Source organism: Hordeum vulgare, chromosome 4H (genome assembly GCF_904849725.1).
Source record: "Hordeum vulgare subsp. vulgare chromosome 4H, MorexV3_pseudomolecules_assembly, whole genome shotgun sequence".
Lineage (NCBI taxonomy): Eukaryota > Viridiplantae > Streptophyta > Magnoliopsida > Poales > Poaceae > Hordeum > Hordeum vulgare.
The window spans coordinates 172,026,143-172,098,231 of NC_058521.1; the positions used below are offsets into that span (position 1 = coordinate 172,026,143).

At 47.9% G+C, this 72,089-nt stretch overlaps 1 long non-coding RNA gene across 6 annotated transcripts; it reads left to right on the top strand.

Annotated features, from left to right (window-relative positions):
* Nucleotides 1-43,670: 43,670 nt before the first annotated feature.
* Nucleotides 43,671-48,066, top strand: LOC123448311. 6 transcript variants are annotated; one of them, XR_006631658.1, is made up of 7 exons: nt 43,671-44,130; nt 44,623-44,901; nt 45,217-45,327; nt 45,552-45,635; nt 46,256-46,330; nt 46,442-47,176; nt 47,864-48,066. It is a non-coding gene; the product is annotated as an uncharacterized LOC123448311 (long non-coding RNA). The 6 variants fall into 6 exon arrangements; XR_006631656.1 differs by having other exon boundaries at nt 46,442-48,066; XR_006631657.1 differs by having other exon boundaries at nt 45,290-45,327; nt 46,442-48,066.
* Nucleotides 48,067-72,089: the final 24,023 nt, after the last annotated feature.

Here is a 72,089-nt window from a genome sequence, read left to right on the forward strand (position 1 = left end):
AGGAGCAGCAGCAGGAGGAGCAACAACACCAAAATTCTGAACTTGGCCGAGAGGCACACGCTGCGCTCGTGGTTGTTGTTGTTGTTGTTGTTGTTGAAGAGGGACATAATTTGCACCTGGTGATGGTGAACGGGCAAGCACGTCATTGAACTTGGCATTCATCTTGGTGTCGAATGTCTTCTCCATACCTTCTAGCTTGTCCATGGCCTCTCCAAAGGTGGTCACGAAATCCTGTACCTAGTGAGACATCATTTGCTGAAATTTGTCATGGAGCTCCCAGTTGGTCAGGCTCTCCCAGTCGCTATCGTCGTCGTGTGATCCTGACATGGTTAGCAGTAATAGGAACACGGAAGAATATGAACCTGCATACTACTAGGAAGTGGTGGCAGTGGTGGTGGTGGTGTGTCACAAATCCGTCAAGCAAATCTCAATTTCTTACCAATTCTTACCCAGCAGCAGGTGGTGATCGGCAACTCGTCTAGTCAACACTCTCAAAGCTTGGATAGAGCGATTGCCAGGTGGTGTCAAACACACGATGTAGATGTATGTGGAGCTGGGAAGGCTTATAATATCGTAGCAAGAAGGGTCAGCAATAATCACTTCAGAGATGCAAAGTTGAAAAGACGCTCAACGATGGTACCGTGCTGGTCCTAGGCTAGACCGTACTAGAGACGCGAGCCTAGAACACCAACAAAATCACGACGATGCACGTAATCAAGGGAAGAGTCACACTGATTTTCTTTCTCTTTTTTTATTTTTTTGCGCTCTTTTTTTCCAGAAAATCACTATAATGGCGAGTGTTTCAAAACTCTTCCGAAGGACCAAAACTAGGATAGGCACAAAAAAACAATTGACAGTATTTTTCCTGGAGCGATTCGGAGCTTTGACGACCAAAAATTGCGACAAAAATCACTATGATGGCGAATGTCTCAAAACTCACTAAAAAGCCTAACAAAATGATAAGGAATTTTTTTACCCTTTGAATTTTTGGCCCAAAAAGTGCTCCGAAAAGCATGCCAGACTCTTTTTTTCGAAACCTACTCAGGTAAGGAAACGCGATACACAAAGCAAAAGGATCTCGAAATTAACCTAAGGCGGAAAGGACACGAACTAGGATTGTGGTGGATATATGATGGTGGTATATGGCAGCAAGGATAATGGTGGCGTGGTGGTGGTATATGGCAACATCAATGATGGTAGCGTGGAGGTGGTATATGGCAGCGATGAAAGATGGTGCGGTGGCAGCGTGATAACCTGTGAATACAGCTCAAAAGTCTAAAGGACTAGACACTAAGACCAGCAACTCGACACGATGATGTAACCGCAAATTCAACAAAGCAAACTACTGAAAATACTATGTAAAGGCTCAGATTGGTTCGGATATGATGATCTAACCCTAAATTTTTTTGGCTTTTCCGTGGACTATAGGTATGAAGAACAGATGTGATCTAACTACGAAAAACTGGTAAAATCTCAAGGAGCAACCTGGAAATGCAATACCACTTGATAGAGGCAAAGTTGTCCCTGTCTTTCGATGAGATGGTGGTTATCGTTTTTGGTGTACACTTTGACGATCCGACTACGAACGTGTGAGGACGTCGCGCCTTAGCAATCGCTAAACCAACTCCGAGAGGTTATTGACCACGCCAAAGCACGATCAACCTGACCAGGAGGGCATGTTTCGTACACGCAAACGAAGAACAAGCAAGAAACTAAGATTGTAATCGGGATATTAAGAATATAAGAGGAAAGCTGTATTGATGAAGGTGGGGTTCTGTGACGCCTTTGTCTGGTTGTAGAACACAAACGAAGAACGTGAAGTTGCAGCTTTGGCAAACTTGTAATCTAAACAAAACCCAAGTCTAAACGGTGCCCTAAGGGCTGTATATATGAGGGAATAGAGAGGGAATTTCGTGACCCTTGGAGGAGGGTCCGAAAACAGCCCTAAACTCTGCTTCCCCACACATACGGACTCCTAAAACAGCCTATACTATGGTATTTCGAAATTCCATGGGCCTGGCCCAAAAATAAGGTGGCGCAACACCTATAATAGTCTATGGACGAAATTTATAAAGTGACGTCTTGAATATTTCGTCCAAGCCTTAATGCTCTCCTTATGGTGGCTTTAATGTGCAAAAATCACCAGTGGAAGCTCCATTGTTCTTTCCCGCGCGTGCACTTTCTTCTCCATGCTTGATCCCGCTCCAACGGATATCCTTCTAGTCCATGCTAGGTCCTTCATTCATAAGTACAACAAAAGTATCTAACTTAGGCAACATCATAACTTCATGAACGTTATAAGTATTTCCAAGAAACGAAAATACCTGATAATTCAATTGGCGGGCGCGAGCTCTAGTAACTGGTCCAGTATGTATAGCAGCTGGGGTTGTGGGTGTAACAATGTTGTTGATGTCCTCATTAGTTGTTGTAGTAATCTGTGAGCCATACGGACTTGGCAATCTCATTTCCAAAGGTATCAAGACTAGCAAAGCTTAATGGGTGAGGTATGATTAAGTGATGAGGCTGTAGCACGCGACTAAGCATTTATTTGAGCTGGCTAACTTACGAGTACAAGAATAAAAGGGGGAAGATCTACGCATAACGGACGTGAACTACTGATGATCAAATGAATAATCCTGAACACCTACTTACGGCAGACATAACCCCGCCGTGTCCTCGATGGAGAAGGAGCTCACGAAAGAGACAATCAGGGTTACACACTCAGTTGGCAAGTTTTAATTAAGTTTACTTCAAGTTATCTAGAACTGGATGTTAAACAAAGTTTCCAAGTTTGCCAAATAACTGCGGGCACGGCTTTCCGTAAAATTTAACCCTGTAGGGGTGCTCCAACTAGTCCATCACAAACTACCACACAATGCGCCGGAATGACCTCGATCAGGGAAAACCCGTGATCTCCTCGGGTTCCTATTGGAAAACCTCAACCTCGAGATAGCTCAAAGTATCCTCGGAATCCCACGCACGAGACGCTCGAGAAAGGTAAAACAAATCCAGCAAGGCCGCCCGTGCATGTCGACGATCCCGATAGGAGCCGCGTATCTCGTTCTTAGGACACGACGAATAAGCGAAGCGTACGGCGGCCTGATAGACATCTCCCGAGTTGCCCCGGGTTGGCCCCGCCGGTGCTCTAGTTTTGGACTAGAACCAGCAGTACTGCCCCATGTATTATGTTGAATTACTCATCGGATAGCGCTAACTCCCTATGCGGCAATTAATTATCAATATTATTATGTTGGGCAAATATAGTACCAATGTTGGGCTTTGCCGGACCAGTTTTATCCCAAAACGAAAGTCAAGGGGGTCCCCAAAACAACCCAAGCATGTTAGAAGCGCTCATTTATGAAACATAACACCGGTAGCCGATACTAACACCAGGCTAGAAGGCCAATCCTTCCACCTTTTTACCAAGTATATATGTGCATTGAATTAAATAGAAACAATATGGTGATATAACAAAGGAACCCATGTTTTCACATGAAAGCAACTACACATGTAACTAGCAATGCTATCAAAAGGCTAAGCAAGCGGTAACATAGCCAAACAGTGGTTTGCTAACAGCAAGACATAACGAAAGAAACGAGACAACTAGCATGTTATTGGTACTAATGGTATCTAGGGAAATGATCATCTTGCTTGTGACCCCGTTTGGAAGAAGAACGAATCCGTGAAGCAGATGAACCGACGTAGTCGAACGAATCCTCACATTCCGACATGCTTGCAGAACTCTAACGAGAAGAAGCAAACCGGAAACAAGAATCAAAACACGATATTCACCACGACACATGCACGATATGATGCACAACCAATTATGATGCATGTCAATTTCAATTATGCAAGGCATCGCAATTCACAACAATCAATCACTACACATTAAGTGAAGCTCAATATACAACGAGTTACATATTGATGAAACTCCACATATGAATTATTTAGTTCACTCCCATTTAGATACACGGCAATATTAAATGTTGTTAAACATGGCAAGAGGTGAAGCACAAATAACCTACCTAACTAGGCATTTTAAATGAGGCCGGAAACATCATATAACATCTCCGAACTGACCCCATGTGTTAACTTCGAAATTTGTCCAGATTTGAACTAAACATATTTTATTTTTGTTAAACGATAAAATAAAGTGGAGCACGTGAAAGTACACGTCATTCTAGTGCATTTACATATATAGCTCATCTCCAACGAAGCTACGGTTAACTAGTTACAAATTGAACCGTTTTAGCATGGCATCATGCAAAACAAAGCAAATAGCAAGGTTCACAGTTTTAAATATGCATGAAAGTTAGAAAATATTATTCTACATGAAATTCTACACGTTTTACATATATAACATATTTTGATCCGACGCACGGTTGAATTATATGAAATTTTGCGGAACTCTAAATTATTTGAAATTCTACGCAGTTTTAAATTGGAAGAAAAAACCCAAATAGACACTGGCTATGCTAGCCACTATCATTGACAAGTGGGGCTAGGGGTGGTCAACCGAGTCAATGTGGAAAGTTCAACAGGGGTCCTGGGTCCAACGTGTCATAGGCACTGCAGCTAATGCATGGAGGGAAAAATTACATGGAAAAAAAAGGGTACCTCATGCAATGAGGCTGGCTCTGCTAGCCAACACGGCTAGCTATGTGCTCATGGATAATAACATGGGCACCACTAAGTAACCTTATGCACCAGAATGGATCTAGGACTGAACGAAATTCAGTAATGCAGGAAGGTGCTCACATCGGGGATTCAGAGACTAGCGGACTAGGCACTACTCCGGCGACGGCCGCGGGCGTGGAGGCTGGGAATGGCACAGAGATATCGGCAGCATGATCTGGCACAGGAGGATGAGTCACGGGGCTGGATGGCACGGATCCGGGCAAGGGTGACTCTAGCTCCATGGCCTGCGTCGGCTGCACCTGTGAAGAAGAGAAGAGAGAGGTCTGAATATGTGAGGCTCATACCCCAAACATTGCCGACGGTTACGCAGGGCTCTCGCGATCTTGCCAGCGATGGCGGCGCTCCCCTAAATTTCCTCGGCTACGTCTGGGACGGTGATCCTCACGATCCCGTCTCTCCTTTTTCTCCGACGCTCCCGCTCTCTGGTCGTCAACAAGATGGCGGAGGAGGCGGCGAACTTTGGAGTCTCGGTTCCTGGTGGTGCTTCGGTGCCAGGGGGAGTTCTGTCAGTCCGCGATTTGGATCAGGCTGCTAAGGGTAAAGCATCAGTTGCGAAGGAATCTGCATCATCTTCTGCGGGGGACAACGCAGCGGCTATGCTTGATCGTCTCAATCTCACAACTCAGGAATCTACATCTTTTGTTCTCGAGGATGATGACGAAGATTACCATGGCTGTCCATCATGGGCGTTAGTTGGGAAGGTTCTGGCTCCTAACACTCTTCATGTTTCAACTATCAAGGCTGCTCTTAGGCCTGTGTGGGGAAACCCTAGGGGTCTGGAGTTTCATCCGTTGCGAGCAAATAGATTTCTGGCTGAATTTGGAAGCAAGGCAGATAAGGAATGGGTGAGCGAGGGATCGCCATGGACGATTAGCAAGCATTGTATTCTGTTGAAGGAATTTAACCCTGCGCTCAAGCCTAGTGAGATCTGCTTTGACACTCTTTCTTTGTGGGTTCGTATTCAGAATCTCCCCTTTGGACTTATGAATGATGATCGTGGCAAAGCTTTGGCATCCACGTTGGGCAAGGTGGAGAGGATGGATGTCGATGACAAAGGCCGTGCATGGGGTGACTACATGCGTGTAAGGATCTCTGTTGATGTCAATCAACCATTGATGCGATGTGTGTCAGTGTTTTCTCAGAAACGGAGAGTGACTGATGTTTACCACGTGAAGTATGAACGACTATCGTTGTTCTGCTTTCCTTGTGGCTGTGTGGGGCACTCGTCTGTTGTGTGTCCAATGCCACGGGAACGTGATGCTGAGGGTCTTCTTCCGTATCATAGTTCTAGGCTTTGTGCCTCTGATGACAATAAGAAGAAATATTCAGGAACTAATATGGGCCAGCATTCGAATTCTAAGAATTCCAAATCAGGGCCAAGTGATGGTGTTAAAGCACCAACTAAGGCGTCATCTAGGGCGCGTGGAAAGGAGGCTGTGGGTGAGGGTTCCAATCTAAAACAGAGGAAACCAAGGGCCAGTCGTGCAAAGATTATTGCATCTCCGGATGTACATACGCCTGTGGATGGATTGGCAGGTGCCGCGGTTTTGGGGAAGATCTTTCAAATTTCTGGGCAGAAAAGAAAGGTGTATCAGCCAAAAGTTCAGGTGCAGCACGAAGTGGAGGAGACGTCCCCGCTTCCCATGATTCTGGTAAGCAACAAGGTCACACCGGCTGCTTTTCAGACAGACGTTGTGGTTGACCATATTTCAACACAAGAGATGAATAAGAAACAGAGAATCTCATCAACATCACGATCAGCGGATCAGGCAGAGGCTGCGGTGCAGCCCTGCCAGACGCAATGAATCTACTATGCTGGAACTGTCGAGGGCTTGGGTCGGACTCGACAGTTGGTGAACTTCGCTGGTTAGTGAGGTTTTTCCGACCTTCCTTCCTCTTCCTCTCCGAAACGAAGATGAAGGATTCTAGGGTGCAAAATTTCATGTGGTCGCTTGGATATACTGGTAGCTTTGCTGTTAGCGGTGCTGGTATCAGTGGTGGTCTAGCTTTGTTTTGGCAACAACCATATACTGTATCTCTGAAGGGTTTTAATTCTCATTGCATTTATGTGATTATATCTACAGAAGAATGCATTCCCTGGCGTGCAACGTTTGTGTATGGTGAACCCCGCAGTGACCTATGCCATGTTTTCTGGAAGTTGCTATCTCGGCTGCACTCAGAGTGGAAGGGACCGTGGATTTGTTGTGGAGAATTTAACGAGGTTCTTTGCAGTGATGAACATCTTGGGGTCAATGAACGATCAAATGCTCAAATGTCTTTGTTTCGTGATTGCTTGGATGAATGCAGATTGGTGCATATGGGTTTTACTGGTCCAAAATTCACATGGAATAATAGACAAGTTGGAGATGACCTTGTGAGAGTCAGGCTTGATAGGGCTGTTGCAAATGGTGAATTTATGGATTTGTTTAACAACTACAAGGTGGAGAATGTAATCACTACCACGTCAGACCATTTTGCCATTGTAATCAAGCTTTCCACACTGGCTGAGGAGATGAGGGATACACTGGTGCAACAACAGTTTCGTTTCGAAGCGGCTTGGCTTAGAGCACCGGATTATCGAGAAGTAATGGAAAAGGCTTGGGTGGAAGGGCCAGATTGCTCTATGTCTCTGCAGTCCACATGTGATAAACTACAGCATCTCGCCGGTTCTCTTAAAAGGTGGAGTCATGATTCTTTTGGTTCTGTTCGTAAAGATATTCTCAAATTACAGCGTAAATTGATGATGCTGCGGGGATCAAATGAGGCTAATATTAACGACATACGAAGTACAGAACAATCTTTATGTGAGCTTTTTGAGAGGGAAGAAGTTATGGCACGACAACGTTCAAGGATTGACTGGCTTCGGGAGGGCGACAGGAATACAGCATTCTTTCATGCACGTGCTTCGGCAAGGAGGCGCACTAATAAAATTTCTAGCCTTTCACGTGATGATGGATCCATGTGTGATGATATGGTAGAAATCAAAGGTATGGTCCATAATTTCTATGCTCAATTATTCAGTTCGGAGCCATGTCCACTCGCAGCTTCTGTCCTCGATGCTATTCCATGCAAGATCACTGATGAGATGAATGCTGCTCTGTGTAAAGAGTATACGGATGATGAAATAAGAACTGCTTTGTTTCAAATGGGACCTACGAAGGCACCTGGTCCGGATGGTTTCCCTGCTCTTTTTTATCAAACGCATTGGGATTTTCTGCAGACCGAAATTTGTAGCGCTGTCCGGAGTTTCTTGACTGGAGGAACCATCCCCACTGGTTTTTGTGATTCAGTGATTGTGCTCATTCCGAAGGTTAATAACCCTCAACATCTCAAGAACTTTCGGCCAATTAGCCTCTGTAATGTCCTTTATAAACTCGCCTCGAAGGTACTCTCAAACCGACTTACAGTTTTTCTGCCCGAGGTGATTTCAGAGAATCAAAGTGCTTTCATCCCTGGTCGTCTCATCACGGATAATGCTCTTATTGCTTTTGAAAGTTTACATACAATAAGATCCCAAAGAGCGAAAAAACCTTACTTTGCTCTCAAGATTGATATGATGAAAGCATACGACCGTGTTGAGTGGAATTTTCTTCATGGTTGTCTATCACGGTTGGGTTTTGCTGATTCCTGGATATACTCGGTGATGAGGTGTGTTACTTCTACTCGTTATGCTGTCCGGGTCAACGGAGATCTAACAGAGCCTGTGGTGCCAACCCGGGGTATTCGTCAAGGTGATCCAATCAGCCCCTATCTCTTTCTTCTTTGTACTGAAGGTCTGTCGTATTTGCTCAAACAATAGGAGGACCAAGGTGTGCTACATGGTATTAAAAATGGTCGACTTGGTCCTGCTATCTCCCATTTACTATTTGCAGATGACAGTATTTTCTTTGCAAGAAGTGACAGGAGGAGTGTACAAGCTTTGAAAGATACCCTTCACCTATATTGTCAGGGCTCTGGACAAAAGATTAATTTGGATAAGTCTTCTATCTTCTTTGGTAATGGTTGTCCGGAGGTGATCAAGAATGAGGTTAAACATATCCTTGGTGTTTTCAATGAGTCTCTACAAGATTCTTATCTTGGCATGCCAACAGAAGTGGGGTGATCACCTACTATGACTTTCAAATTTTTGTATGATCGCATGTGGAAGCGTATCAATGGAATGTCTGATAGACCATTGTCTAGGAAAGGAGTGGAGATTCTTTTAAAATATGTGATTTAGGCGATTCCAACATACATTATGAGCTGTTTCCATCTTCCCATTGGTACTTGCGAGCAAATGAGGAGAATTATTGCGGATCAGTGGTGGGGTTTTGCTGATGGTAAACGAAAGATGCATTGGCGTTCATGGGACTGGTTGACATGTCCGAAAGCTATGGGTGGACTTGGTTTCAGAGATATGAGTATGTTCAATCAAGCTATGTTAGGCAAGCAATGCTGGCGGCTAATCACAGAACCAAATATATTATGTGCTCGTGTCCTTAAGGGACGTTATTTCCCAAATACAGATTTCTGGAGCGCAAAATGTCCACGGTCTGCTTCCTATACTTGGCGAAGTATTCTTCATCGCATGGAGCTTGTCAAGAAAGGTGTCTGATGGGGTGTGGGTAACGGTGCTTCCATTAGGATTCATGATGATCATTGGATTCCTGGTGTCAATCCACAGTTTTTACATCTGCTGACTCCTATATCGGCTGGACAGAAGGTTAATTCGCTCTTTGCTGGTGATGGCCTCACTTGGAATACTCAACTAGTCTGATCTGTCTTTGAGGAGTCGATTGCGGATCAAGTTCTACAACTTCCCATCAGTCGGTTTGGGGACACTAACTTTGTGTCATGGCCACATACACGTTCTAGTACATACTCGGTCCGATCTGCCTATCATTTGGCAAGGATGACAAATATGATCGTATCCTGCAGCATGTCAGGTCGTGGTTTGTCTTCTAATCTACAATGTGAAACTATTTCTTGGAACAAAATTTGGGCAATCAAGGCTCCGGGAAAGATGTTGATAACTATTTGGAGATTCGCTCATGATTGCTTGCCGTCAGGAATGCAACTTCACCGGCGACATATCCCTGCTTCTAAGGTTTGTGTCCATTGTTCTGCAGATGAGCACATAGAACATGCATTGCTATTTTGTCCTTATGCAAAAGCGGTTTGGTCTGATGTTAAAGCCTACTTCAACTTGCATCTTTGTCGGAAAGGATTCAAAAATTGCAAAACATGGATCTTTGAGTTTTTGGCAAGTTGCGATGATCTTTCTGCCACAGTTCTTGCAGTCACGTGTTGGCATATTTGGGATGCTAGAAATAAACTACGAGAAGAAAATATTACTCGGCATCCTACTAGTCTGGCTCTGAAAGTTAAAGCTTATGTTGACATGATAGTGCAGCATTTGTACATTACTTCTACCAACCATAGGCGTGAACCCTCTGCAATAGCATCCTGGGTTCCGCTGCCAGCAGGTAAGGTGATGATAAACGTTGATGCTGCCATTTTTACACATGATAAGAGCTGGGGGCAGGTGTGGTGATGCGAGAACATTCAGGTTCTTGCATCATTTGTTATGGTATTGGTGTTCCTGATGTGATCCTTCCTGAGTTAGCGGAGGCCATTGCAATTCAGAGAGGATTGCAATTTGCATTGAGTGAAGGAATTCAGGAAGTCTTACTTGGTTCTGATTGCTTGACTGTTGTCCAGCGTGTCAACTTACTGGACCAAGATCGATCTATTTGTGGTTCTGTGATTCAGGACATTAAGCAACTTAAGGCTTTGTTCACTACTTGTTCTATCTTTCATGTGCGTAGGGAGCAGAATGTTGTTGCACATCTGTTGGCTCGATCTTGTAATCAGCTAGAGTGTCGCGTTTGGCGTGGTGTGTCCCCAGAATGTATCCGGGATGCTATTTGTATGGACATTATGCCATAATCTATAAAATGGGTTTGATATCAAAAAAAAGAGAAGAGAGAGGTTGAGGAAGCAGGATGGAAAACATGAAGGGGAGAGGAGGAAGAGGGCACGGGCATGGGACGGTTGGCGGAGCGCTCGGGAATGGGCGTATCTTGTGAGGGTCGGCCGGATCCGTGGCAAAGGACTCCTGTAAAGCAAGAGAGGAGAAGATGATTTGCTGCACACCGATTCTCATTGACATATCATGGTATTTATACATGTACAAGGAGAGGATAAGCTGCACTAACTGCCCTAACAAACCCGAGCTAGAAGGAGGGGGAGTGGCGAGTGCTGCAGCTAATCCTACGCATGCGATAACAGACGGCGACTGGGCTCTGTCGTGGGCGAGTGCAGGATTCTTGCGTGCATGCTATGATGGCGAAGGAGTAGGCGGTCATTGGATGAGGTTGTTTCAACACCCCCCCCCCCCCCCCCCCGCAGACGAAGTGTCGGTGGAGACGCAGAGGCTGGAGCGGAATTCCTCGAAGACCGTCACCGGCAGCCCCTTAGTCATAACGTTGGCGAATTGCTGAGAGGTTGGGACATGAAGAATACGAACATCCCCGAGCGCGACCTTCTCCCGTACGAAGTGTATGTCGAGTTCGATATGTTTAGTCCGCCGATGGTGTACCGGGTTGGCGGACAGGTAAACGGCGGAGATGTTGTCGCAGTAGACGACGGTGGCACGACGAACGGCGCAGTGGAGCTCTCCAAGGAGCTGCCGGAGCTAAGATCATTCGGCCACAGTATTGGCCACGGCACGATACTCGGCTTCGGCGCTCGATTGGGACACCGTTGGTTGCCGTTTGGAGGACCAGGAGATGAGTGAGGAGCCGACGTAGACGCAGTAGCCGGAGGTAGAGCGTCGAGTGTCGGGGCAGCCGGTCCAGTCTGCATCGGAGTAGGCGACGATGTCGACCAAAGAGGAGGCGTGAAGGGTGAGCCCCATTGACGGAGTGCCATGGATATACCGTAAGATCCGCTTCACCAAGGCCCAGTGCATGTCCCGCGGCGCATGCATGTGCGAGCAGACCTGTTGAACGGCATAGGTCAGGTCGGGGTGGGTGAGCGTCACGTATTGGAGCGCGCCGACGATGCTGCGGTAGAAGGATCCATCAGGAAGAGGAGTGTCGTCAGTCGCCGAGGTATTGGCCTTGATGTCGACGGGAGTGGGAGCAATCCTGCAATTGTCCATCCCAGCGCGCTCGAGAAGCTCGTGCGCGTACTTCTCCTGGCACAGGAAGAAGCCGTCGGGACGCCGCGTGACCTCGATGTCGAGGAAGTAGTGGAGGGGTCCCAAGTCTTTGAGCGCGAACTCACTCCGAAGAAGATCGACGAGGTGGCGAAGCAGGCGGGCGCTGCAGGCTGTGAGGACAATGTCGTCGACGTAGAGTAGAAGATACGCCATGTCACCACCGTGCTTGTAGACGAACAAGGAAGCGTCGGACCGGGTGAAGATGAAGCCGAGACGGATGAGGTAGCCGGCGATCCTCTATTACCACGCGCGTTGGGCCTGTTTGAGCCCGTAGAGCGAGCGGGAGAGGAGGCAGATGACGTCAGGATGATCAGCGTCGATGAAGCCGGCAGGTTGCTCACAGAGAAGCGTTCGGCGAGGTGGCCATGGAGAAACGCATTGGAAACATCGAGCTAGTGCACCGCCCAGCCGCGCGAGAGGGCGAGATCCAGAACACAGCGAATGGTGTCAGGTTTGACAACGGGCGCGAAAGTGTCCGTGAAGTCGATGCCAGCACGCTGGCGGAAACCCCGCACCACCCATCAGGCCTTGTAGCGTTCGAGCGTGCCGTCGGAGCGGAGCTTGCGACGAAAGACCCAGCGGCCACTGATCATGTTGGCACCGCGGGGCCGCGGCACGAGATGCTAGGTGTTGTTCCAAAGGAGGGTGTTCAACTCCTCGCGCATGGCGGCATGCCAGCGGGGATCACGCAAGGCGGCATGAACGAAGGTCGGCACGTCGTCAGTGCTGGAGGGAGTGGTCGATGTAGCGAGGACATAGTCGTCCATGTAGTACCGCTGACTGGGGCGACGGACGCCCGCGCGAGCACGGGTGAGGACGCGAGACCCCCCGGAGCGTCAACAGGGACGCCCGAGCCGGCGGGCGACACGGGAGCAGCAGGCTCCCCCGAGCCGGCGGCCGGAGGAGCCTCCACATCGACGGCCGCAACCGTACAAGAGGCAAGCACCGACGAGGCGGCCACGGAGGAGGGCGATGACGATGCAGACTGCCAGCTGTCTGTGTGCGGCGCGTCGGGCACGGCGGACGCGGGAACAGGCGATGGTGGGGTAGCACGATGGAGTGGACGGCGCGGGTGCGCAGCGGGCACCGGCAGGAGCACCGGAACATGCGTCGGAGACGGCGGCGCCTGGGAGCTGTCGGCGATGGAAGACACCTGCTTAAGAGGGAAGACAGTTTCATCAAAGTAAACGTGCCTGGAGATGATCACGCGATTGGAAACAGGATCGTAGCATCGATAGCCCTTAGTGTTAGAAGGATAGCCGAAGAAGAAACAGGGAATGGATCGCGGGGACAATTTGTGCGGGGTGGTGGCGGTGATGTTGGGGTAGCAACGGCAGCGAAACACACGCAGGGCATCGTAGGAAGGAGGGTGACCGAAAAGAAGATGGTGGGGAGAGAAGTTGTCGCGGGGGCGACAGGGCCGAACATTGAGGAGGTGCGTGGAGGTGGCGAGAGCTTCGGGCCAGAAGCGGGAAGGGACACCGGCGTGGAACAGGAGAGTACGAACGACCTCATTGATGATGCTGATGACTCGATCGGCGCGGCCGTTCTGTTGAGATGTGTACGGGCAGGTGAGGCGCAAGATGGAGCCTTGAGAAGCAAGAAGACGGTGGACGCCAGCGTTATCAAACTCACGGCCAGTGTCGGTCTGGAGATCGAGCACAACATGCCCGAACTGGGTATGAACGAACGCAAAGAAGGAAGTAAGAACGGCGAGCACATCGGACTTGCGCCGGAGGGGAAACGTCCAAACGTAATGAGAAAAATCGTCAAGCAGCACCAAGTAATACTCAAAACCAGAATTACTCTTTATTGGGGACGTCCATACATCACAATGCAAGAGTTCAAAGGGAAATGTAGAAACACTAGAGGAAGAAGAAAAGGGGAGGCGTGTGTGCTTGCCGAGACGACAGGACGAGCAAGAGTGCTAGGTTGTCTTATTACAACAGAAAGAAAATGGACGAGCAGCTGGTGCAGGGCAGAGGCGCCAGGATGGCCGAGAAGGGCATCCCAAAGGTCGAGGCCGACGGTGAGCGCGATCGGAGCAGGAACTATGGGCGTTGGTGGGCACAGCGGGTACAGATCATTGGGACTGTTACATCGGAGGAGCACCGTCTTGGTGTGCACATCCTTGACAAAGAAACCAAAAGCGTCAAACTCGACACTCACGGGGTGTTGCCGCGTGAGAGCACGGACAGAGATGAGATTAGTGATCAAATTAGGAGAAACTAAAACATCATATAGGTGAATAGGGGAAGAAGAAGAAGGGGGAATGGAGAGGTCAGCACAGTGAGTGATGGGGAGAGAGGACCCATCACCGACCATGATGGGAGTGGCCGTGGGATAGGGACGGGAGGAAGTGAGAATACCGGGGTGAGATGCCATGTGGGAGGAGGCATCGGTGTCCATGAACCAGTCCCCGTTGCCGGAATAGGCACCGGGGGAAGGAGCCTGGTGAAGAGCGGCGAGGAGGGCGGGGTCGTGGTTGCTCGAGGACGCACTATTCCAGGTGGGAGGGGGCGAGGCGGCCAGGGCGACGGAGCGAGCCCGCCGGAATGGGGCGCGGCCAGGAGCGCTTGATGACCCGTAGGGTGGGCACCAAGGATGCCGTGGCGTGGCGCATGAGTGGGAGGCATGGCCCAGGCGTGCACAACCCCAGACCAGGGATTGACGCCGCCGAACCATGGTGCTGGTGAGGTGGGCGCGACGGGGGGTGCCGGAGCGTGGGGCCCGCCTGAGGACGGGCTGGCGTTCCGAGGACGCCCGTCATTGTTGTGCTTCTTCTTGCGGGTGTTTCCTGGAGGAGAGGACGCCGGGACGGGAGCCGGTGGTGCAGCCGGCACCGGAGGGCGGACAGTTCCGACGGCGAGAGCCATTTGAGAACGTTGCAGCGAGGCCTGCCGCATACGACGTTCCTCAAGGCGCAGGTAGTTGACGGCCCGCGCGAAGGTAGGCTCGGTGAGAAGGTTGAGATTGGAGGCGGCGTTGGCATAGTTGGGCCCGAGACCACGGATGAGATTGGTCAGTATCGTAGCATCGGAGACGGGCGCGCCAACGTCGCGCAGCTCATCGGCGAGAACCTTGAGATGCACGCACTAGTCGAACAGCCCCATGCCCTCCTGCATGAGGCTGTAGAACTCCGTCGTCAGCAACACCTGGTGCTGTAGCTGGTTGTCCGGGAAGAGCTGACAGATGGAGGTCCAGGCGCCGAGCGCCGTGTCGTTCTCGCGGATGACCTGCGGGAGGATCTCGCGGCTCACCGTGCGGTAGAGCCACTTGATGATGGTGGCATCCATCGACAGCCACTAATCGTCGCCGAGCATGGCGAGGGCGTCCACCGTGCCATCCACATGATCAAGAATGCCAAACTCGCAGAAGGTGAGGGAGAAGTAGATGCGCCAGGTGGAGAACGACGGGGTGTGGAGATCGAGGGTGATCGGGACGTGATCCTGGATGTGGAGTAGACGGAGAGAGGCGGGGTTGACAGGATCAAGGCCAAAGCGGTTGAGTTCACCGGAGACGGCAGAGCTGGGCGAGGCCATGGCCGGTGATAGGGAAAGCAGAAGCGAAGACGATCAAGGATGAGCGTCTGATACCATGTAAAGCAAGAGATGAGAAGATGATTTGCTGCACACCGATTCTCATTGACATACCATGGTATTTATACATGTACAAGGAGAGGATAAGCTGCACTAACTGCCCTAACAAACCCGAGCTAGAAGGAGGGGGAGTGGCGAGTGCTGCAGCTAATCCTACGCATGCGATAACAGAAGGCGACTGGGCTCGGTCGTGGGCGAGTGCAGGAGCGATTCCTGCGTACATGCGATGATGGCGAAGTAGTAGGCGGTCGTTGGATGAGGCTGTTTCAACAACTCCATCCCCGACAACGAGGGACCTCCCGGTGGCGCGAACGGGAGACTCCACAGCGGCGACACCATGACTGGTTTTCTGCAAGGAGAAGAATAGAGAAATGAGAGAGAGGGAGAGGGAAGGAGAAGGAAGGGACACGGGGTCGGGCGTAGCGGCTCGGGAGGCTTAACCTCTGGCACTTGACTGAGGTGTGGCTCGCCTGAGGCGACGGAGGAGGTCGCAGGGACGAGGGTCCACATGCAGGCGCGATGGAGGTCGTGCCGCGGGCACAGGGAACGGACGCGCGGAGCGACAGCGGCCGATGGCCCTCCGGTGACCGGCCGATGCGAAGTTGCGGGGGCTCTTGCTGCTGCTGCTAGGGAGACTGGGGCTGCTTGGTTGTCTAGCCAGGGGGAACTCGGGCATGGGGATCGAGGAGAGGTGCCTCTGGTGGAGGTTGCAGGTTGGCTGGATTGGATCCGAGACGATCCCGATGAGGGAGATGGGACAAGGGGGCATGTAGCTAGTGGACTAGGTTTAGGCTCATCTCGATCCTCTGATTTTAATCGGATGATCGAGAAAATAGGTTAGGAGAGTTCAATGGACAAATCGATGACGGTTTGTGGTAATACGGGGTTGATCCGTACCCAACGGTCACGACCGTCGGGTTCGGGTCCGGGGGGAGTTTTCGGACTAGGTTGTGGGCAGGTCGATGCACTGTGCACAGGGACTAGACGGAGATGAGAGGGAAAACGGACACCCGGTGACAGAGTTTTTATAAACCGAAAACGTCCAACGAAATGACCGGCTATAGTGCCACTATAGGTTTAATGGATCGGGTCTCAAACGAACTCCAATTGCGATGAAATTTGGCAGGCAGCCTACCTACACTATATTAAGACCGCACACCAAGTTTCAACCCAATCCGAAAAAGGTTTATAGACAATTTTAAAACAAGATTAAACGATGTCGCGGGTGAGTGCGTGTGTGATTGGTCTCAAAACGGTCAACGACAAAAACGGAGAGAACCGATAACTAATAACAGATGCAATTTTTGAAAAAATGACGGCAACGGAGTGCCGATGCAATGCAGATGATGCGAATGATAGGATGATGAATGGGTCAAACAAATAACCACATGGAGACAATGGAATAAAAGGGAAATTTTCTGGAGCATCGGTCTCATATTGTTACATATTATTAGAGTACTTAGTTTATGCAGAAAACAAGGCCCTCTGGTGGTTTAGCATGACGTTTCGTCTTGGTGACTCGGAGAAGGAAGAAGTTTTACTTGACTGGAATGAGGTCACAGAAAAAATTGGTACGTGCTTTGCTACATAGAGAAGTTTGGTGTGATCTCCATATTCTCACGTATACTTATATGAGCTTCAACAGTATAGTTTAATATAGTTTGATTATTATATTTTCTGCAATTAATTTTGTACATTGCTTATTTGCTTACTATCATCGATATCTTGCTAAGAGGACATTTTATTCTGAGTGAATTCCGCTTTTTACTCTGTAGTTGTACATTTATGACACATATTACCCCCATTCAGTGGAACTAGTTGGGCGCACGTGCGTTGCCACGGGACAACAAACTCTGACATAGAGAACAAACTTTGACATCGAGATATTGATCAAAACATCAAATAATTTGGTGACATAGAGATATTGAACAGACAATCATGTAAGGCCCTGTTTGGTTCATAAGTCCTAAGACTTTTTTTAGTCCCAACTTACAAGTCTTAAGTCTCTAAAAAGTTCCTACCTGTTTGGTTTTTAGGACTTAACATGGACTAAAAGACCATATTACAACTATAAATGCCTATAAGACTCTCCTTAAGAGTCTTATTTCATAAGTATCAAATGCCCACTTTAAGTCCCTATAAGTCCCTCCTGTTTGGTTTAGATGGGACTTAAAGGGACTTATAAGTTCTAAGTCCCTAATAAGTCCCTGTAACCAAACATCCCCTAAGTCACAATGTGTACTCCACGCACACGACTCATGAGTATTGCGATAAATATCATCTTATATACCTAAAAATTAAACAAAATAGAGGCGACTCATACTCAAATTTCAGGGTAACATATTTATCGTCACGGAGTTATGTTCATGCCCACATAACTAATATTTCCACATCTAAAGATAAATAATCGTGCAACTCCATTATCAGGTACGCCCAAGACAACCTTCAATAGAAGGCCACTGCCTGATCACCTCCCTTTGCCCCCGTGGGCGACTCGGGAGGCGACGTCAAATCCCGCCGCGGGCAGCCTACCCTTCCTCCCTCCCGCCTCTGCCACATGTCGGATCTGCCAGGGCAAAGCCCCTCACGGTAGCTGGCGGTGGGGGCTCTCCTCTCCCCATCTTGGTAGTGGTGAGTGCGGGGCTGCCACCCTAGGCGGTGGCGTCAGACATGCATGGGGCCGACGGCATGGTGGCGCTTTCTCCGGCCGACGGCATGCGGCGATGCGACGGTGTTGAGAAGGGTACTTGGCCACACAGTGGTTGTGCCCTATGGTGGCTGTTCGGGTCTGGCTTAGGGCATCCGACGGCTCCGGGTGTGGCTTCTTTCCTTCCCCATCGCGGGCGCGCGGTGGTGCTCCTCGACCAACGACAGTTCCAACGACGGCGCAACTCGAGATGGTGTGGAGGTGGTGGCAAGGCAACTTGGCAGCGGGCTGGTGCCCTCCCGACCTAGACCTGGGCCCAAAAGGGCCTCATTTGGGTTTGGGCGGGCCTTGCTCAGATTCACCTGCAACGGCTTCGACGGAGGAAAGTGCGGCTCGTACGAGGGGTTGCGGAGACGGCAGCTCACCCACGAGATCTTCACGAGCCCCTTTCGGGCTTGACCGGGCCTTGGGGACTGGTGTGCTCCTTTTGCTACGTCCGGTCGCCACTGTCGATAGAGGTGGAGGTTGTCCCCTCCCACGTGGCTGCTGACGATGTCGCTCCTCCTTCCCGTCTATTCCCGCTTGGACCCGTCGGTCGCGCTTCATATACCATGGTGAGACGATGGTGGTGATTCCAAGACCATGGTGGTGCATGTTGGTGGGCTACGAGTTTGGTGGAGCGCGATGCATCGGCTGGGGTTGTGGGTGGTTGGCGGATAGGAGAAATCCCTTTCGGCGTGGCCGGCACCGACGCGGTGATGCACATGGGCGCCAGTGTTCCTTCTCCACGCCCGTCCGTGTACCGGGAAAACACTTGGATCAGTGCAAGTAGTAACGTCCTCATTGTCATGTTCCTTCCTGGTGGGAATTCTCCGAGGGCGCATCGGTTGCGGGTCATCATCGTTTTTGTCGATCCGACTCAGTTGTCATTAGTTTATTTTTTGTTTCACTTTTATTCCTTTTGGACGTGCTTGTGTTGTTTGCCCATTGAACTCACAGCTGTATTGGGTGATTGTTATATTTAGATAGCAGGGCGAAAGCAACTCCATTATAAATGCTCACACTCATTATACCCTCAGGCCTAGAATCCTATTGCGATAAAAACTAAACATGAGTCAGAGTTGTGCTCTTCACTCCACTATGAGAGAATGGCAACACCTTCGCCTCAAGCTGAACCTAAAATACAGCACCAGACCAGAATTTATGATGCACTATAAATTGTGTTACTTCCATCCTAAAAGGCTGCGAACTAACATGATCAACATTACAGCTGACAACTTGTGGAAAAAAAATCGAAATACAACAAGCTAGGTTCAATTATAGAAACCTTGCAGACTAACCTCATCATTTGCGTTTTCCCGATTGACATAGAGATGCATGTATTACTACCACTTGTGGCAACGAAGCAATGGCTATAACGCAACCACAAGTAAAAGGAAGACACATGCTCAAATGCCAGATTGGTGTTTGTGAAGGTTGCAACTGTATTTATTTCAGAAAAATGTCAAATAATTTCTTAGGTTCTACGTACCTGACTACGCAAAAGCACTCTTATGTTAAATAGGACACCCTAAATCATGTCATATGACCCCCCCCCCCCAAAGATAATATATGGAGTCCGCTAGCCCACAAAAAATAGCACCTGACATGATACAATGGGACAAAGATTCAATGAGAATTTTTTACATAACTCTCAGTTCTAATTCTCGTACTAGCAAGTATATTTTGTTCCCATTTTCTGAATCTAAAATTTTATGAACATATGCGAGTACACAGTACAATCCTTGAACTGAAATTATTAGGTCAGTTTGGTAAGTACACCCAAAAAAAGAGTTTCTATATTAGACGAATCAACTAATGTATAGAACAACTGATGTATCTTACTAATTCAAACATTGGAGTAACGAGTAAGAACAAGTTCATGCAGTTAAGTGTAAGGTTTCAGAATTCAGATAGGAAAAAAATACCTCACTCATTTGATTCAACATTGGAGCAGCTGTCATCAACTCGACCAACAAGATTAGACAACGGTCACCTGTTGGGATGTTGTGCAGGATTTGGGCCACGACTCTTGGTCAGTTGGTTGTGAATCGCCACATCTCAATACATTGCAAAGGGCAAATCACATATGAAATCACCAAGAGAAACCACATCACAAAATATTTTACCGGAGGCGGAGAGGGCATGTCTAAAGGTCTCCAACCTGTAGCTGCCGGAGGCCGTCAGTAGTGTTGCTAAACGTAGTTGTCAACTCCTCCTTAGAGTTTGTCGTCACCACCGTGGCGTTTTCTGTGTGACTCTTTTGTATGTGAGAATCGAGCGACGGGTACGAGGATCGAATGAGGGGGAGGTTGTACGAGGTTGAAACATCACGACGACAGATCCCCCTTTAATAGTATAGAAGTTTTGAACATGTTAGAGAGGCATCCTGACATGAACCTTTAGCCAAATTACTACAGGGTACGACCAATAGTGAAGGTAAATTTGATACCTAAAGTAGGGGAATGAGATAGTAACTGGTTTTATTTTCTTTACACATAAATAGTTCTCAGATAAAAATAAAACATGCAATAATGATAAATACGCTAAAACAAAATGACTGGTCTATCACATACCATGTATTAGTGCATAGGAATACTTTGTACGCCATGTTCCTAGAATGGAGATGCCATGTATTAATGCCTAGGAATACTTTGTATACCATATTCCTACACTGGATATGTGATGATTGTATACATTTTCATAGGACAAGATATAATTAGTGGGAATGTTTCTAGGCTGAATATATAATTGTTTTATTTACTTCCATAAGTGCCCCTTATAATAAAGGCGAATGGAAGAGAAAATGTTTGATAGTATCTTACCTGCGTCTAAGTCGCTATAACTTGAGCTTGCTCATGTACACAACATGTGAAGGGAAAACATTAATATAGGTAATCAAGGGGGACTTGTGATATATCCCTGCAACCCACACTAAGTAATTTGAACAAATGTGCAATCAAATTTATCTCATGCTTCACGCCAACCAATGCCTCAGTGAGGGTGAAGGGTTTAGGAAGAAGTTTAAAATGTAAACATAAGTATATCGACCGTGCTCCGATCGAGATTTCAAGACAAAGTTATAAACATGCTTATATTAAAAAAATAAGTTTTAAACATGTCAGAGAGGCAGCATGACATGAACCTTTAGCCAAATTACTATAGGGTAGCACCAATAGTGAAGGCAAATTTGACACCTAAAATAGGGGAATGAGATAGTAATTCGCTTTATTTTCTTTACACCTAAAAGTCCTCAGATAAAAATAACACATGCAAAAATGATAAATACGCTAAAACAAAATGACTGGTCTATCAGATACCATGTATTAATGCATAGGAATACTTTGTACGCCATGTTCCTAGATTGGAGATGCCATGTATTAATGCCTAGGAATACTTTGTATACCATATTCCTACACTGGATATGTGCTGATTGTATACACTTTCATAGGACAACATACAATTAGTGGGAATGTTTCTAGGCTGAATATATAATTATTTTATTTACTTCCATAAGTGCCCCTTATAATAAATGCGAATGGAAGAGAAAAATGTTTGATAGTATCTTACCTGCATTTAAGTTACTGCAAATTGAGCTTGCTTATGTACACAACACAATCGACAAGTCAATAACAAAACGGGACTACAATTCTGAGAAATAAAATAGTTATCTAATGCGATAAATATTACTCAAACCCATAGGGATAATCTGGTATATAACGAAATTTGGGTATACATGACGATAAATAATCGAACAGGTATAATTAGTCATGTGCATAATACTGAATCTAAGATCAATTTCCACCTTTGTTTAAAGATTTAATCATAAATTGAACACACATGTCAGCATTGTCTGGCAAAATTTAACAATGCACACACATACTCAACAGTAACAAAACAGCTCACTTCTATGACACATCGACAACAAAAAACCAACACCATATTTTTGGTCCGGTGTGGTGACCCAAAGGTATCTTAGAATTGTTCTCTCGGTACCACCATGCTAATTTGTACGGTCTAGAACATGTATATGGACCGATTATCCCCCGCAAAAAAATATACCGATTATGAGGCTACAAAAAAGGAGTACAATGGGTCGTTGTACACCTAGGTATCTAAATATCTATTATTAAAGGTGAATTTGGCATGTTATTCATAGTTAAGAGGAGAGGAATAGATCTGTGAACAGCTACAGAAAAATAAAAATTCAGTACCGCTAATTATCTCCGGAACCAGTTTGGTACCATGACTTATCGCTAAGGCCAAAGGTTATTATTGCCCACCGCCACACTGATGCTAGGTCCATGTTGTTGATCGACACTGAGGAACATCCACACAGTGGCGCGCTACAGACCTTTGGCAAGGTAACATAATTTTTCTTTTAGTATGCCCCATCTCATAATTCGTCACTTTCTGTAGGCTGTACGGCTCTTTGTAGGCTACAATATGATAGCATATAGTGACATGAGAATTAATGGTATTGCCTAGCTCCTACTTCAAGAAGCTTGTTTCTATTGTCTCATCAAAACATCCAAAGAACAGTTATCATTAATAATTGTTATTCTTATTGTACCCTTCACAAAGATGGAAGTATGCCTATAATCAAATTAAAGAACAAAGGAGTTGCTTAATCGATTATCTTCCAAGCCCAATTCTTACCAACAATGTTCAATGGCTTCGCACCTCTGAAATTGGTCACAACCATCTGCAGTCACCTGATGGCAGAAGAACACAAGAATTAGTACTATAATATGGGGGGCTATGGATCTTAAAAGTTACGTGTAGCCAAATTTAAGGCATAACAAGCTAAACCAATTATGTCCACTCCACTTCCAATTACAGATGGATTACAAGTCCAGTCTATACAAATCTCACCCCTCCCTACTAAAAATTCGTTGAAATCATGGTACTCGTAGCAGAAAAATGCACTATTGATCGCACTAAGCCTATGACTAACTCTACTGGTTGGCAGAAACCACTGAAATTGGCATAACAAAATTTTGTCCCAAGCAATCCTTTGAACTTGTATAGAGAAAGATCCACTGTATTAGTGAGGCTGCTGGAAGGGAAACTAATGCATAATTCAGTTTGCATGCTTTACCAAAAGTGCACCGTTTAACACACGAACAATGGCAGTGGTGTTGCTTACAGAGAAGCTAATGCAGAATTCATTATTCAGACTAATCAGTCTTGATCCATATTTTTGCTAATCTCTAATTAGTGCCGTAAAAAAGAATCTTTAGAGAAATATATACCCTATCTGCAGATTATGTCTATCATGCGAGAAAGAGCGTGAAACTGTTCTCGATCCGACTGTGCTCGGTACCTCGGTGATCCGGTTGCCGCAGAGCACATACCTCTCCAGTCTCCACCTCCTCCTAGGCCTCCCGGCCTGCTGCAGCTCCCGCAACATTCCTCCTTCTCGACATCTGTCACTGTCTCTACTTCCATGATATTGCGTCGTGGTCATAGCACACATGTACTCTCATAGTCCCTTCTGCTCTCTTACGCTGTAAACACAGCAACAACATCTCCGACTAAATCATAGGAGAAATATAATAAAAGGAGTGGCCTTACCTAGTGGTTGGGTGCCTGATGGATGTAGAACTGGGTGCATGGATCTCGTGGTTCGCTGGTGGGTGGACTGGGCGGCGATGGTGGCTACCGACTTGATGCAACGACAAACGGTGTGATGGACTTTCATCCTTGGACCATGGTCGACGGCGAGCGCTGTCAGCCCGTGCGGCCTGGGCCCCTGGGCTACAACGCGTACATGGCGGAAGGGCACTGGGAAACGGCAGGGCCTTGACCGACGTGATTGAAGCGTCCTTCGGGAGGTCGAGAATCAATGAAGGCGGTGACGACCATCGCAGGAGCGGTGTGTGCGCGTGCGGAGAGAGGGCTATGGCATGGGTGGGACTGGGACATGCGAAAAAGGAGGTGGGTTCAGTTGGCAAAAATCCAGGAACGAGTTCGTGGGTTTGTTTTTTCTTTCTTTGGCTGGTTTCTCGAGCAGGGATAGAGGGAGCGGTCGATAGTTTTTTTTCATACAAAGGGTGAGGTCGAGGGGGTGGGGGCATAGCTGTAGGTCGAACCATCACGACGGCAGATCCCCCTTTAATAGTAGAGACTTTTATCGAAAATATCAGATTTGAGTGACTTTTAACACGGTATTTCCTCACATTTACATTTTTCTTGTTTATGTATGATAGGATCGGCATGTTGCGTTAATGATTTGTAGAAAAATCTGTAAAGATCAAAGGACATCGTTGACGATCATGTCCAGACTTCTCTTGTCCATCTGTTTCATTCCTAATCGTCGTTCATATATTTTTGGACCCTGGACATCACACCATACATTGCCTGATGGACACGCATCAGAAAACGAATGTCCAAAGCTTTCAAAAAGGATATTATAGACGAATTTTTACTCGATGGGGTAATTAGTGTCATAAATGTACAACTACAAGGTAAAAAGCGGAATTCATTCTTTTATTTTCTTGAGCCTGAAAAGTTACGGGTGGATCATTTTGTAACTTGTGTAGGTCATGTGCATGTTGAGAGTTGTCGAATATGACCTAATCGTTTTTTTTTCATATACTCTCAAGTAGAACTAACCTACAAAACCAATGTAGGCACGTGGCCGTCTCGAGTACTTTGGAAATTTGGGAGAGATGATGCCACTCCTTTATTGTTTAAGGTTATTTCTCTTGATATCCAGGGCCCTCTTCAGGAATTCGAGACCCCGGTGCGAAAAGGAAAATAGAGCCATAACATTTTTTTAAAACAGAATATAACTCAACATAATTACTTAATTACATAATTTAACTTTATTTTTATTTCATACAATGTTTAGAAAATTCTAAGTATGAATGCAAAATACTACAACCAATACATTGACCTCATGCTCAGAATTAGTTTGGGGTTCTTTCACAATAAATTTATCCATGGCACTCCTTTGAGATCGAGCATCTTCTTATTTTTGTTTCTTCTTTCGCTTTATGGCACTAGGATCATACATTTTTCTAGAACTAGAATTCATGATTGTTTCTATTAATGAACTAAACAAAAATAATATGAACGAATTTAAACTCATAAATTCTATGAATTATAGGCTTGTAACTTGTATAGATAGTTCTTTTTTAAACCAAGGCAAAAGATTTGCCTCATTCATTAATTATGGGAGAAAGAGTTTAAAGTACATCATAGCCCAACAGTGATAGAAGATACATCCGAGATTACTTTCGCGGCTTGATGTTGCTCAGTTGTCTAGCTCCCGCCGTGATCCGTAGTTGTGCCTCGTCTTCTATGAGCTTGAGAATATGGAAGGGCGGTATGGGCTTCTTTCTAAAGACTCGAGAATTTCTTTCGTTTCAAATAACCCAAGTCGTTAGGGATGACATGGCTTTCCGATTCGCAGTGTTGGCCTTCGACATATTGGTCCATCAAATGTTCGTGTTGCGCTCTACCGCCCAAGTATTAATCTCGAGTGCATCTAGCTTCAACCATTGCTTGACCATTAGACTAGAAAAGGATAGAACCTTAATTTAGCAGTTGGACGAGCAAGTATTGAAAATCTCAAATCTACGACAACTTCTGAACTTCAATAACAAGATAAAAAAATGTTCCATCACATATTAGTAATTAGTAAACTGTTGTACAACTTCGTAGGTTAGTTTGTACCAAAAAATCAAAATTAGTTGGAGAAAAAGGGAGGACCGTAGGGCATCGCACCGGTTGGCCAGTTCCGTGGCACCTTGGCAGCGTTGACCGGCGCAGCGGTTTCCGACACCGCTGCAGTTCCGCTTCCGGCTTGCATTGGTTGGTTGTAGAAGCGACCGCCGCCGAATCACTGATTCAGTCGAAGCCAAGAGATGAGAAGCGAATTAGCGAAGGGATTAGGGGAGGAAACGACAGAAGTCAATGAACGTATGTGCGTTACGACCCGTGTTTCGTCTATCCATTTCGTCTATCCATCAGATGGATCCATGCGACAACAGGTAGCATATACGTGTATGGATTGAGCGGACGAAACCCAAAAGAAGTGCTTCACGTGATAGAGTAAACGTTGGCCCAGAACTGACATTTTGCTACCAATACATATAGTATATGGACCCTATGTTGGGGCCCTTGGATTTTGGGCGCCCTGTGCGAGCGCACAGGCCTTTCAACGCCCCGTTGATATCATTGTCTTCATTTTACTGGTTCTGCTTTTTTGCATTGCAATTGAGAACCCCCTCTAGTAGACATGTTTATTTGCTTTTTTTTAAACGAGGCAAGAGACTTATCATTTCACTAATTAAGGACAAGGTTTAGACAGTAGCCACAAAGCGGCAAAAATAAAAGATTACTCTTGTGACATAAGTGCACTCATATGTTTAGCTCCCGCAAGCACCCAGAGGCAGGCCTCCTATTTGATATTAGCGATAATAATGATGGCCGGCGAAGCCGTGTTGCAAAAAACTCGCGCATTTCTTTCCTTTCAAATTTCCCACATGACCAACATGAGAATCAAGACTAAAGCTTTCTTGAGGTGTCCTCGTGAGTTTATTTGCTTTGTGTCATAGTCTTCAGCCTTGATTCTTGTTCTCCTCCAATTTATGTTCACATTTCATTTGTTTCTCAGGTTGAGTGTTTTTCTTGGCTCAGAAGATATTATGAGCTGGACACATATAGTGAGCCGATCTATTGAAGTTGCTGCCAAGATGCTTGGTGTTGTTCTTATGATGATGTAGGGTGCTCGCTATTGTTAAGTGCTCGGCCTTGATGTAATGGCTCAACACAGTATCGCTAAGTGCATTTGGACTAAACAGACGACAAACTAGTGCTTTGAGAGCGAACTGTCTTTACGTGCTACTAAATTTGTACGTCATGTGTCCAATCAATTTTTTAGTATAGTGTTATTGTTGGACTAAGCATTTCAACTACTTAATGTTACTAGTAAGTACGCACGTGCAACGCACGTCTCAACTAATATTATAACCATACATGATAATTATGAAAATACTCTCTACATTCACAAATATAATATATGTTTTAATATTTCAATGTAGACTACATACGGTCTGAAATAAGTGAGGAACTTCTTCCATCCTTGCTTGAAGAATATAAGACCATCGAGTGGGGTGTCATATTCGGTCCTATGTTGCACTTGAAGCTAATTGAACTATGTACGACAAAATACAAGACTAAATGGGGAAAAGGACACAACAAATATGTCCCAAAAAAGGACCAACTACTATGTGAACCGAGTTCCAAAAATAATTGACAACTCTGAAACTTTCAGCTAGAATACAAACTAATGGACACATTATGACAACACGAAAGATGAAATTAGTTCTAGGATAGGTGAAGAGCGGAGAGCGGGTATCTAGCTCTGAGCATAAAACTCGGTCACAAATTCCTATGTGTATCAATCTAGTATGGAACACCACCCTATTCTGAATTTCCATCATAGCAAAAGCACCACTATGTTTTCGCAAAAATCTTCTCAAGCTAAAATATGCCCATCGGAAAGCGGCAAGTATCCAGTGGAAACACATATCATAGCTGATAAAAAAACATGTCATTTTGTCTACTAATACATTCAAGGATCACTTGAATGGAAAATTGACAATAGAGAGGATGACAAGAATGGTAAATGAATAGTCATTTCTCTTAGTTCCTCTGAGGCTCATCTGGTTTGACAGGCTGACAAATGAGTAGTTCCTCAAAATCAGTAATAGCGAACACATATCCATCTCATCGTCCTGATGCACGAACATGGAGCATGCCAACTTACCTCGGGAGAGAAAAAAGAAAGGAGAAAGATGCATGTCAAGGGAAGGTTCCAGTTGATGCTGATGGAAATAGGCTTGATCTCCTTCAGTGTAGTCGAGATGGCAGTGCCAATCTGTTCACGTGCAACATCCATATTGCTCGACGATGCCTACAAATTATGGAATGAGATCATATAGTTGAAAAAAAACAGACTGAAGAACGAATACTGTAAGGACAGATTGTTTTCTAGGTAATATGACCAAAAACACTGATTGACAAAGAGAAAGGAATAAAACAAGAGGGTCTGAAGACCTATACTCCCTCCGTTCCTAAATATAGGGTGTATAGTTTTTGGCACAGAAATTAAAGAATGCATGTGAAGGGAAAATTTCACAAGTTTTGGGTGAGATTACACGTGACTAATTGACATCAGAAGATAGAGGAGTTTGCATGATGTAAGGAAATGTAATCAGATCCCTAAGAAATTATCCAAATGAGTGGTGCAACGCAATATACCTTATATTTTGAATATTTTTCTCAAAAATATATACATCTTATATCAAGGAACGGAGGGAGTATATAACTAAGATCTCAGCACAAAAAGACTGAAGAATGATGTATTTGTTGTCTCAACACTTCTACATTCACTTCTGGAAGTGTTCTTATATCCAGATACAACAGATGGATTCCCTGTCCCCGCAACATGCGTTCCTGCATGTCGATCTGTAGTGATGGCATTGCTGCCATGACCATCCCTTCTGTAGATCCAACTTTTCATAGACGTATTCGTGCAGATCGAGATCACCGTTACCGGATCCGTGCACATCGAGGTCGTGTTCACGAGACCCGTGCACATCCAACTCTCGATGGGCCTCTTGACAATGGTATAAATTATTGTCCTTTTCTGATTGTTTTTCTGGAGCACAACATTTAATTATATCCTTGTTGTCAAAGTGAAACTGCAGATTATTCCTCTTTTATATGCATTCCTAACAGTTTAGACCGGCCTTGTTATTCTCCTTGTAAGTATAAGAAATATGTTTAGTCTTGCAAGTTACTCTTTCCCAACACACAACCGCGCTGGTATGAATATTTACTTGCTTCATATACCATATATTTTCTTTTTCATAATGCAACAACTGTTTGTGTTGTAACTAACATGTTTGAAGCAAAAAATATTGTTTTCCATGCACCCATTACTAACATGTTTGAAGCACAAATTGTTGTTTTCCATGCACCCATTACAATTTTCTCACACTAATAATATTTTATATTGCGCATGAATAATAAAATTGGATAGAATTTACATATCTATGTGAGAACAGTGTCATTGACTACTTGTTTTTCACACTGGATCAATTATTCCTTGTCTTGCATCTATTCTTAAATATTGCAACATAGTTTGTTGGTTCCTATGTTTCTAGATTGTGTTAGAAAAATTTCAACATGTATCACTGGTATTGCTGCAGAGTCCATTTCTATCCTATAAAGCATGCATTCTAAAGGGTAAACATGCATTTCCTTACCCATCCCGCTCTTGGCCATCTATGAGTTGGGTGCTTGCATGCATGGGACCGAGGCCACGCACCCCACATGAACAACCTATGGCTGTTGTTGATTTAGGTGATTTCTCTGCATAATTTTTTTGTCCAGACTGTAACTTTTTGTTGATTCATTCACCTTTATAGCTGCATAGAATCGATGCACTTAGGGCACTAATAGGTTTCTCCTCAATTAGAATGTTCGGACCATCAAAATAGAGAATGAAAAGCTTTATAAGCATAAACACAAACACTTGGTGGTCCAATTTTTTATTGGATTATTCTATTTATGCTAGATCTGAGGCATGAATCAACAAAAAGTATGCAGGATCCCAGCTCATTCCATGGGATGGAATAGTGGGCGAGATAATTTATTAATCTTCTATTTGCTTCAAAGGAAAAAAAGAATGATGTTACTTACCTTTCTATGGCCATCGGGCTGAGGGCAAGGTATATATGGTGGTGTGCATGTCCAGTGGCGGGAGAAAGGAGTTGGTATCAGGGACCACAGCGACAGCAGAGAGCCCCATGTCGAGGCATGTCGGAAGCGGGAGGAACGCATCGCCTTCATGCACACGCCCTGGCACCGTCGCGCGCCCGCGCCATAAGGGTCGGCTCCCGCAGCTTCACCGCCAGGCCCCGCACCCAGCGTTGTCCCTGGCCGCCCATTGCATCTCGCGTTGCCGTCGATGGTCGATAGAGGAGAGGGACCCCGTAGTCGCCGACGAAGGCAGAGCCTGATGCGTCCCGCATGGTCGCCGCTGCTCGATGGAGGAGAGAAACCAAACCGCCCATCGACGTAGGCCGATCATGCTACACCCCGCTCTGCTGCCGCTGCTCGATGAAGGAGGGTTGTGCGCCGCCGGGCATGTGGGTTCTTTTTTAGAAAGGGACGGCGGCGATAGGTGCGAGGAGGCAGGGGCGAGAAGAGATGTGGTCATCCTCCGCTGATGGAGTACGGTCAGTCGTTGGAAATTGCTAAATGCACACCTAAAACTATTAAATTAGTGATGGCTGTTAGATTAAGATTTGTCGGGCTAATCATACGGTGTTGATCGGTCGTGCGGTGTTGTGAGAAATTTTACTGGATGCACGTAGGAAAGTTCTTGTTTGCTTGTTTAATCGTAGTAGAGATTTGATACTTGAGTCTGTATCTATACTACTATTAAAAAGCAAACATAAATTCCTTTAGAGCCACACATTAAATTGTACACGGGATAATCAAGACCGTTTAGTCAAATCAATTTAGACGGATCCTAATGTCTATATTACGTCCTTGGTTTGTCAGCGAGATCAATGAATGAGATCCAATGTTCTGCCGAGCAGACGGCTCTCTGGTGTGCCCATCGTTCGCCTTGGCGTCCCCCCATTTCCATGCCCCACCGCAACACGACCATAATTTGTGGATAAGTTAAATGTATACACCCCCCTCAACTTTCAAATTTCAACCACATCACCCCCCAAACTAAAAAACCAGTTACTTAATCCCCCAAACTTCACAAAGCCAAACAAAACACCCCCTAGAAGCCACCAAGCTGGTTTTTCCACTTGTTTTACCCACGAGGCAAGCTCACCATTATTTATTCGTTGACTTATTCTCCCACCTCATTCCATGCCCCACATGTAAGTTTGATTAACTACAGAACAAACACGCCCTCGCGACCACTCCGCTTAACAGAAGCAGATGCATACCGGCGTCGGTCTCTCCGATGACTCTATCGCGGGCCCTCGCGACGTGGTCTCCTCTTCGCCATCGCCTCATTCCACACGAGCGCCTGCATGAGGGCTCGAGGAAGGCGTACGTTTGCTCACTCTCGAGGCTGGTAAACCATTACTTCATGGCGGCCTAAGCTGCTGCCACAAGTGCGTCTGTCGCTGACGAGGAGGTGAGAGCGTAGAGAAAGATTTGTGCATCGATAATTTGTTGGGAAACGTAGCATAAATTCAAAAAAAAATCTACGCTTATTCAGATCTTCCTATGGAGAGACCAGCAACGAGAGAGGGGTGAGTGCATCTTCATACCTTTGAAGATCGCTAAGCGGAAGCGTTACTAGAACGCGGTTGATGGAGTCGTACTCGCGGCGATTCAGATCGCGGTGTGATTCCGATCTAGTGCCGAACTACGGCACCTCCGCGTTCAACACACGTGCAGCCCGGTGACGTCTCCCGCACCTTAATCCAGCAAGGAGGAGGGAGAGGTTGGGGAAGAACTCCAGCAGCACGACGGTGTGGTGTCAATGGAGAGACGAGGTCTCCCGGCAGGGCTTCGCCAAGCACCGGCGGAGAGGAGGAGGAAGAAGGGCAGGGTTGCGCCGAGAGAGAGAGAAAACCGTGTGCAAAACAGCCCCGAAACCTCAACTATATATAGGGGAGAGGGAGGGGGCGCAACCCTTAGGGTTCCCACCTCCAAGGGGTGCGGCAGCCCCATATGGGAGAGGGGCGGCGGCCAGGGCAGGGAGGAGGGGTGGCGCACCCCTCTGGTGGGCCTTAGGCCCACCTGCACTAGGGTTCCCCCCCCCCCTCTCCCCTCTTCCTGCGCCATGGGCTGAGTGGGGGGCGCACCAGCCCACCTAGGGGCTGGCTCCCTTCCCCACTTGGCCCATCTAGCCCTCGTTGCCCCCCTTCGGTGGACCCCCGGGGCCACCTCCGGTGGTCCCGGTGGTCCCGGTACGTTACCCGTGATGCCCGAAACACTTCTGGTGTCCGAAACCATCCGTCCTATATGTCAATCTTTACCTCTGGACCATTCCGAAGCTCCTCGTGATGTACGGGATCTCATCCGGGATTCCGAACAACTTTCAATAATCTCGTATAACAATTCCCTATAACCCTAGCGTCATCGAACCTTAAGTGTGTAGACCCTACGGGTTCGGGAGACACGCACACATGACCGAGACACCTCTCCGGCCAATAACCATCAGCGGGGTCTGGATACCCATGGTGGATCCCACCTGCTCCATGATGATCTCATCGGATGAACCACGATGTCAAGGATTCAATCAATCCCGTATACAATTCCCTTTGTCTGTCGGTATAGAACTTGCCCGAGATTCGATCGTCGGTATACCTATACCTTGTTCAATCTCGTTACCGGTAAGTCTCTTTACTCGTTTCATAGTACGTCATCGTGTGACTAACTCCTTCGTCACATTGAGCTCATGATGATGTTCCACCGAGTGGGCCCAGAGATACCTCTCCGCCACACGGAGTGACAAATCCCGATCTCGATTCGTACCAACCCAACAGACACTTTCAGAGGTACCCGTAGTGCACCTTTATAGTCACCCAGTTACGTTGTGACGTTTGATACACCGAAAGCACTCCTGCGGTATCCGGGAGTTGCACAATCTCACGGTCGAAGGAAAAGACACTTGATATTAGAAAAGCTTTAGCATACAAACAATACGATCTAGTGCTATGCTTAGGATTGGGTCTTGTCCATCACATCATTCTCCCAATGATGTGATCCCGTTATCAATGACATCTAATGCCCATGACCAGGAAACCATGATCATCTATTGACTAACGAGCTAGCTAACTAGAGGCTTGCTAGGGACACATTGTGATCTATTTATTCACACATGTATCACTGTTTCCTATTAATACAATTATAGCATGAACAATAGACGATTATCATGAAGAAGGAAATATGATAATAACCATTTTATTATTGCCTCTAGGGCATATTTCTAACAGTCTCGCACTTGCACTAGAGTCAATAATCTAGTTACATTGTGATGTATCGAACACCCATAGCATTATGGTGTTGATCATGTTTTCCTCGTGGAAGGGGTTTAGTCAACAGGTCTGCAACATTCAGATCCGTGTGTACTTTACAAATATCTATCACTCCACTCTGGACATGGTCCTGGATGGAGTTGTAGCGGCGTTTGATGTGCTTCGTCTTCCGGTGAAACCTGGGCTCCTTGGCTATGGCAATGGCCCCAGTGTTATCACAGAAGAGTGTCATTGGACCCGACGCACTTGGAATCACTCCAAGGTCGGTGATGAGCTCCTTCATCCAAATTCCTTCATGAGCCACTTCTGAAGCAGCTATGTACTCCGCTTCACATGTAGATGCTGCCACGACTTCTTGCTTGCTGTTGCACCATCTCACTGCCCCACCATTCAAAACATATATGTATCTGGTCTGTGACTTAGAGTCATCCGGATCTGTGTCGAAGCTAACGTCGACGTAACCCTTTACGACGAGCTCTTCGTCACCTCCATAAACGAGAAACATTTCCTTAGTCCTTTTCAGGTACGTAAGGATATTCTTGACCGCTGTCCAGTGTTCCATACCGGGATCACTTTGGTACCTCCCTACCAAACTTATGGCAAGGTTTATATCAGGTCTGGTACATAGCATGGCATACATAATAGAGCCTACGGCTGAAGCGTAGGGGACAGAACTCATCTTCTCTCTATCTGCTGCCGTGGTCGGCGACTGAGTCTTACTCAATCTCATACCTTGCAAAACTGGTAAGAACCCTTTCTTTGAGTTTTCCATATTGAACTTCTTCAATATCTTGTCAAGGTATGTACTTTGTGAAAGACCTATGAGGCGTCTCGATCTATCTCTATAGATCTTGATGCCTAATATGTATGCAGCTTCTCCAAGGTCCTTCATTGAAAAACTTTTATTCAAATAGGCCTTTATGCTCTCCAACATTTATGTATTGTTCCCCATCAATAATATGTCATCCACATACAGTATGAGGAAATCTACAGAGCTCCCACTCACTTTCTTGTACAGACAGGCTTCTCCGTAAACCTGTATGAACCCAAACGCTTTAATCACCTCATTAAAGCGAATGTTCCAACTCCGAGATGCTTGCACCAGACCATAGATGGAGCGCTGGAGCTTGCACACTTTGTTAGCACCCTTAGGGTCGACAAAACCTTCTGGTTGCATCATATACAACTCTTCCTTAAGGTTCCCGTTAAGGAACGCTATTTTGACGTCCATTTGCCAAATTTCATAATCATAAAAGGCGGCAATTGCTAACTTGAATCGGACTGATTTCAGCTTCGCTACGGGAGAGAAAGTCTCTTCGTAGTCAACTCCTTGAATTTGTCGAAAACCCTTTGCGACAAGTCGAGCTTTGTAAACGGTTACATTACCGTTTGCATCAGTCTTCTTCTTGAAGATCCATTTATTTTCTGTGGCTCGCCGGTCATCGGGCAAGTCCACCAAAGTCCATACTTTATTCTCATACATGGATCCTATCTCGGATTTCATAGCTTCAAGCCATTTGTTGGAATCCAGGTCCGTCATCGCTTCTTCATAGTTCGAAGGTTCACCGTTGTCTAACAACATGATTTCCATCACAGGGTTCCCGTACCACTCTGGTGCGGAGCGTGCCCTCGTGGACCTTCGCGGTTCAGTAGTAACTTGATCCGAAGCTTCATGATCATTATCATTAACTTCCTCTTCAGTTGGTGTAGGCGCCACATGAACAACTTCCCGCGCTGCGCTACTATCCTGTTCGAGAGGGGGGGTGTAATTACCTCATCAAGTTCTACCTTCCTCCCACTTACTTCTTTCGAGAGAAACTCTTTCTCTAGAAAGGATTCGTTCTTAGCAACAAAGGTTTTACCTTCGGATCTAAGATAGAAGGTATACCCAATAGTTTCCTTAGGGTATCCTATGAATACGCATTTCTCCGCTTTGGGTTCGAGCTTTTCTGGTTGAAGTTTCTTCACATAAGCATCGCAGCCCCAAACTTTAAGAAACGTCAACTTAGGTTTCTTGCCAAACCATAGTTCGTACGGTGTCGTCTCAACGGATTTAGACGGTGCCCTATTTAAAGTGAATGCTGCAGTTTCTAATGCGTATCCCCAAAATGATAGCGGTAAGTCGGTAAGAGACATCATAGATCGTACCATATCTAATAAAGTGCGATTACGATGTTCAGACACTCCATTGCGTTGCGGTGTGCCAGGCGGCGTCAGTTGTGAAACGATTCCACACTTCCTTAGGTGTGTGCCAAACTCGTGACTCAAATATTCTCCTCCACGATGAGATCATAGACACTTAATTTTCCTGTCACGTTGATTCTCGACCTCACTCTGAAATTCCTTGAACTTTTCAAATGTCTCAGATTTGTGCTTCATCAAGTAGATATACCCATACCTACTCAAATCATAGGTGAGAGTGAGAACATAACGACAGCCACCGCGAGCTTCAACGTTCATTGGACCACACACATCAGTGTGTATTATTTCCAATAAGTCGGTTGCTCTCTCCACTATTCCTGAGAATGGAGTCTTAGTCATCTTGCCCATGAGGCACGGTTCGCATGTGTCAAATGATTCAAAATCAAGAGACTCTAATAGTCCATCAGTATGGAGCTTCTTCATGCGCTTAACACCAATATGACCAAGGCGGCAGTGCCACAAGTTTGTGGGACTATCATTATCAACTTTACATCTTTTGGTACTCACACTATGAATATGCGTAACATCACGATCGAGATTCATCAAGAATAAACTATTCACCAGCGGAGCATGACCATAAAACATATCACTCATATAAATAGAACAACCATTATTCTCTGACTTAAATGAGTAGCCGTCTCGCATTAAGCAAGACCCTGATACAATGTTCATGCTTAAAGCTGGTACTAAATAACAATTATTAAGGTTTAAAACTAATCCCGACGGTAGATGTAGAGGTAACGTGCCGACCGCGATCACATCGACCTTGGAGCCATTCCCGACGCGCATCGTCACCTCGTCCTTTGCCAGTCTCCGCTTATTCCGCAGTTCCTGCTTTGAGTTGCAAATGTGAGCAACGGCACCGGTATAAAATACACAGGAGCTACTACGAGCGCTGGTAAGGTACACATCAATAACATGTATATCACATATACCTTTAACGTTGCCGGCCTTCTTGTCCGCTAAGTATTTGGGGCAGTTCCGTTTCAAGTGACCCTTTCCCTTGCAATAGAAGCACTCAGTCTCAGGCTTGGGTCCATTCTTTTTCTTCTTCCCGACATCTGGCTTACCGGGCGCGGCAACGACTTTGTCATCTTTCTTGAAGTTTTTCTTACCCTTGCCCTTCTTGAAACTAGTGGTCTTGTTGACCGTCAACACTTGGTGCTCTTTCTTGATTTCTACTTCTGCAGACTTGAGCATCGAGTACAACTCGGGAATGGTCTTCTCCATCCCTTGCATGTTGTAGTTCAGCACAAAGCCTTTGTAGCTTGGTGGGAGAGATTGGAGGATTATGTCAACTATAGCATCATCCGGAAGTTCGACTCCAAGTGAAGTCAGACGACCGTGTAACCCAGACATTTTGAGTATGTGCTCACTGACAGAACTGTTCTCCTCCATCTTACAGTTAAAGAACTTGTCGGAGACTTCATATCTCTTGACACGGGCATGAGCTTGAAAAACTAGCTTCAGCTCTTGGAACATCTCATATGCACCGTGTTGCTCAAAACGCCTTTGGAGCCCCGTTTCTAAACTGTATAACATGCCACACCTAACTAGAGAGTAGTCATCACTCCGCGTTTGCCAGACGTTCAGAATGTCCTGGACTGCTGCGGGAGCGGGAGGGTCACCTAGCGGCGCACAAGGACATAAGCCTTTTTAGCTCCTTCAAGGATGAGCTTCAAGTTGCGAACCCAGTCTGCATAGTTGCTACCATCATCTTTCAGCTTGTCTTTCTCTAGGAATGCGTTTGAAATTGAGGTTGACGTTGGCCATCTACAATATTTATAAAGACAACTTTTAGACTAAGTTCATTTAATCAAATTAAGTATGAACTCCCACTTAAATCAACATCCCTCTAGTCATCTAAGTGATACATGATCCATGTTGACTAACCCGTGTCCGATCATCACGTGAGACGGACTAGTCACCATGGTGAGCAACTTCATGCTGATCGTATTCAACCATACGACTCATGTTCGACCTTTCGGTCTCTTGTATTCGAGGTCATGTCTGTACATGCTAAGCTCGTTGAGTCAACCTAGGTGTTTCGCGTGTGTAAATCTGGCTTACACCCGTTGTATGCGAACGCTAGAATCTATCACACCCGATCATCACGTGGTGCTTCGAGACAACGATCCTTCGCAACAGTGCACACTTAGGGGAATACGTTCTAGAAATTTTAAGAGGGATCATCTTATTATGCTACCATCGTTCTAAGCAATAAGATGAAAACATGATAAACATCACAATGCAATCATATAGTGACATGATATGGCCATTGTCATCTTTGCTCTTTTAATCTCCATCTTCAGGCATCGCATGATCATCATCGTCACCGGCGTGACACCATGATCTCCATCATCGTGCCTCTGTGAAGTCGTCACGCCAACTACTACTATCACTACTACTATAGCTAACCGTTAGCAATGAAGTAAAAGTAGTAAGCACATGGCATTGCATCTCATGCAATAAATTAAGACAACTCCTATGGCTCCTGCCGGTTGTCATACTCATCGACATGCAAGTCGTGAAACCTATTACAATAACATGATCATATCATACATCATACATGCAACATCACAACTTTGGCCATATCACATCACATGTCAAATCCTGCAAAAACAAGTTAGACGTCCTCTAATTGTTGTTGCAAGTTTTACGTGGCTGATTTGGGTTTCTAGCAAGAATGATTTCTTACCTACGTGACAGCCAGAACGATGATATGCCAAAGCTATTTACCCTTCATAAGGACCCTTTTCATCAAATCCAATCCGACTAGAGTAGGAGAGACAGACACCCGCTAGCCACCTTTATGCACGGTGTGCATGTCTGTCGGTGGAACCAGTCTCACGTAAGCATACGTGTAAAGTCGGTCCGGGCCGCTTCATCCCACAATACCGCCGGAAAAGAATAAGACTAGTAGCGGAAAGCAATTGACAAATCATCGCCCACAACCTTTTGTGTTCTACTCGTGCATGGAATCTACGCATAGAAAACCTGGCTCGGATGCCACTGTTGGGAAACGTAGCATAAATTCAAAAAATTTCCTATGCATATTCAGATCTTCCTATGGAGAGACCAGCAACGAGAGAGGGGTGAGTGCATCTTCATACCTTTGAAGATCGCTAAGCGGAAGCGTTACTAGAACGCGGTTGATGGAGTCGTACTCGCGGCGATTCAGATCGCGGTGTGATTCCGATCTAGTGCCGAACTACGGCACCTCCGCGTTCAACACACGTGTAGCCCGGTGACGTCTCCCGCACCTTAATCCAGCAAGGAGGAGGGAGAGGTTGGGGAAGAACTCCAGCAGCACGACGGCGTGGTATCGATGGAGAGACGAGGTCTCCCGGCAGGGCTTCGCCAAGCACCGGCAGAGAGGAGGAGGAAGAAGGGCAGGGCTGCGTCGAGAGAGAGAGAAAACCGTGTGCAAAACAGCCCCGAAACCTCAACTATATATAGGGGGAGAGGGAGGGGGCACAACCCTTAGGGTTCCCACCCCCAAGGGGTGCGGCAGCCCCAGATGGGAGAGGGGGCGGCGGCCAGGCAGGGAGGAGGGGTGGCGCACCCCTCTGATGGGCCTTAGGCCCACCTGCGCTAGGGTTCCCCCCCTCTCCCCTCTTCCCGTGCCACGGGCTGAGTGGGGGGGGGGGCGCACCAGCCCACCTAGGGGCTGGCTCCCTTCCCCACTTGGCCCATCTAGCCTCCCGGGGTCGTTGCCCCCTTTGGTGGACCCCCGGGGCCACCTCCGTTGGTCCCGGTGGTCCCGGTACGTTAGCGGTGATGCCCGAAACACTTCCGGTGTCCGAGACCATCCGTCCTATATATCAATCTTTACCTACGAACCATTCCGGAGCTCCTCGTGACATCCGGGATCTCATCCGGGACTCCGAACAACTTTTGATAACCTCGTATAACAATTCCCTATAACCCTAGCGTCATCGAACCTTAAGTGTGTAGACCCTACGGGTTCGGGAGACAGGCAGACATGACCGAGACACCTATCCGGCCAATAACCATCAGCGGGGTCTGGATACCCATGGTGGCTCCCACCTGCTCCACGATGATCTCATCGGATGAACCACGATGTCAAGGATTCAATCAATCCCGTATACAATTCCCTTTGTCTGTCGGTATAGAACTTGCCCGAGATTCGATCGTCGGTATGCCTATACCTTGTTCAATCTCGTTACCGGTAAGTCTCTTTACTCGTTCCGTAGTACGTCATCGTGTGACTAACTCCTTAGTCACATTGAGCTCATGATGATGTTCCACCGAGTGGGCCCAGAGATACCTCTCCATCACACGGAGTGACAAATCCCGATCTTGATTCGTACCAACCCAACATACACTTTCAGAGGTACCCGTAGTGCACCTTTATAGGCACCCAGTTACGTTGTGATGTTTGATACACCCAAAGCACTCCTACGGTATCCGGGAGTTGCACAATCTCACGGTCAAAGGAAAAGACACTTGACATTAGAAAAGCTTTAGCATACGAACAATACGATCTAGTGCTATGCTTAGGATTGGGTCTTGTCCATCACATCATTCTCCCAATGATGTGATCCCGTTATCAATGACATCTAATGCCCATGACCAGGAAACCATGATCATCTATTGACTAACGAGCTAGCCAACTAGAGGCTTGCTAGGGACACATTGTGATCTATTTATTCACACATGTATCACTGTTTCCTGTTAATACAATTATAACATGAACAATAGAGGATTATCATGAACAAGGAAATATGATAATAACCATTTTATTATTGCCTCTAGGGCATATTTCCAACATAATTCTATTGATCATGCACATGGCATATATATATAGGTACAGGGGCACTCAAGTCTTGTCTCCCAAGTTACAAATACGTTACAAGGAGAGGGAGACGTGACAGGTGCACACACACAACATGGACCTATACAATATATTCAACACCCCCGCAGTCGAAGCGGCGCCGGTGACGCAAAGACTGGACCGAAAGCCCTCAAAGGTCGAAGTAGGTAGTCCCTTTGTCATAACGTTGGCGAACTGCTGATCGGTGGGTACGTGCATGATCTCGTAGGCATACTTCTGCTGATGGAGGTGAAAACCAGTAGCACTGCGAGTGACCTCAATGCCAAGGAAGTAGTGAAGAGCTCCCAAGTCCTTGAGGGCAAACTCAGTGCTAAGGCGACTGGTAATCAGCTGAAGTAGTGCTGGCGAGGATGCAGTCAGGATGATGTCGTCGACGTACAGGAGAAGATACGCAGTGGCGGCGCCCTGGTGGTAGACGAACAGAGAGGCATCGGACCGTGTGGACCGGAACCCCTGCTGTTGGAGAAATGCCGCAATCCGTTGATACCACGCCCGGGGAGCCTGCTTCAGCCCGTAAAGAGAACGGGCAAGCAAGCATACGTGATCCGGATGAGCGGGGTCAACGAAACCAGTGGGCTGCTGACAGAACACCTGCTCGTCGAGATGGCCATGCAGGAAGGCATTGGACACATCGAGCTCGTGAACTGGCCAGGTACGAGAAGCAGCAAGCTGGAGTACGACTTGTATCGTGCCCAGTTTGACAACCGGGGCGAAGGTGTCGGTGAAGTCCACGCCGGCACGCTGGTGAAAACCACACACGACCCACCGCGCTTTGTAGCACTCGAGGGAACCGTCGGGGTGAGTCTTGACGCGGAAGACCCACTTGTCGGTGATGACGTTAGCACGAGGAGGCCGCGACACAAGCTGCCACGTGCGGTTGCGCTGTAGAGCGTCGAACTCCTCATGCATCGCAGCGAGCAGTTCGGATCCCGAAGGGCTACGCGTGCGAAAGTGGGGAGTGAAGCTGAGGCCGAGGTAGAGGCGGCGCATGCGTACTCGTCGGCACCGTAGCGCGTGCTGGGACAAAGCGACCCAGTCCGAGCCCAGGTAACCACACCGTGAAGGGGCGCGGTCGCAGCCGGCTAAACCGGCGAGGGGGACGTCGAGCCGACCTCCATGGGCGCCAAGGAGGCGCTAGCGGGTACACCGGGAACTTCGACAGCAACACCGGACACCGAGGGTGCACCAACAGCCATACTAGGAGCCGCAACAGCCACACCTGGGGCCGTGGTAGCGGGGGCGACGTCGGGGGCCGGCGAGGGAGCCGCAGCCACGGGGTTGGCCACGACAACCGGGGCGCCAGGAGGGCCTGGCGGGGGCGCGGGCAGGGCCAGGGTGGCGCGGCGCGGCGTGTAGGGCAGCTCGCCAGGGGTGGTAGCAGGGGCGAGCCGCACCGTAGAAGGCGCCGAGGTGGAGGGTACCTGCTGAAACGGAGTAGGTGGAGGCGTTGGAGGACATGGTGGTGGAGAGGGAGATGAGCGGCGGCGGCTAGGGTTTTGGAGATGGGGTGGCGGCGGCGGCTAGGGTTTTGGAGATGGGGTAGCGACGCCGCAAGAGGGAGAGAGGCGTGGCGGCTAGGGTGGGGAAAGAGGGGGTGGCAACGGCCAGGGGCGGCGGCGGCAGCCGGAGGGTGCGGCGGCGGCGACCCGGCTAGTGTTGGGCGGAAGCGGGATGGTAGAGGATCGTAGGGAAAACTGATACCATGTAGAGAAAGATTTGTGCATCGATAATTCTATTGATCATGCACATGGCATATATAATATAGGTACAGGGGGCACTCAAGTCTTGTCTCCCAAGTTACAAATACGTTACAAGGGGAGGAAGACGTGACAGATGCACATACACAACATGGACCTATACAATATATTCAACAGAGGGAATAGAAGCAGAGTGTGATTAGCGTTTCTATGGGTTGAGACTTGAGAGTAACGTGTTGGTGTAGACTCACTCAGTCACTCGAATAGAGGAGAAGGCAGATCTGCACATAGGACGGTGACGCATCGCCAAGACAAGTTCTATCTGCCAAGAACACGTATGCGTATGGCTTTCAGGCAAGACACAACACAAGTATACGAGCAAGCACCTTGACTGATCCGGAGTTGGCATACACATACATACGAATGTAGTCAAGCAGTTGCATCGATTCCTAGTTAGGCTAGCTAGCTAGGGCGCTTCTAGCCGGATGGAAACTAGGAATTCTATAGCAACAAGTGCAAGTCGCGCCTGAGATTTTTAGTACCCCCGATCTGATTTTTACAGGTGATCTCATTCTCTTCTCAAGTGTAGGAGACACGACCGATGCAGCACCGAGAGCTGCATGGTCCTGGTGTGCTTGGACCGTGGCGTGGCATAGGACTAGTGTGACTCTGCGAGCGACAGGGTGATGGAGGCATGGCGCCGTCGTTGCACGCATGTCGGGGACGACCCGGTAGCTCCGAGCGCTGGACACGGTCACCAAACCGATTGCTGTGCGCACACTCCCTAGTTGGTGTTCCAGCATGGATATGGGATTGGAGCTGCGGAACTGCAGGTCCTCCATCTTGTCTCGCTGCATGACGCCGGCGTTTGGGCCGAGCAGGGACGCATTGATCAACATGTACGTGGAGGGTGACCTCCACATGGGTGCACATGAAGCGTCAACAAAACCACCATCAGAAACCAGTTAGGCCTTGTTCGCTTACTTCAAAATTAAAGGGGTTTAAAGGGGATTGGAAGAGATTAAATCCCCTACGGCCTCGTTTGGTTAAGGGGATTGGGGAGATTTTGAGAGGAAAATCCCCGGGGGGCCCAGAAACCCACAGATCTTCGGGCGCCCATTTGATAAGAGGAGTTTGCTTAGCCCAATCCCCTCCGTTCCCCTTCAATCCCTTCCTATCCATGTGTTTTGAAACCCTCTTCGGACAACTAGTGGAAGCAAAACCCCGGGGATTTGAGAGGATTGGGTGGAACAAAGGGATTCACCCAATCTCCTGAAATCCTTCCCTCTCAAAACCTCTCCAATCCCCCTTAACCAAACGAGGCCTACAAATCAAATTCCACCTCAATCCCCTCCAATCCTCTTTAATCCCCTCCTCGATGGGATTAACCGAACAAGCCCTTAGGCCTTGTTCGGTTAATCCCACCGAGGAGGGGATTGAAGGGGATTGAAAGGGATTAAGGTGAAATTTGACTTGTAGGGGATTTAATACATCTCAATCCGCTCCAAACCTCCCCAATTTTAAAGCAACCGAACAATTCGGAAGGTGTTGGGGGGTGTTTTGTCCTGTATTGCAAACTTGAGGGGATTAAGTAACCGGTTTTTGAGTTTGGGGGGTAATGTGATCTAAATCTGAAAGTTCAGGGGGTTATGTACATTTAACTCATTTGTGGATCGATCCACCCGAATTGTGTCCCTCTTCATTCTCCAGGATGCAGGTCGAGAGTCGAGACGGGGGATCCGCGGTAAACCATGCGCCGCCACTCCTCCTTCCCCTCTTCCTCGCGTCGCCCCTCTCCGTGAGCTTGCAAGGATGGCCCTCTTTCTACGTCACCACTCCCCATCGGCGCCCTCGGCGGACTGGCCTGTAAGGACGCCCGCCGACGGCATCCTCTCGTAGACACCGACGCGCTAGGATTCTCCCACCGCCGCCTGCATCCCTCCAGTGCCCCCTCACGCCGCGGCCTCCTCCCCTTCCTTTTAGCATCGTTGACGCACCCCACGCCGAGGTCCCAGCCGAACGGCCACCACTGCTGTTGCTGTCATTCGTCGCCGCCGAGTCCGTCCCACCGCAAGCACGGCCGCACTGCGATCTACTCGCTCCTCCCTTGCTGCAGGCATGTAGATGGTGAGGAACCTTAATCCCTAGGTGAGTTTCCTTTTGCCTTTAGTCGATTTGGCTGTGTATTTGGGCACCTGCCCACGTCGTTTCTGTGCTACACGTGATCATGACTCGAGGACTGTGTTCTCTAAATTCTAAACTAGAGTCGCATTAGCACGAGGTTGTTCTCTAATATGTAGGACTGCTGCCAAACATTATTCAAATTTTTGGAAATGTCTCCGCACGTTCTGATTTCCAATGCATAGACCATTAGAAGTAGAACCCAAGCATATGCTTTCTGGATGTCTAAGTTACATGGAACATGTGTTAATTAATTTAAATTTAGCATGTTTCCTTCTTGACCAAAAGGTGCTCGAGTTCTTTGTCTAATGTGGGTACTGAATCTTTTCTGAATCTTGGCCTAGCACATGAAAGGAGCCTTTGACTGTTGCCGATTCCACACCATTATTGGATCATTTATCATGATATATTAAAGAATTTTACGGTATGGTCTACAAATATTCCTTAATTTCACTACAGGTGATCTGCTGCCAGATTGTTCACACAACGTGACACATTCACTCCCATTGGGTTGGCACGTGCTCGCTTGTGAGATGAATGCATGGTAAAATATTAAAGATCTGCCATGTGAGAGGCTCCTGCTACTGGAAGACGAGGAACTTGTTGATGCCCAGCTCCTCAAGGGGAGGCGCCAGCCACCGCCGACGCTGGCGTTGCCATGGCCATCCATCCTCGCCGTCTGATGGAACCGCCCATGCCATGGTCGTTGTCAGAATTGTCCGAGTTGATGTACTGAAGGTATGTTTGGCAGACCGTTAATCTTTTTAGCAATTGCATCAAACAAGGAGTATCCCACAACCTATGTTCTTGCAATTTCAAAGTTTTGAATCCTCTCTAAATAAGCAAAAGTTTTATTTGGAAGTTTGCTTGGACTTATATTGTAATCATGGTATATGGCTTGATTATCTCATATGTGGGTGTTTGCATTGTATGTGTGATGATTTTTCTGAAAGGCTGATATTGTATCATGCTATGTTCTTTCAATCTGCGTGTAACATTTTAATGTAAGTGATGGCTTGATTATCTGATGTGTGTGTGTGTGATGATTTCCAGAAAGGCAGATGTCATATCATGCTATGTTCTTTCAACCTGTGCTTAACATTTTAATGTAAGTCACCTGGTGCAGAGGACTTCAACAACATGCTCTGTTTGAAGAGCAAGCAGGTGGGGCACCGTAGCGAGTAGCGACATGATACAACAGATTTCCACAAATTATCGTGGTCAATGATTCCAATTATAGCATCTAATAATGTGATGTGCAATTACTTATCTTGTCTATATAGGTCAGCAGATTTAACTTCCATTTGTAATCATTTCTTCGGAAATTTTCTGAACCAGTACAAGTTCAGTTTTTTTGGACTAATAATACATTTGTGTGATTATGATAGTGAAATTGTTGGTGCCTGATCTGGTTTTGTGGGCGGTAGTCTTGCTTTCAAAAATATATGACATCACACATCAAGTTTTACCTGGTATGAACTCAAATTCTCACTCACATCATGTGGTGGCTTTTGTATGGACAATGCGTGCAGCATTTAGAAAATGACTCTGTAAACTTAATAGAATTACTCCCTCCGTCACGGTTTAGAAGGCACGCTTGAAAAAACTCTGGGACCAAGGTAGTCGTCGATTGGTTGTGAGATGTAGCATGTGTAAATGCTAATGCGTCTAATCAACTGAGAAAATACTAGTACTAATATGTGAGCAGCAAATTGAGAGGGCGCATGCATGAGTAGTACTAGTACCAATTAATAGGAATAATTGCTTTCGTGCCTTAAACCTTGTCTATTTTGAAAATGCACGCAAGTTTAACTGTGCCTTCTAAACCGTGACGGAGGGAGTACTAACTTTTCTTCATGATGCATAATAAATACATGTGGATTAGTTGATTGTTCTCGAGCATATGCAAAGAAGTTAATAGAGCTAGGACAATGCAAAGGTCAATTAATACTTCACTACCACAACATATCTGTTAAACTCTGTGTAAGGCGATTGATGTGTGCTACCCAGTTAAATTTCTTTCTTGCAAAATGATTTGCTGCTATTACTTCAAACGCTACAATGTTTGGTTTTATTTTGAAACCTTCCGTAGGTTGACAATATCAAGGTTTACAATAACGAGGAAGCAAAAATTACTTGTGGGGCTAGGCTCGGCTACTGCTTGTAGGTATTGTCTAAATTTCACTGTTGTTCTTCTAGAAGATAAATTTCATGATTTTTTTTGTTCAACAATTTTCTTGGTGCTTCCACGTGAGAGCATAATGAATTTCTTGTGTAGATCATGGCGTCTTTGCAGAAGAATCAAGGCAACCGTGCAAAGGAGGTTGGCGGCAATGAGCAACTTAGGAAGGAGACGACATCCGTGGGGTTGTATTATACACCAAGATCAGGCTCGCGTTGGAGCTCATATAATCTTGCTTGTTGAAGTTCACATCATGTACACCAACCTCATGATGTGATTAGCAAGTGGCCCTGATTATACCAAATGCATGTCCGAGTAGAGTAATATTTCTTTCTTCAGGTGCATTGTTGCATTTCTTATTTTCTTAATGACTGTTCGAGTGTAATATTTCTTTGTTTTCCAAATACATGTTCTAATTCAGATAATAGTCTGTAACCTGCAGGTTTTAAATTTTGACTTCCAATGAAGTTGTAAAGCTTTTTGAAAAAACAAATACTTCCTCCGTCACAGTTTAGAAGACATGGTTAAATTTACATGCATTTCCAGAATAGACAAGGTTTAGGGCGCATTGCATTTACTCCTAGCAGCTAATTAGCACTCCATTGTACTACTTCTATATGCATGCGTAGTGTGAATGCTATTTTTCAGTCCATCTCACAGCCAATCAATAACCACCTAAGTTTCAGAGAATTTGCAAGAACACCTTCTAAACCGTGACGGAGGGAGTATGAAGTTCCAATGTTTGGTGCACATAAACTTTGGAACTTTGCAGCATGATAATGAAGTGAATAAGGAAAAGAAGGAAATCACAGCCTACAAGCCATTAAAAGGGTAAGGACTCGATCTAAATTTATTGCACCAGTAAATATACGAATTGACCTGTTAGGAGTGGCTTCGCTAAAATTAAGGTCTCAAATGTTTGAATTATGCAATTAATGGAGTTAATGTTTTTTCACTTTTGTTCCTAAAGATATCCTGATGCCTACTTTGCTGGTACCAAATCCCATTAGTAATGCAAAGCTTTCAATTTAGAACAAATATGTATATTTGGAGAACATGGTTTTCCGTTTATCCAAATACTTTATTGTCCGTAATCTTTCTCAAGGCCCATTATATTTGCAGATACACAGTTTTTGTTCCTGTACCACCTAAGAAAATAGATCATACAATATTGATTTTATTTTCGATTCTTATTTGCCTATTGATCGTACATGTACAGTATGTAGTTCAATAAAATTTATGTATCGGTAACTTTTGCTGGCATATTGTTTGTCTGCTTTGTCATCTATGAGATCATTACTGACTTTTTTGGTACTGTTTACACATGTTAAGATCTCTTCAGTAAGCAGATTCATTCAATGTATTAGTTCACACATCTTAATTGTGTGACTATTGGAGCGTTATATATGACATTGTCTTGTTTGTATCATGTGAGAGTATAAGAGGCAACTAAAAATGGTGCCATGTGGAAGCTACCCGATATTGTCACATGTACATATGATCGTTATGTTGGGGCAGGTAGTTTGTTTTGGTGGAAGAACCAAGGGAGAAGCATCCATTTGACAAGCTCAAAGTCATTGGTTAGCATCACCATCTTTGTAAATATCTTAAACCAAGATCTAGGAGTATTTAACCAATCATGCTCTAAAGCCAACGGAGAATGTGAGAGAAAATATTTGTAAATGATGGAGTCTCCATATGAATGTGTTTAATTTTACTTATGCTCATTGTGTAAATCACAAGTGAACTATGCAATGAGGTTCTTGTCATAAGTGTGAGGATAGTGCACTATTTGCGTATTGTTTTCTCAATAGTGAAGCACTAGACCCTTCTTGTTCTCGTCAAAGAGCAAGACTGTCCTACCACTACGGCTACCAGAGCCAGTGCAGGGTGACTAAGTGAAGCCGCCGTCAATGGAGGCGGTAGAGATGGCGAGCATCCGACAAAGAGATGGAAGAGTGTGTCGAGGTTTGAATGCATGGGTGCTTCATTGCTTCTAGCATTATTAAATAGATGAACATGAGGCTGAATTACAATTTAAAAGATTTTGGTAAAGATATTCATGAATAGACATCACACATCAGTACATTCAGTTACCTATTGGATTGAATTTTCTGAATATTTCAATTGATCAATACATGGTAATTTTTAAGCTTATAACCGTTAGAGGGAATTAGATTATTTTGTTTAATTATGTGTCTACTTACTTGAGTGAAAGAGAACTTTTCATGTTATTAAGTGGACATAACACTAATTAAATTACTTGAGTGAAAGCCGGCCACGAAGACCGAAAAGAGTCCACGTGTCCGCATTACACTAATTAAACATAAAAAAACTAAAACTCCTAGGCGTTGTCGGAGCCTGTGAGGTCAACCAGCATAGGTGCAGGGTCAGCCTAGGGGAACGCAGTGTTCTAGAGCGCAGCTGCCTGCGCCTACGTCGTTTGCCTTGTCGGCGTGGGCTGTGCTGGTGGTGGTGGCAACGCAACAACAGGTGCTCCTCCAACTCCCGTCATTCCTCCTCCGCCTCCTTCTCCAGCTCCATCAGCCGAAGGCCTTCGGCGCGCTTCGCCCGCAGGTGCCGCGTCTTCCAGTGTTCGAGGTAGGCGTGCTCCTGCTGCGGTGTCGTGCCTAGCCAGATGGGCGGCAACTGATAAACTCGTTGACATGTGGGTCCACTGGTAGACTTCCCGCGACTCCGTGGGTTCGGACTTCGGCCGAGGTGGCATGATGCAGTCGCCGGCAGCCGACAGCGCGATGGCCTCCGCGAGCTGTTGTTGGTACGCCGCCTCCTCGTTGACCCTGCGTCGCGCTTCCTCCTTGCTTCGCGGAGAACAACTGCTAGCGCCGCCTGGTAGGCGGCCTCAGCCTCCTGGTCCTCGTCGCTGACGATAGGCGGGGGTGACGGACGGCCTCTTGGTTGCACGTCGCGCACGCCACAACGGCACTGCTCGTCGTGCTCTATCGCAAACCAGAGCTCCCAGTTGGGGGAGTCGGCCGCGTATGCAGGGTTTCGCCGCTGCTCCATCATCGGCACACGTCGATGGCAGATCACCTCCTCTACATGCACCCTCGCCGACCGCGGCACGATCGACACCAGGATCCTCTCTGGATCCTCATGCCAGCCGTGCAGCAGGGTGACGTCGGGGTAAGGGAGCGGCACGCGGTGCTCCCAGTGCCACTGCGCTTGGTGCATCAGGACGCTCACACGCTGGCGAGGCTGACAGGAAGACAGCGGTGGGGAGATGACGCGGGGGTAGAGCAGGGCCTTGCTCTTGTTTGGAAGCTGCCGACTATGGTGCTAGGGTTTTGGTCGCCGAGGAGGTGGCGGGATGGGGACGAGCGGGTTCTGGAAGCAGATGGCAGAACCCACCGTAAGCTCGGATTAAAAAAGATCACAACGGTCGCTGACGCGTGAACCCGAGGATGACGGCCGTCATTAATAATGTTGACCACGGTGGTTGGGGACGGACATCGAAAGGACGCGCGCTTCCGCGCCGACGCATTTCAGTCCCAATTTTGAATCAGAAATGGGTTGACACGGACGTGGAGCGGACGTGTTTTGAAAATGGATCAACATGTTAGGCCATCTTTTTCGTCTGAGCCGACCTAAACGGACAACGGCTGACGAAATAAATCGCCCCGTTCAAGTTGTTGTTGAAGTTGCTCTAACCAACGCATGCATGGGCTTCAGATTGCATGTACGCCTCTAATGTCCAAGGTGGATGATTGGACGATATTTGGATGGATTCTATTCCTTGATATTCTGGACAACATGTAAACATTCTGTTGCCTCCTGGACGCTTGATACATTCAAAACCTATAAGGCTGCTTACAGTGGAGAGTAACATATAGTAGTATCATGTATATGTTAATATTGTACTATTACAAATGCCCGTGCGTTGCATCGGGCTACAAAAAAGTGCAGAAAGGGGGGAGGGTGTTAAGCAAACCTTCCAAACCATATCCTGCAAGGGTGAACGGAGATGTTATGAAAACTGGGCCTTGTAAGTCGACGATGCAGTCTAGGTCCCCTTTCTCTCCTCCCCTTCTCCCCTCCGAAACGGACTGAGGTCCAACGCCTTGACAGAGCCAAGGCAACGGTGAACAGTGTGGTGCCTTGCCCCTCATTTCTGTCCGTTGAATTGAGAATCGATGGTCGTATGAACATCAAATGCTCTTCTATACCCGAACAGTAAATTCGAAAAAAATCTTCAAAAAGTTTTGAAATTATTTTTACGGTAAACTTTGATAAAATGTCTAATAGGTCGCAAAATTTTAGTATGAAATCACATTTGTGGAAGTCATGACAAAAGAAACAAAAATGATGTTCGAAAATGCTTTGCCAAGGCAATCCGTATATTTCTTGAAGATGGACACCAAATTGGATGTGCTCAGTCATATGCAAAGAACATGGGTCTTTATGGACAAAGAGCGGGATGTCTGAGGTATCCTATTAACCACTTCTAGTTACCCTTGAAACATATATCATGATGTGCACTGATATCAACTTGCTGAAGTAAGCACATGATGATAGCATCTTCTATTTAAGCATATGCCCAGTCTTAAGTGGCAGAGAACCTCGTCAATAGATTTACAATTGTGTTAAGCTGTTTATGAACAAAATTCAGGAACAGTATATATATACGTTCAGGTGGTGCAGAGTTGTAAGAGCCTCATAATGTCCTAGAAAAAAATTGAACGCAAAAAACTAAAAAAATAATCCTACTATTCATCGTAGTCATTTTTTTTCTCTCGTGAGTAGTCCAGACTCCACACATAGCTATCGTTCCTTGATCGTATATCTCATCTATCAACTTCTCCCGATCCCTCCGGCATGCCATCTCCACGCACAACACATCATCCTCTTCATCTTCTCTCTGACACCTCTTGTCGTGGGTATAAGCCTGACAGTAGATGTGTAGGGTACGAATGAGATGGGCAGAGCCCTAGCTACGGCGAGGTTGTATGAGTTCAGGCCCCTCTGCAGTGGAGGTAACAGCCCTACGTCTCAGTGCTCTCGGAGCTTGTTACCGAGTGTAATATGGAGTACAGTGATTCGCTAACCCTTTTACCAGTGGGGGAGGGCGGCTTATATAGAGTGTGCTGCCCTCCACAACGGTTCTGATTCAGGGGTGGAGTAGTGGCGATTGAATGTGTGCGTTACAGGTAACATATGCTCTAAATGCTAATAAATGCACCCGGAAACGTATGGCAGTTTCCCTCCAGAGAGGTTACGGTGTACCGAGTGTATCCAGTCGGTTAGCCTGGTGTCCTCCGAATGCTAGTCTCCGACTGGATGATTCAGGGCCTGTTACCGACTGGATGATGGGGATTCCTTATTCCAGTCGGGGCAGACTTAGGGTCCTGTTCTTTGTGTGGGGTAGTCCTAGGGTAGGACACGTACGGCAGGCCTATGACCCTACCCTAGGACTATGACCCCATCATTAGTCCCCGAATGGATTGGGGTTGAAACACCGAAGCGGTGCTTGAGGTTCGGATCCGACTGGATTAGATTCGGCTTGGGCGTTGCTTGCCCCTATCCATTTTACCTTTTCTGACCAACGATCCGAGTGGAAGTGCTTGCGAAACCGACTGTTGGGAGCCGAGTGTTTCCGCGGCATCTTTTGACGCGATTGGTCAACTGACAGCGGCGGATTTTCCGAGATCTCAAATTTCGGGTTCCGCGCGCTCAGCGGGGACGACGTCAGCGCGCTCGAGTAGCGCCTGACTCCTCGATTCTCGTGCCTTCAACTCCTCCACTGATATCGCCGCGGCCGGTCGGGCGGATAAGATTTCGGGCCCACTCGCAAGCGACCCAGTCGGCGCTCTATTTAACTCTGGGCGACGAGACTCCTCGGTTACGCTCGCCGAAATTTTTGCTCTCGCCCGCTCCGTCTCCCTCGCCACTCCCTGTGCTCATACACTCCTTCCTTCTCCTCCTTCTCAAGGGCTCGCCGTCGCCTCCATGACCAAAGGTCAGACCAGCAAGATGGAGGCGAGGAAGAAGAACAACAAGGCGGCGGCTGCTCAACGGCGGCAGCGGCCGTTGCCGGCGGGGTGGATCCAAGGAGACTTCCTCCCCTCCACGGTGACGGAGGGAGATCTGCTGGAGCTGGTGGAGCACGGAATGCTCATGCATGTCCTGGAGGCTGCCGGCGGATGACGAGGTCGAGCCGGCGCCACGGGAGGGGAGCGCGTCTTGCTCCTCAGCCATGTTCACAGAGGTTTTTCTTTGCCCCCGCATCCCTTCTTCAAAGGCATCATGAATCACTTTGGTGCTCAACTCCATCACTTTCCTCCGAATGCCATCGCCCATCTTTCTACCTTTATCGTTTTGTGCGAGTGCTTTATCGGTTCCCCCCCCCATTGGGGTTTGTTCAAACACATCTTCTCCGCCCGCTCTCAAACCATCAAAGGTCTTAGTCAGTCGGACGATAAGACGCACCTCCTCCAGCTCTGCGGGGGTTTAGGGTTCCAGAAGAAGAGTCGGAGCAGCTATCCTGCTCTCAAGTTGAGCGAGTCGGTTAGGAACTGGCAGTCGACGTGGTTCTACTGCCAGGACATCACCTGTCCGAATGCATCGACTGGGCTGCCTCCATTTAGTCTAGACCGGCCCGCTCCACCTAAGCAGTTCGCGCTCTCGAAGGCCGAGAAGAACGACATCCAGCCTTTGGTCGAGGCACTCGTGGATGTCGTCAGGAGGGGAGTCACCGGCATAGACCTGCTGGAAATCTTCCTTGGTCGGCGGATCCATCCGCTGCAGGCTTGCGACCACACTATGTGGCACTACACAGGGCCCGAGGATTCCACTCGGACCAACGTGGTGGGCGTACCCGAGGAGAGAGTGACCTCGTGGGTGCTCCAAATCACGGGCCCTTGTGAGAACCCCAAAGGAGCTCGCCGAGTGAAGCCTTACAGCGCGGACCACCCTCCACCGAATCAGGTGAGTGACATGAGCCGAGTGCATTGAACTGTCTTAATTCCAGTCGCTTACTTATATCTCCGTGTGATGTCTAATGTTTCCGACTGAACTTCATGCAGGCGTGGACCAACTGGTTCTCCCCTGTCTCGAATGGGAATCCGGAGGAGGAAGAGGAGGAAGGCAGCCAGGAGGGGAGCGTGGAGAGCGCCGAATACGTCTCCGACAGCGGTGAGTCGGAGGAGGAGGACAGCGAGGAAGAGGAAGAGGATGAAGAGCAAGACTCACCACCTCCATGGCCGGAGCATCGGAGTAAGCGTCGACACGAGCCCGCCGTCCCTTCAGCTCCTCCTGCGTCGTCGAGTGCTCCGCCTGCTGCTCCGGTGGTCCCGAGTGTTCGAGGCACCAAGAGGGCCAGGGACGCAACCACTGAGCCCTCAGGCCAGTCTTCCAGGGCGCCCAAGCCGAGTGGGCCCAAACCTCGGAAGGCTCTGCCGCGAATGAGGGTTGCCATCCCCGTCACCTCCACGTAAGTGAACCTAACTTTCGGCTCTTTCTGTTATCCGAGTGAACTCCTGCTTTATAAGTCGAATGGACTTCACTCGACAGGGTCGCCACTTCTGCAACCTCTTCGGCCCGCCAAGGGGACGACCCCATGGAGACGGACAACGTCGTTTCGTCCCAGCCAGGTGTGTTGTAGGAGAGATCGGGTGTTTTATTCCTGCGAACTGCGCCATTCTTTCTTTTTCTGAGACGTCGTGTCATTCGGCTTGTCAGGGGCGATTTGCCTGGATGAGGACGACCACGGAGAGCCGACCCCGCCGTGGAGCCTGTCCTGGAGCCTGTCCCCGAGGCTGCCCCTCCTGCCGCCACTCCTGCCGCCGACGCTCCACGGACTGAAGCGCCTCCACCGACTGAACCGGTGCCGGTGGGGGAGGAACCGACTGGGGCGGACCTTGGGATGCCCCAAGAACCTCCGACGATTCCCGGTTCGTCGGGTGCTGAATTCAGCATCCGACGCCTTCCAGAGGAGCAGGTGGGAGCGACCAAGGGGGCCATGGTGCAGGCGGAGCTCATGGCTGGAGAAGCCAAGAGGGCTTATGACTCCGTTGCGGCCTTGTATCAGCGGAGCTTGGAGCTGCGCGATGATATCCGAGTAAGTAGTCTAGTAAGTACTTACTTTTCTCCTGTAACCCACTGGGTGGTGTTGTTTTTCTGCAATGGGTTCACTCGGAGTGAACCCAGTGGGTGTAGTCCCCGAGACTTCTGTCGAGTGCTTGCACCGACAGTTGTCTTTACACATTTTGCCTTTAGTTTGGTTGTGTCTGTAGATAGGATTGCCGAGTGCGAGTACTTGTTGCAGTCGGAGCGCTCTTGCGGTAAGAGTCTCCGAGAGTAAGTTGCACGCAGGTCGGGTAGTATTGGCCTCTGAGGCGTAGGTGAAAATATGCATCTCAATAGGGCAGGCCTGCTTGAGGTGCATGCCAGTGGGGTCACTCTTAGTGAACCCACTGGGTGTAGTCCCCGAGACCGCTGTCGACTGCTTGCGTCGGCAGGGGTCTGAAGAACTTAGACTGTGAACTGATAAACTTGTTGATTACCCTTTGTTTCTTGGTGGCAGAAAACTTGTGAAATGGGAACGGCCTATGAGGCCCTGAGGGCGGAGAGGAACTAGGTCGCTGGTGAACTTGATGCTGCTATGCTCGCCATGGCCGGCATGAAGGATGCTCTGGAGGGACGAGAGAGGTCCCTAGAGGAGGCTCGGGAGGCGAACAAGGTGTTGATAGAGGAGGTGGAGAGACTGAAGAAACAGAGGACTGAGCTGCACAATCAGATGGCCGTTCGGAACAGATGATGGACAGCTCAGGAGAACTATGTCAACGACTGGGCTGTGCAGATGATGACTCGTCTGGCTGGTAAGTCTTATGTTTTGCCGAGCGCTTGTACCGTGTGCTCTACACTCGATTTTTATTGTGTGCTTGCCCGTTTGTTGCAGACTTTTGCGGTGACGCTGAAGCTGAAACGGCGGCTGTGGAGTGGTCCATTAAGGACAATGTGCCACTCGGCAAGGACGCCAACCGGGATCTGCTCCGGGCGCATATCCGCGTAGGCAAAGTGAGTCCTTTCATCGGCCGACTGAGAGAAGCCATCGGCCGAATTGACAAGGAACTTTGGCCAGAAGACGAGCCGCGGCAGGAGATGGAGACTCTGTTGGCGCGACTGGAGGAGATTCCAAGCCGAGTGCAATCGTGGAAGAAATCGGCAGCGCGTTGCGGTGCTGATGTTGCGCTGTCCTTGGTCCGCGTCCATTGCAAGGAGGTGCGGGAAGATAAGCTAAAGACATTGAAGGTCGCCAACACGAAGAAGCTTCGATTCGAAGACTTCATGGAGACGTTCCTTGAGACTGCTACCCGCATCGCTGATGGAATCGACTTGGACACTTTTGCGGAGCCCTCCAGTCCTGGCGCCGGCCCAGCTGACGCGTAATAAAACTTTTTCCTCGGTATGCCGAGTGTTTACCTGTAAGATACTCTGGCCACTTCTGTTGGCTGTCATACTTTTAAATCGGTGCGGGTAAGCTTGATCCGCACCGAGTCAGCTATCGTTTCTAGACTTTTGGAATCGGAGTGAAAACATTTAGTCTTTTGTTTGAATGCTGTTTCGAGTGCAATGCTTAGTGCGTACTCGGAGAAGATTAATACTTAGGTGATTCTTGATCACAACTAAGTCTCCGAGTGTGACGCGTAGTACTGTTGGAATTATGCCCTAGAGGCAATAATAAATGTATAGTTATTATTATAATTCCTGTATCAAGATAATAGTTTATTATCCATGCTATAATTGTATTGAATGAAGACTCATTTACATGTGTGGATACATAGACAAAACACCGTCCCTAGCATGCCTCTGGTTGGCTAGCCCGTTGATCGATGATAATCAGTGTCTTCTCATTATGAACAAGGTGTTGTTGCTTGATAACTGGATCACGTCATTAGGAGAATCACGTGATGGACTAGACCCAAACTAAAAGACGTAGCATGTTGATCGTGTCATTTTGTTGCTACTGTTTTCTGCGTGTCAAGTATTTATTCCTATGACCATGAGATCATATAACTCACTGACACCGGAGGAATGCTTTGTGTGTATCAAACGTCGCAACGTAACTGGGTGACTATAAAGATGCTCTACAGGTATCTCCGAAGGTGTTAGTTGAGTTAGTATGGATCAATACTGGGATTTGTCACTCCGTGTGACGGAGAGGTATCTCGGGGCCCACTCGGTAATACAACATCACACACAAGCCTTGCAAGCAATGTAACTTAGTGTAAGTTACGGGATCTTGTATTACGGAACGAGTAAAGAGACTTGCCGGTAAACGAGGTTGAAATAGGTATACGGATACTGACGATCGAATCTCGGGCAAGTAACATACCGAAGGACAAAGGGAATGACATACGGGATTATACGAATCCTTGGCACTGAGGTTCAAAACGATAAGATCTTCGTAGAATATGTAGGATCCAATATGGGCATCCAGGTCCCGCTATTGGATATTGACCGAGGAGTCTCTCGGGTCATGTCTGCATAGTTCTCGAACCCGCAGGGTCTGCACACTTAAGGTTCGACGTTGTTTTATGCGTATTTGAGTTATATGGTTGGTTACCGAATGTTGTTCGGAGTCCCGGATGAGATCACGGACGTCACGAGGGTTTCCGGAATAGTCCGGAAACGAAGATTGATATATAGGATGACCTCATTTGATTACCGGAAAGTTTTCGGAGTTACCGGGAATGTACCGGGAATGACGAATGGGTTCCGGGAGTTCACCGGAGGGGGGCAACCCACTCCGGGGAATCCCATAGGCATTTGGGGGGGTCACACCAGCCCTTAGTGGGCTGGTGGGACAGCCCACCAATCCCCTATGCGCCAAGGGAGAAAAAATCAAAGGAAAGAAAAAAAAAGGAAGAAGTGGGAAAGGGGAAGGACTCCCTCCCACCAAACCAAGTAGGACTCGGTTTGGGGGGGGAGAGTCCTCCCCCCTGGCTCGGCCGACCCCTTGGGGATCCCTTGGACCCCAAGGCAAGGTCCCCCTCCCTCCTCCTATATATATGGGGCTTTTAGGGCAGATTTGAGACGACTTTCTCACGGCTGCCCGACCACATACCTCCATAGTTTTTCCTCTAGATCACGTTTCTGCGGAGCTCGGGCAGAGCCCTGCTGAGACAAGATCATCACCAACCTCCGGAGCGCCGTCACGCTGCCGGAGAACTCTTCTACCTCTCCGTCTCTCTTGCTGGATCAAGAAGGCCGAGATCATCGTCGAGCTGTACGTGTGCTGAACGCGGAGGTGCCGTCCGTTCGGTACTAGATCGTGGGACTGATCGCGGGATTGTTCGCGGGGCGGATCGAGGGACGTGAGGACGTTCCACTACATCAACCGCGTTCTCTAATGCTTCTGCTGTACGATCTACAAGGGTACGTAGATCACTCATCCCCTCTCGTAGATGGACATCACCATGATAGGTTTTCGTGCGCGTAGGAAAATTTTTGTTTCCCATGCGACGTTCCCCAACAGTGGCATCATGAGCTAGGTTCATGCGTAGATGTCTTCTCGAGTAGAACACAAAAGGTTTTGTGGGCGGTGATGTGCGTTTTGCTGCCCTCCTTAGTCTTTTCTTGATTCCGCGGTATTGTTGGATTGAAGCGGCTTGGACCGACATTACTCGTACGCTTACGAGAGACTGGTTTCATCGTTACGAGTAAACCCCTTTGCTCAAAGATGACTGGCAAGTGACGGTTTCTCCAACTTTAATTGAATCGGATTTGACTGAGGAGGTCCTTGGATGAGGTTAAATAGCAACTCATATATCTCCGTTGTGGTGTTTGCGTAAGTAAGATGCGATCCTACTAGATACCCTTGGTCACCACGTAAAACTTGCAACAACAAAATTAGAGGACGTCTAACTTGTTTTTGCAGGGTATGATTGTGATGTGATATGGCCAATGATGTGATGTGATATATTGGATGTATGAGATGATCATGTTGTAATAGAAATATCGACTTGCACGTCGATGGTACGGCAACCGGCAGGAGCCATAGGGTTGTCTTTATACTAACATATTTGTGCTTGCAGATGCGTTTACTATTTTGCTAGGATGTAGCTTTAGTAGTAATAGCATAAGTAGCACGACAACCCCGATGGCAACACGTTGATGGATGATCATGGTGTGGCGCCGGTGACAACAAGATCATGCCGGTGCTTTGGTGATGGAGATCAAGAAGCACGTGATGATGGCCATATCATGTCACTTATGAATTGCATGTGATGTTAATCCTTTTATGCACCTTATTTTGCTTAGAACGACGGTAGCATTATGAGGTGATCTCTCACTAAAATTTCAAGACGAAATTGTGTTCTCCCCGACTGTGCACCGTTGCTACAGTTCGTCGTTTCGAGACACCACGTGATGATCGGGTGTGATAGACTCAACGTTCACATACAACGGGTGCAAAACAGTTGCGCACGCGGAACACTCGGGTTAAGCTTGACGAGCCTAGCATGTGCAGACATGGCCTCGGAACACATGAGACCGAAAGGTCGATCATGAATCATATAGATGATGTGATTAGCATAGGGATGCTTACCACTGAAACTACTCCCGACTCACGTGATGATCGGACTTGGGATAGTGTAGGTGGATCATGAACCACTCAAATGACTAGAGAGATGTACTTTTTGAGTGGGAGTTTAGCATGTAATTTGATTAAGTTGAACTCTAATTATCTTGAACATAGTCTAAGTCCACTTTGAATATATTTGGGTTGTAGATCATGGCTCACGCAAGTGTCATCCTCAATTTTAATACGTTCCTAGAGAAAGCTAAGTTGAAAGATGATGGAAGCAACTTTGTAGACTGGGCTCGTAATCTTAAGCTAATCTTACAAGCTGGAAAGAAGGATTATGTCCTTAATGCTGCGCTAGGAGATGAACCACCCGCTACGGCTGATCAGGATGTTAAGAACGCTTGGTTAGCGCGTAAGGAGGACTACTCAATAGTTCAATGTGCAGTCTTGTATGGCTTAGAACCGGGACTTCAACGTCGCTTTGAGCGTCATGGAGCATTTGAGATGTTCCAGGAGTTGAAGTTCATCTTTCAGAAGAACGCCCAGATCGAGAGGTATGAGACCTCCGATAAATTCTATGCTTGCAAGATGATGGAAAACTCGTCTGTCAGTGAACATGTGCTCAAAATGTCTGGGTACTCAAACCGTCTAGCTGAACTAGGGATTGAACTCCCGCAAGAAGCTATCACTGACAGAATCCTTCAATCCCTGCCGCCAAGCTATAAAGGCTTTGTGTTGAACTACAACATGCAAGGGATGAACAAGTCTCCCGGCGAGTTGTTTGCGATGCTGAAAGTCGCAGAGTCTGAACTCCGTAAAGAGCATCAAGTGTTGATGGTGAGCAAGACCACTAGTTTCAAGAGAAAAGGCAAAGGCAAGAAGGGCAATTCGAAGAAGAGCGGCAAGCCCGTTGCCAATCCGCCGAAGAAACCCAAGGCTGGACCTAAGCCTGAAACAGAGTGCTTCTATTGCAAGGGTATGGGTCACTGGAAGCGCAATTGCCCCAAGTATCTGGCAGATAAGAAGGCGGGCAAAGAAAAATCAGGTATATTTGATATACATGTTATTGATGTGTACTTAACCAGCTCTCGTAGTAGTGCCTGGGTATTCGATACCGGTTCTGTTGCTCACATTTGCAACTCGAAGCAGGAACTGCCGAATAGACGAAGGCTGGCGAAAGACGAAGTGACGATGCGTGTAGGAAACGGTTCCAAGGTTGATGCAATCGCCGTCGGCACAGTATCACTTCAACTACCATCGGGATTAGTGATGAACTTAAATCATTGTTATTTAGTGCCTGCGTTGAGCATGAACATTATATCTGGATCTTGTTTATTGCGAGACGGTTACTCTTTTAAGTCTGAGAATAATGGTTGTTCTATTTCTATGAGTAACATCTTTTATGGTCATGCACCGAATGTGAGAGGATTGTTCATATTGAATCTTGATAGAGATACGCATATACATAACATTGAGACCAAAAGAGTTAGAGTAAACAATGATAGCACCATATTTTTGTGGCACTGCCGCTTGGGTCATATTGGTGTAAAGCGCATGAAGAAACTCCATGCTGATGGACTTTTGGAGTCACTTGACTTCGATTCACTTGACACGTGCGAACCATGCCTCATGGGCAAGATGACTAAGACTCCGTTCTCCGGAACAATGGAGCGTGCAAGTGACTTGTTGGAAATCATACATACCGATGTGTGTGGTCCAATGAGCGTGGAGGCACGCGGCGGATATCGTTATTTTCTCACCTTCACTGACGATTTAAGTAGATATGGTTATGTCTACTTGATGAAGCACAAGTCTGAAACATTTGAAAAGTTCAAGCAATTTCAGAGTGAAGTGGAAAATCATCGTAACAAGAAGATCAAGTTCCTACGGTCTCATCGTGGGGGTGAATATCTGAGTTTCGAGTTTGGTACTCACTTAAAACAAAGTGGAATTGTTTCGCAATTAACACCGCCTGGAACACCACAGCGTAATGGTGTGTCCGAACGTCGTAATCGTACTTTGTTAGAAATGGTGCGATCTATGATGTCTCTTACTGATTTGCCGTTATCGTTTTGGGGTTATGCATTAGAAACAACTGCATTCACTTTAAATAGGGCACCATCGAAATCCGTTGAAACGACACCATACGAACTGTGGTATGGCAAAAGGCCAAAGTTGTCGTTTCTTAAAGTTTGGGGATGTGATGCTTATGTCAAAAAGCTTCAGCCTGAAAAGCTGGAACCCAAAGCGGAAAAGTGCGTCTTCATAGGTTACCCAAAAGAGACAGTTGGGTACACCTTCTATCTCAAATCCGAGGGCAAAGTGTTTGTTGCTAAGAACGGAACTTTTCTCGAGAAGGAGTTTCTCTCGAGAGAATTGAGTGGGAGGAAGATAGAACTTGACGAGGTTGTCGAACCTCTCATCCCTCTGGATGGTGGCGCAGGGCAAGGGGAAACCTCTGTCATTGCAACGCCGGTTGAGGAGGAAGTTAATGATGATGATCATGAAACTCCAGTTCAAGTTTCTGTTGAACCACGCAGGTCGACGAGATCACGCGCTGCTCCAGAGTGGTACGGTAATCCCGTCTTATCAATTATGTTGTTAGACAACAATGAACCTGCAAATTATGAAGAAGCAATGGTGGGCCCAGATTCCAACAAATGGCTAGAAGCCATGAAATCCGAGATAGGATCCATGTATGAGAACAAAGTATGGACTTTGGAGATGCTGCCTGAGGGCCGCAAGGCCATTCAGAACAAATGGATCTTTAAGAAGAAGACGGACGCTGACGGTAATGTGACCGTTTATAAAGCTCGACTTGTGGCAAAGGGTTTTTCACAAGTTCCAGGAATTGACTACGATGAGACTTTCTCTCCCGTAGCAATGCTTAAGTCCGTCAGAATCATGTTAGCAATAGCTGCATTTTTCGATTATGAAATCTGGCAGATGGATGTCAAAACGGCGTTCCTTAACAGTTTCCTTAAGGAAGAGTTGTATATGATGCAACCCGAAGGTTTTGTCGATCCTAAAAATGCTGACAAGGTGTGCAAGCTCCAGCGATCCATTTATGGACTGGTGCAAGCATCTCGGAGTTGGAACAAACGCTTTGATGAGGTGATCAAAGCATTTGGGTTTATACAAGTGGTTGGAGAATCTTGTATTTACAAGAAAGTGAGTGGGAGCTCTGTGGCGTTTCTAATATTATATGTGGATGACATATTACTGATTGGAAACAACGTAGAGCTTTTGGAGAGCATAAAAGGTTACTTGAATAAAAGTTTCTCTATGAAGGACCTAGGAGAAGCTGCTTACATTCTGGGCATTAAGATCTATAGGGATAGATCAAAACGCCTGATAGGACTTTCACAAAGCACATACCTTGATAAAGTTTTGAAGAGGTTCAAAATGGAACAGTCCAAGAAAGGGTTCTTGCCAGTGTTACAAGGTACGAGATTGAGTAAGACTTAGTGCCCAGCAACTGATGAAGATAGAGAGCATATGCGCTCCGTCCCCTATGCTTCAGCCATAGGCTCTATCATGTATGCAATGCTGTGCACTAGACCGGATGTTAGCCTGGCCATAAGTATGGCAGGAAGGTTCCAGAGTAATCCAGGAATGGATCACTGGACGGCGGTCAAGAATATCCTGAAGTACCTGAAAAGGACTAAGGAGATGTTTCTCGTGTATGGAGGTGACGAAGAGCTCGCCGTAAAAGGTTACGTCGATGCAAGCTTTGACACAGATCCGGACGACTCTAAGTCGCAAACCGGATACGTATTTATTCTTAATGGGGGTGCAGTAAGCTGGTGCAGTTCCAAGCAAAGCGTCGTAGCAGATTCTACATGTGAAGCGGAGTACATGGCTGCCTCGGAGGCGGCGAAGGAGGGTGTCTGGATGAAGCAGTTCATGACGGATCTTGGAGTGGTGCCAAGTGCACTGGATCCAATAACCTTGTTCTGTGACAACACTGGTGCCATTGCCTTAGCAAAGGAACCAAGGTTTCACAAGAAGACCAGACACATCAAACGACGCTTCAACCTCATCCGCGACTACGTCGGGGAGGAGGACGTAAATATATGCAAAGTGCACACGGATCTGAATGTAGCAGACCCGCTGACTAAACCTCTTCAACGGCCAAAACATGATCGACACCAGAACTGTATGGGTGTTAGATTTATTACAATGTAATTCACATGGTGATGTGAGGGCTAGATTATTGACTCTAGTGCAAGTGGGAGACTGTTGGAATTATGCCCTAGAGGCAATAATAAATGTATAGTTATTATTATAATTCCTGTATCAAGATAATAGTTTATTATCCATGCTATAATTGTATTGAATGAAGACTCATTTACATGTGTGGATACATAGACAAAACACCGTCCCTAGCATGCCTCTAGTTGGCTAGCCCGTTGATCGATGATAATCAGTGTCTTCTGATTATGAACAAGGTGTTGTTGCTTGATAACTGGATCACGTCATTAGGAGAATCACGTGATGGACTAGACCCAAACTAATAGACGTAGCATGTTGATCGTGTCATTTTGTTGCTACTGTTTTCTGCGTGTCAAGTATTTATTCCTATGACCATGAGATCATATAACTCACTGACACCGGACGAATGCTTTGTGTGTATCAAACATCACAACGTAACTGGGTGACTATAAAGATGCTCTACAGGTATCTCCGAAGGTGTTAGTTGAGTTAGTATGGATCAAGACTGGGATTTGTCACTCCGTGTGACGGAGAGGTATCTCGGGGCCCACTCGGTAATACAACATCACACACAAGCCTTGCAAGCAATGTAACTTAGTGTAAGTTACGGGATCTTGTATTACGGAACGAGTAAAGAGACTTGCCGGTAAACGAGGTTGAAATAGGTATACGGATACTGACGATCGAATCTCGGGCAAGTAACATACCGAAGGACAAAGGGAATGACATACGGGATTATACGAATCCTTGGCACTGAGGTTCAAAACGATAAGATCTTCGTAGAATATGTAGGATCCAATATGGGCATCCAGGTCCCGCTATTGGATATTGACCGAGGAGTCTCTCGGGTCATGTCTGCATAGTTCTCGAACCCGCAGGGTCTGCACACTTAAGGTTCGACGTTGTTTTATGCGTATTTGAGTTATATGGTTGGTTACCGAATGTTGTTCGGAGTCCCGGATGAGATCACGGACGTCACGAGGGTTTCCGGAATAGTCCGGAAACGAAGATTGATATATAGGATGACCTCATTTGATTACCGGAAGGTTTTCGGAGTTACCGGGAATGTACCGGGAATGACGAATGGGTTCCGGGAGTTCACCGGAGGGGGGCAACCCACTCCGGGGAAGCCCATAGGCATTTGGGGGGGTCACACCAGCCCTTAGTGGGCTGGTGGGACAGCCCACCAATCCCCTATGCGCCAAGGGAGAAAAAATCAAAGGAAAGAAAAAAAAAGGAAGAAGTGGGAAAGGGGAAGGACTCCCTCCCACCAAACCAAGTAGGACTCGGTTTGGGGGGGAGAGTCCTCCCCCCTGGCTCGGCCGACCCCTTGGGGATCCCTTGGACCCCAAGGCAAGGTCCCCCTCCCTCCTCCTATATATATGGGGCTTTTAGGGCAGATTTGAGACGACTTTCTCACGGCTGCCCGACCACATACCTCCATAGTTTTTCCTCTAGATCACGTTTCTGCGGAGCTCGGGCGGAGCCCTGCTGAGACAAGATCATCACCAACCTCCGGAGCGCCGTCACGCTGCCGGAGAAATCTTCTACCTCTCGGTCTCTCTTGCTGGATCAAGAAGGCCGAGATCATCGTCGAGCTGTACGTGTGCTGAACGCGGAGGTGCCGTCCGTTCGGTACTAGATCGTGGGACTGATCGCGGGATTGTTCGCGGGGCGGATCGAGGGACGTGAGGACGTTCCACTACATCAACCGCGTTCTCTAAAGCTTCTGCTGTACGATCTACAAGGGTACGTAGATCACTCATCCCCTCTCGTAGATGGACATCACCATGATAGGTTTTCGTGCGCGTAGGAAATTTTTTGTTTCCCATGCGACGTTCCCCAACAAGTACACACTCGGAGGATTATAGTACTTAGGTGATTCTTGATCACAGCTAAGTCCCTGAGTGCGACGTGTAGTGCACACTCGGAGGAAGTTAGTTCTTAGGCAATTCAGGATCGCAGCTAAGTCCCCGAGTGCGACGTGTAGTGCACACTCGTAGGAAGTTATTACTTAGACGATTCAGGATCGCAGCTAAGTTTTTTTTTGTGACCGGATTCTGCGACTGTGGGAGAACTCTGAATCTGCACAAAACTGAATCTGCTGTATATATTATTTCGTCAAAACTTGTTCGTTACACTGCTTCAGCCGATGATCACGTATAAAAACGCTTGAGGAGATCCCCGTTCCATGCGCGCGGCTCGTCTGTCTCCCTCTGAATGTTGTAGAGTCTGTATGCTCCGTTGTTCAGCACCTTGGAGACGATGAAAGGCCCTTCCCAGGACGGAGCCAACTTGTGGGGTCTTTGCTGATCCACTCGGAGCACTAAATCACCTGCTTGGAATGTGCGACTCCTGACATGACGCGCATGAAAGCGTCGCAGATCTTGTTGGTAAACTGTCGAACGAGTGAGTGCCATCTCGCGTTCCTCCTCCAGAAGATCGACTCCATCTTGCCTTGCTTGTTCTGCTTCAGCTTCGGAGAAGAGTTCGACTCGTGGGGCATTGTGAAGCAGGTCACTCGGAAGGACCGCTTCTACTCCATAAACGAGGAAGAACGGTGATCGCCCTGTTGATCTGTTCGGAGTGGTGCGGAGGCCCCAAAGGACCGAAGGTAACTCAGTGACCCATGCACCAGCAGCGTGTCCTACCTCTCGCAAGAGTCGGGGCTTCAAACCTTGAAGGATAAGTCCATTCGCACGCTCAGATTGTCCGTTGGATTGTGGATGTGCTACGGAAGCAAAATCCACTCGGATACCCTGACTCGCACAGAAGCCTTTGAACCTGTCCGAGTCGAAGTTTGTCCCATTGTCCGTGATTATGCTGTGAGGTACCCCGAATCTGCAGATGATGTCCCTGACAAACTTGACAGCTGTTGAGGCGTCGAGTTTCTTGATGGGCTTGGCTTCTGTCCATTTTGTAAACTTGTCGACTGCCACCAACAGATGTGTGTAGCCTCCTTGGCCTGTCTTGAATGGTCCGACTGTGTCTAATCCCCAAACTGCAAATGGCCACACAAGTGGGATCGTCTTTAGTGCAGATGTTGGCTTATGGGACTTGTTGGAGTAGAACTGACAGCCTTCACATCGGACAACCATAGATTTAGCCATCTCGTTAGCCTGTAGCCAGAAGAATCCAGCTCTGAACGCCTTGGCGACGATTTCTCTCGAAGAAGCGTGATGGCCGCAGGTTCCCGAGTGAATATCCTCTAGGATCAACTGCCCTTCTTTTGGGGAAATGCAGTGTTGAAGAACGCCTGAAACACTCTCCTTGTACAATTGACCGTCAATGACAGTGAATGCCTTCGACCTGCGAACTATTTGCCGGGCTTGAACTTCATCTTCTGGAAGTTCTTGTCTTAGGATATATGCAATGATCGGCTCAGTCCAATCGGGAATGACAACCAGAATCTCTGTGACCAGATCAACCACAACAGGTACATCGACTTCAGTCGGATCTGTTGCGCTCTTGGGTTGTACCGGTTCTTCTGTGAAGGGATCTTCTTTGACTGAGGGAAGATGGAGGTGCTCGAGGCAGACATCACTCGGGACTGGTCTCTGAGTGGATCCGAGTTTCGCCAACTCATCAGCTGCTTGGTTCTTCAGTCTCGGAACATGATGGAGCTCTAGACCTTCAAACTTCTTCTCCAGCTTCCTCACTGCATTGCAGTATGTTGTCATGGTGGGGTTCCTTGTGTTCCACTCCTTCATCACTTGGTTGGCCACCAAATCCGAATCGCCGTAGACCATCAGGCGACGGACGCCGAGTGAGATGGCCATGCGCAATCCGTAGAGGAGAGCTTCATACTCTGCCTCGTTGTTGGAGGAATCAAAGTGTATCTGAAGCACGTACTTGAGCTTGTCACCCTTTGGCGATACGATCACAACACCATCGCCGGATCCATTCAACATCTTAGACCCATCGAAGAACATTGTCCAATGAGCTGAGTAGATGTGAGTCGGTTGCTGTTGTTCTACCCATTCTGCTATAAAGTCAGCCAGGGCTTGAGACTTAATAGCTTTCTTGGCCTCGAACTTGATGTCATAGTACAGCATCTCCATTGCCCACTTCGCCACTCGACCTGATGCGTCCCGATTGTGGAGAATTTCCGACAACGGAGCATCAGAAACGACAGATACCGAGTGGTCTTGGAAATAATGGGCCACCTTCTTCGCAGTCATATAGATCCCATAGATAAGTTTTTGATAATGGGGATACCTCTGCTTGGAAGGGGTCAGGACTTCGGAGACGTAGTACACTGGCCGCTGAACTTTGTACGCTTTGCCTTCTTCCTCTCGCTCGACTGTAAGAACAGTACTGACGACTTGATTTGTAGCCGCGATATATAGAAGAAGGGGCTCTTTACTGAGCGGAGCAGTAAGAACCGCCTGGGTGGAAAGTAGGACTTTGAGGTCGTCGAATGCGACTTGGGCTTCGTCTGTCCACTCGAAGGTATCTGACTTCTTCATGAGTCGGTACAGAGGAAGTGCTTTTTCGCCGAGTCGACTGATAAACCTGCTCAAAGCCGCTAGGCAACCTGTGAGCCGTTGAACATCGTGTATTCTGACCGGCCTCTCCATTCGGACGATGGTCCCGATCTTTTCGGGGTTGACGTCGATCCCTCGTTCGGAAATGAAGAAACCGAGTAACTTTCCGCTCGGAACACCGAATGAACATTTGGCTGGGTTGAGCTTGATATCGTACCTACGAAGGTTGGCGAATGTTTCTGCCAAGTCAGTTAGCAGATCGGAACCTTTGCGTGACTTGACTACGATATCATCCATGTATGCCTCCACATTGCGACCGATCTGGTCGAGGAGACATTTTTGGATCATGCGCATAAAGGTAGCTCCTGCATTCTTTAGACCGAAAGGCATAGTGATGTAGCAGAAGCACCCAAATGGGGTGATGAAGGCTATTTTCAACTCATCGGGACCATACAGACGGATCTGATGATAGCCCGAATAGGCATCAAGAAATGACAAACGCTCGCATCCCGCAGTCGAATCGACAATTTGATCTATGCGGGGGAGCGGAAAATGGTCTTTCGGGCAGACCTTATTGAGGTGCTTGAAGTCAATGCACATTCGGAGTGACTTGTCCTTCTTGGGCACGATGACGACATTGGCGAGCCACTCGGAGTGGTGAACCTCGCGAATGAAGTTGGCTGCCAACAGCTTGGCCACCTCTTCTCCGATTGCCTTCCTCTTGTGCGCGGCAGACCGACGCAGGCGCTCTCGGACGGGCCGAGCGGCGGGATCCACATGCAGTCGGTGCTCAGCCAACTCCCTGGGTACACCTGGCATGTCCGATGGTTTCCATGCGAAGATGTCCGAGTTCTCACGGAGGAATTGGGTGAGCTCGGCTTCCTATTTAGGATCGAGGGTGGTGGAGATGTTCGTCGGGGCGGCAGAATCGTCCGTCGGGTGGATGCTGACTTTCTTCGTCTCTCCCGCCGACTGGAACGCGGACTCAGAAGCTGGTTTCTTTGAGCGCATCACGTCGGCAGGGTCGACTGTCTTCTTGTATTCATCGAGCTCGAGTACCGCCATCTGATGGTCGGCGATTCTTGATCCCTCTTGCAGACACTCCTCGGCTCGCTGGCGGTTGCCAGTGATGGTGATAACGCCTTTTGGGCCCGGCATCTTCATCTTCAAGTACACATAGCATGGACGTGCCATGAAACTCACGTATGCCGGGCGGCCCAGAATTGCGTGGTAAGCGCTCTGGAAATCCACCACCTCAAATGTGAGCTTCTCCTTGCGAAAGTTTTTGTCGGAGCCGAAGGTGACGTCCAACGCGATTTGGCCGAGTGACCTGGCCTTCCGTCCAGGGACGACTCCGTGGAACTGCATACTGCTCTCGTTGAGTCTGGACATCGGAATGCCCATTCCCTTGAGAGTGTCAGCGTACATGATGTTCAGTCCGCTACCACCGTCCATGAGGACTTTGCGCAGTCGGACTCCTTCCACCACCGGGTCGACGACCAGAGCCTGTCTTCCTGGGGTGGGGACATGCCTTGAATGATCTGACTGATCAAAGGTGATCGCAGTCTGAGACCATTTAAGGAACTTGGGAGCAGTCGGAACGGCCATGTTGACCTCTCTGTTCACCAACTTCAGTCGACTCTTGCTTTCGACGTCAGCAAAAATCATGAGGGTTGCATGGACTTGGGGGAACGGATCCTCTTTATCCTCCTCATCTTGTTCAGGATTCTTCTCACTCGGTTGCCCTTCGCTGAACCCCTGGATCAGGAGACGACATTGCCGAGTGGTGTGCTTCGCATATATGGGGTTACCTTCTTCGTCCATCTTCGTGTGAACCGGACAAGGCTGGTCCAGGATGGGATTGTTGAACGGCTTCTTCTTGGGGGCAGACTGCGCTTTCCCTTTACCCTTGAACTTGGCGCTGGTCACAGCTGCAGCTTCTGCCTGCGGTGTGGGCGGAACTTTCTGTTTTTGCTTCCGAGTGTTACCTCCGTCGGCATCGCCGACTGTCTTGTGTTTGCCACTCCGGATGCGGTCCTCTTCCTCGCCATTTGCATAGCGAGCTGCTATCTCCATCATCTTGCTTATGGAGATGTCACCTGTCCGGCCGAACTTTAGGTACAGCTCCCTGTACCATACGCCTGCCTTGAATGCGCAGACCGCTTGATGTTCGGTGACGTTCTCCATCGTGTGGTAGAGAGTTGTCCATCGCTGGATGAAGTCGCGCAAGGGCTCGTTCGGCTTCTGGACACAGTGCTGAAGCTCCACAAGGCCTACAGGGCATTTGCACGTCCCTTCGAAGGTCCTGATGAACACTCGGACCAGATCTGCCCAACTATAAATGCTTGAGGGGGCCAACTGGTTCAGCCAAGCTCGCACCAAGCCGTCGAGCATCAGAGGGAGGTGCTTCATAGCGACATGGTCGTCCCCTCCTCCGATCTGGACTGCCACTCGGTAGTCGTCTAGCCATGTTTCAGGCTTGGATTCCCCCGTAAATTTACCGATTCCCGCTGCCAATCGGAAGTTGGGCGGGATGTCAGCCAGCGGATGGCTCGACTAAAACACTCGGGGCCGGACACGATGGTCCTGCTGCCACTTGGACGATCCAGATCGTGACCATCGCGGTGCGCTCGACCTCTGTCGATTCTTCGCTGGGCGATTCTCCCTCTTGCGTCGGGTCTTGGGTCGTAAGTGTCGCCGACTGAACGCCGATCAACATGATGTCGGGACCCATAGGGTCCACCCCGCGGAGGGGTGCGCGAGCGGCGGCGATCTTCACGGATCATGGAACGGCTGCCTCCCCTGGGGTGCTGATGGGAACCAGGGTTGTGAACCGACCGATGCGTGTTTGCATGGACGGAACTATTGTGGATCCGATTGTGCGACTGGGAGACTGCCGAATTCTGCTGCTGCGCCGTGTGCAACAGAGCACGGATCTGCTCGATTCCCCTTCCTGCCTCTGAATCAGTCGGTTGGAGGGAATCGGCGATCTTGGCAGCTGCAGCCAAGTTGAGGAGAGGTGTGCGGAACAACTCCATGTTGCTCCGCCGGGTGTGCCGACTGGCGGAACGACGAGGCGGACGGCGTGCACCGGATGCTTCACCGACTTCGCGCTCGCTCCGGCCGGCCTGATGGGGATCTTCATGGGTGTTGGCCATGTGTACTTCTGCTGCAGGCCCGCGGCCCGTGTACTCGGAGGGGAGCTCAGTCGGAACCGAGCTCGAGCACTGGGAACGCGGGGCAACCACAACAGACTCCAGAACTGCCACTTGAGAAGACGCGATCTGACGCGCTCGGGCATGCTGCACCCAACGTTGGAGACGCGGACTGCGGGAACGCTTGTTGCGGCGCATGACGGAGGTGCAAGCCGACAATGGAGCCGATTGTTGGAGAAGAAGAACGCTGCGAGCGCCAGCACGGAAGTGCGTAGCCCCGCGACGGGGAAGTGCCTCGACGTCGAGAGGCGCCTCCCGAAGCCATGCCGAATCGTCGACGGTGAAGGAGAGAGCGCCGAAGAGGATCTGGTGACCCATGCTCGAATCTCCACCATACGACATGATGAAAGGAAGTAGTCGCAAACTCGCCGGAAGTCGCTTAGACGCCTGCCCCATGGTGGGCGCCAACTGTCGTGGGTATAAGCCTGACTGTAGATGTGTAGGGTACGAATGAGATGGGCAGAGTCCTAGCTACGGCGAGGTTGTATGAGTTCAGGCCCCTCTGCGGTGGAGGTAACAACCCTACGTCTCAGTGCTCTCGGAGCTTGTTACCGAGTGTAATATGGAGTACAGTGATTCGCTAACCCTTTTACCAGTGGGGGAGGGCGGCTTATATAGAGTGCGCTGCCCGGAAGCTAACCTCCACAACGGTTCTGATTCAGGGGTGGAGTAGTGACGATTGAATGCGTGCGTTACAGGTAACTTATGCTCTAAATGCTAATAAATGCACCCGGAAACGTACGGCAGTTTCCCTCCGGAGAGGTTACGGTGTACTGAGTGTATCCAGTCGGTTAGCCTGGTGTCCTCCGAATGCTAGTCTCCGACTGGATGATTCAGGGCCTGTTACCGACTGGATGATGGGGATTCCTTAATGCAATCGGGGCAGACTTAGGGTCATGTTCTTTGTGTGGGGTAGTCCTAGGGTAGGACACGTATGGCAGGCCTATGACCCTACCCTAGGACTATGAACCCATCACCTCTCTAATGAATTCTTTCACGCCTAACAGATCTGGTGGTTGCCGCCGCAGAAAATAGGTCCTATGAAAAAGTTAGCTTTCAGGTTTGTTTCACCATGTTTTTTATCCACAACTTCATACCTGGGACAAATGGTCAGCCTAGCGTGTGTGATAAGCAATGCAATGTGAAATATAAACACTTTAGTTTATCCTAAACATTACCTATTTGGTGAGGACTTCCTTGTAGACAATATTTTTCGTATAGGTCCCTCTTGTACTGGTCTTCTTATTCTTCTTTCCTTTTGTGCATCTGTCGACTGTACC